This window comes from Oreochromis aureus, linkage group 7 (genome assembly GCF_013358895.1).
Source record: "Oreochromis aureus strain Israel breed Guangdong linkage group 7, ZZ_aureus, whole genome shotgun sequence".
NCBI lineage: Eukaryota > Metazoa > Chordata > Actinopteri > Cichliformes > Cichlidae > Oreochromis > Oreochromis aureus.
Genome location: NC_052948.1, coordinates 20,355,700 through 20,421,848, shown reverse-complemented (window position 1 = coordinate 20,421,848; position 66,149 = coordinate 20,355,700). Strand labels below are relative to the sequence as shown.

At 40.8% G+C, this 66,149-nt stretch overlaps 5 protein-coding genes across 5 annotated transcripts; all 5 read left to right on the top strand.

Annotated features, from left to right (window-relative positions):
- The first annotated feature begins 9,183 nt into the window (after positions 1-9,183).
- LOC120441008 (dispanin subfamily A member 2b-like) lies at positions 9,184-12,991 on the top strand. Its single transcript, XM_039614596.1, has 3 exons — positions 9,184-9,392; positions 10,221-10,450; positions 10,966-12,991. The coding sequence occupies exons 1-3, from the start codon at positions 9,290-9,292 to the stop codon at positions 11,095-11,097; spliced, it is 465 nt and encodes a 154-aa protein (XP_039470530.1). The 5' UTR covers positions 9,184-9,289; the 3' UTR covers positions 11,098-12,991.
- Positions 12,992-20,963: 7,972 nt separating this feature from the next.
- On the top strand, positions 20,964-26,514 carry LOC120440921 (interferon-induced transmembrane protein 1-like). Its single transcript, XM_039614438.1, has 3 exons — positions 20,964-21,125; positions 25,025-25,251; positions 25,516-26,514. The coding sequence occupies exons 1-3, from the start codon at positions 21,044-21,046 to the stop codon at positions 25,669-25,671; spliced, it is 465 nt and encodes a 154-aa protein (XP_039470372.1). The 5' UTR covers positions 20,964-21,043; the 3' UTR covers positions 25,672-26,514.
- A 2,646-nt stretch (positions 26,515-29,160) lies between these two features.
- LOC120440905 (dispanin subfamily A member 2b-like) lies at positions 29,161-31,609 on the top strand. The gene is made up of 3 exons (XM_039614410.1): positions 29,161-29,329; positions 30,120-30,346; positions 30,613-31,609. The coding sequence occupies exons 1-3, from the start codon at positions 29,257-29,259 to the stop codon at positions 30,766-30,768; spliced, it is 456 nt and encodes a 151-aa protein (XP_039470344.1). The 5' UTR covers positions 29,161-29,256; the 3' UTR covers positions 30,769-31,609.
- A 1,961-nt stretch (positions 31,610-33,570) lies between these two features.
- On the top strand, positions 33,571-37,554 carry LOC116325236 (interferon-induced transmembrane protein 1-like). Its single transcript, XM_031746074.2, has 3 exons — positions 33,571-33,758; positions 34,480-34,703; positions 36,790-37,554. The coding sequence occupies exons 1-3, from the start codon at positions 33,626-33,628 to the stop codon at positions 36,985-36,987; spliced, it is 555 nt and encodes a 184-aa protein (XP_031601934.1). The 5' UTR covers positions 33,571-33,625; the 3' UTR covers positions 36,988-37,554.
- A 14,859-nt stretch (positions 37,555-52,413) lies between these two features.
- LOC116325237 (dispanin subfamily A member 2b-like) lies at positions 52,414-53,979 on the top strand. The gene is made up of 2 exons (XM_031746075.2): positions 52,414-52,686; positions 53,514-53,979. The coding sequence occupies exons 1-2, from the start codon at positions 52,462-52,464 to the stop codon at positions 53,700-53,702; spliced, it is 414 nt and encodes a 137-aa protein (XP_031601935.1). The 5' UTR covers positions 52,414-52,461; the 3' UTR covers positions 53,703-53,979.
- The last annotated feature ends 12,170 nt before the right edge of the window (positions 53,980-66,149 follow it).

Genomic DNA, 66,149 nt, shown 5'->3' with positions numbered 1-66,149 from the left:
GAATTCAAGGCAACACATAACAATAATCATTTAATTGCACTTTGTTTCAAAGTAAGCCCATTAAAGTGCTTAAGTGAATAAAAGTGTTCAAAAACAGCGGTTTTTGAACTGGAGTTCTGCTCGCGGTGGGAACGCCACCGAACAAAGTCATTTGTTAATCGCGAAACGACCGACTGGTTACTGACAACTAAAAGGGTGTTATTAGTAGATGTTAAGAACACTTACCGCTGAGGTGATACAATTTTATAGACGGGTTTACGGGAGAAAACGCTTTGTTTTCCAACGCGGTTCCACACGACATAAGCTTACAGCCACAGCAGGAGTCGAACCGGAAGTATCCTCCACGGCCGTATTCATAGTTGCCGCGACGTGGAAGGAGCCAATCAGGAGAGGGCCTCAAATCAGCTGGCTTGAGTCATTTGACAGGGAGTAGTTGACATGGGTTACAGGTTCCCCCCTCGATCTCATGTATACATCCCTGTACATGGTGGCTGATTCCGGATGACAGGTTGCTCAATGGCAGTAAGAAGATGGTCCTCTTCATCTTCCAACACATGAGTGAAGGCGGTGGTCAAGCCATGGACTAGCGCCTGAATACTCTTCAAGATGGGCTGACCAAGCTTAGAGTATTGTAACCGGTCTGGTGGCTTCCTGGTCCGAGTTGATGTCCTCACAGGTTCTAGTTCAGAGCTGGAGGTGTCAGAGCTAGACGGTAGATCAGCAGCAGAGGAGATACTGGGCTCAGTCGGCAATTCATCATTGGTAGGTTCAGCAGAGGACAGACTGTCCTCTGATTCCACAGGATCAGGAGCTTCCTCCTCGACAGGGGTTTCTGAGTCAGGGGTTTCGCTCTCTGCTGGCTCAAGAGGAGGCAACGGGAGCGTAGCAGGTTCACAGAATGGCATATCAGGTGGTAAAGTTTCAGTGGCTGGAACGGTGAATGAAGGTTCTGGCAGATTGTGGATAGTGGTGAATTGCAAAGGCTCTGAGACAGGATCATACCATAGATGCGATATTATGTCATCCTCATCTTCTGATTGAGGTTGTGCACAGTCCTCATCAGAAAGGTTGAGTGACCGCTTCCTGGTTGGTTTTACAGTTGTTCGGTTGGTTTCAGTGGAATCCGGCAAGAATCCACATGGCAGGAGATCTCTGTGCAGAGTACGAATCGGTTTGGGTTTGTTCTCTGGTCGGAGAGTGTACACTGGAATATTGTCTGCTCTTTTTACCACTACATAGATGTCTGGTTCCCATTTGTCTGCGATTTTGTGTTTGCCTCGGAGTTTCACATTACGTACCAGCACCCTGTCACCAACGTCCAGTTCAGAGGGGGTGATATGTTGGTCGAAACGGCTCTTGTTTCTTCCCATGAGCTTCTCCGCATTTCCAATGGCAATCTTGTAGCTCTTTTCTAGATTTGACTTTAGGTTCTGGACATACTGTGAATGAGTGGGTTGATTGTCGTCCACAGGCAGTCCAAAGACCAAGTCAATCGGGAGGCGAGGTTGTCGACCAAACATGAGCTCATAGGGTGAGTAACCAGTAACATCACTCCGGGTGCAGTTGTATGCGTGGACCAGGGGCTTAACAAAATCTTTCCAGTGAGTTTTCTCTTCAGTGGTGAGTGTTCCGAGCATATTCAGGAGTGTTCTGTTAAAGCACTCGACTGGATTACCTCGTGGATGGTATGGTGTAGTTCTGATTTTGTGAATCCCAGCCATTTTGCACAGTTCTTTTATTGTGCGTGACTCAAAGTCTGGTCCTTGATCACTATGGAGCTTTTCTGGGATACCATAATGAACCAGGAAATTGTCCCAGAGACATTTGGCGACGGTCTTTGCTTTTTGGTTTGGAGTGGGGACAGCGACAGCGTACTTGGTAAAGTGATCTGTTATTACAAGGATGTCTTTGGTTCTGCTCCTGTCAGGTTCCAGTGATAAAAAGTCCATGCAAACCAGTTCCAGAGGTTGACAAGTTCTAATGTTCACCATGGGTGCTGCTCTTTCAGGTAAGGCTTTCCGTTTGGTGCATCTCTCACATGTCTTCACTTTATTCCACACATCATTGGCCATTTTCGGCCAGTAGAATCTTCGACGTACGAGGTCAAGAGTACGTTCGATGCCCAAATGACCCATCTTGTCATGCAGTTCTGACAGTACTTCAGCCCGAAATTTCTGAGGCAACACTAGCTGGTAATAGAGCTGGTCCCCAACTTGCCTCCTTCTCACGAGAATGCCGTTTTGGAGCTCCAGGCGATGTTGGTCTCGGAGTAGAAGGGGCAGTTCTGGGAGTTCATCCCGCAAGATGGGAGGTGGACTTTCCCCAGTCTCTAGCAGCAATATGACATGCCTCAGGGTCTGGTCTTCCCTCTGTCTCTCAGCGATTTCAGCAGTTGTCAGCTGAGAAACAACAGGAGATGCAAACTGGGTGTCGTTGATGAAGCTGTCAGGCAAACTGTCGGTATGGGCAGTTAGTGACTGAATGAGTGCGGTGGTGGACGTCTTCTCAGCCATGCTATAAACAAGCTGACGGTCACAAATGGCTTTGACCGTGTGCTGATCGATGGAAATTGAGGTAGACTGATCCAGATGGTGTTGGGCAAATCGAAGAATTCTCTCCCTCTCCTTTTGGGACATTTGGTCATTGGCGAGGTCTCCATGTGGCCGGCGAGAGAGAGCATCAGCATCTAGATTTTGCTTACCAGATCTGTACATGATTTTGAATGAAAAAGTGGAAAGAGCAGAGAGCCAACGGTAACTGGTGGCATCTAATTTAGCAGAGGTAAGCAGATAGGTGAGTGGGTTGCTGTCAGTAACGACAGTAAAGTTGGTGCCATAGAGATAGTCGTGAAACTTCTCCGTAACAGCCCACTTGGGAGCCAGAAATTCCAGTTTGTGAGCTGGATATTTTGACTCACACCTCGACAGACCGCGACTTGCGTAGGCAATCACCTGGTTTTGTCCTTGTTTCTCCTGGTACAGAATAGCTCCTAGCCCGGCAGAACTGGCATCTGTATGGAGAAGGTAAGGCTTCTGGGGATCGGCGAAAGCAAGTACTGGTGCTGTGGTGAGTTTTTTGATAATGGTGTCAGAGGCTTGTTGACATGCAGGAGTCCAGCGACTGGCAAGTGGTTCCTTAGGATCCAAATATTGGTCTCGCTTGATGGTGGCTCTGAGTTTTCGCTGAGATGGAGGATATCCAGCAGTAAGGTCATGCAAAGGTTTGACGATGTTGGAGTAGCCTTGGATGAACCTGCGGTAATATCCTGCGAAACCCAGGAAAGAGCGGAGTTCTTTAACAGTCTTCGGAACCGGCCAGGACTTAAGGGTCTCGATTTTATCTGGATCTGTCTGCACACCATCCTTTGACACAACATGCCCCAGGTATTTTACGGTTTTCTGGAAGAACATGCACTTTTCAACTGAGAGCTTGAGTCCAAATTCCTTCAGACGGTGAAGGACTTTCAGTAGTCTCCTCTCATGCTCTTCAAGTGTTGGTGCAAAAATGATCAAGTCGTCAATGAAGACCAAGACTTCTTTCAAGTTCATTTCTCCCACGCACTTTTCCATTAGTCGTTGGAAGGTACTGGGTGCGTTTGTGACTCCCTGGGGCATTCTGTTGAACTCCTAGAATCCAAGTGGACATACAAATGCTGTTTTGCTCTTGTCTGCCTCTTCCATTTCAATCTGATAATAACCAGATTTAAGGTCAAGGACTGAAAACCATTCTGATCCAGACAGAGCTGTAAAGGTATCCTCCAACTTTGGCAATGCATATGCATCTTTGATGGTCTGCAGATTTAGTTTCCGGTAATCAATGCAGAGCCGCACACTCCCATTCTTCTTTTGCACCACGACAATGGGTGACGCAAAGGGTGAGTCTGACTCTCTGATGACCCCAGAGTCAACCAGCTCCTTCAGGTGTTGGCGCACAGCATCCAGATCTTGAGGATGGATTGGTCTTGGGCGCTGTTTGAAGGGAGTAGGGTCAGAGAGCTTGATCTGATGTTTCACTTTGTCGGTTTTCCCAAAGTCAAGGTCGTGTTTGGCGAAGACATCATGGAGGGCGTTTAACTTCTCAGTGTCTGACTCTTCCATTCCGGTGTTAAGGGGAGTTACCAAAGTTGAAGTTGAATCCAGAAGTCACAGGGTTAGGAGGCATACTGTCATGACTCCTTTCTTGACACTGAATGGACTGAATGGCACTGATCTCCGCAATGATGGCTTTGGCTGGGAGGGTTACATCATGATCAGACTGGTTGCAGATTACCACAGGTAAGTGGTATGGCTGGTGAGAAGGGAAATCCATGACACAAGACGGGACCATTAAGCCACCTGGCAGAGGCGACGAAGTCGGGTGTTCCACCAACACAGCCTTCTCGGCCTGGAGGCAGCGTCCGAAAATTAACCCCTCCAGGGCAACAGTTTTTCCAGCTGGGATGGTCTGTGGTCCGTCAGTGTGCAGCTTGACGATTCCATGATGATTACTGTTGGCCAGTCTGTATCGTTGCTCAAGAATTTTCAGCACCGTTCTGTATCCATGGGGGGCTGGAAAGGAGGGTTGTTGGTGTGAGAATGCTTTCTCATATGCCAAGTCCAGAGTGTTTGTGCCGATCAGTATTAATGGCTGTTGAGCTGATTGGACATCAGGAACTACCAGAGCAAGTGTATCAACAGCTGTGGTGGAACCCAAGAAGTCGGAAGGGAAGGTGACGTTCATCTCCACATAGCCAAGGTATGGAACCGCTTGGCCATTCGCTCCTTCTATCTCCAAGAGATTCTTCAGAGGTTGTATCTCTTGGTCAGAGAGATAATCATGGTGGAAGGAGTGAGAGATGGTGGTCACCTGGGATCCCGTGTCTAACAGGCAGTTGAATACAGTCCCTCCAATCGTGACCTGTGCTGTACTTCGGGTTCCAATGAGTCCTTTAGGCAGTGTGATGGAATGCCCATTTTGCTTGTGACTGGGACATGGGTTAACTGCAGCCTCCGTCTGTCCCTCCACAGAGACTGCCTCTAGTTTGATGATTTGTTGTTGCTGTCCCAAGCCTGCTGTCTTTTCTCGAGTTGTTTCTTCTTTTTCAGAACCAGTGTCGGGTTTGGAGGGTTGGCGCATCCTGCTGACATGTGCCCATCCTCTCCACATTTAAAGCAGTAGCCTGCTCTAGGCCGGAAACTGGTTGCACTGCTGCTGGGTCTTGGTTGTGCTGATCTGAGTTGAGGTGGTGCTGGCTTGGAGAATTGAGATTTCTGTGAGAGAAGAGCAGCCATTTGACTCTGCAGTTTCTGCATCTGTTGCTTCAGCTCATTAATAGCCTTGGTGTCTGAATGGCTACAAGCACATGTGCTCTGAGAGTGAACAGCGGCACGAGGCTTGGATGCAGTCAGGTGCTTCTTCATGAGATTCTCCTTGGCCAGCTGTCTACCCTCCTCAGTTCGAAGCAGTAGGAGGAGCTCTGCAAAACATGGGGGATCACTCCTCAAGTTCTCCAACTGTAGTTTGTTAATGATCTCGCTATCCCAGCATCCTCGACAAAACTGCTTGAGTAAAGGTTTGTTGAAGTCTGAAGACAAGATACCACCTCTTTTCATCACAGTGTTTAATGTGAGTTGTAAGCGTTGCAAAAAAGCAGAGGGTTTCTCACCTGAATCCTGTAATGTATTCAGGAATTGAGCAAACAACTCCTCTCCATCTTGTACTGTGGCAAAAGCAGAATCCAACACTTTTAAATAGATGGATGGAATTGTGTTTGAGCCCAGCCCTTTCACAACATCTGCTGCCGGCAGTAGCAAACTCTCAAGGATGCGACGAGTGATCTGCAGAGGTGTTAAATTTGGATCAGCTAACAGCAGTTCAATGTGAGATCTCCAGGTCTCATAATCCGTTTCGTTGGCTGGCTTGGGAATCTTGCCAGAGAAAGGACGAAGTCTGAATGCAGGTACGGTGTCTGTTTTTACAACATGCTCCACCACTACTTTTTGTAGTTCTGGGGGGTTCATTTCAGTCTGTGACAGTGAAAATCTTTGTGGATGTGGCAGTGACCCCTGTTGGTCAGGTGAAGGATTGCTGGTAGCTGTCTCAGGGATTGCGGAGTGTCCAGACAACGACCCCTGCTGGCCAGGCAGAGATGGTGCAGGCTCCACAATTTGGACTGAGGCTCCCTCTTCTAAGTCACCATCTTGTTCCATTCCTTCCAGATGCTCACTGATTTGTCCCATCATTTCCCTCAGAATATCCGGAAAATCCCTGCCGCTGCGGCGTGCAAGTTGCTTGAGCTCGCCGAGGTAATCTGCAGGGGTCTGGACTCCGCTGTGGCTGTGCATTCTGCGGCAAGCGATTTTACACAAAAGTCAAAGCAGAGTAATTCTTTGACTGATGAGTATACGGGAAAAATGGATTAAGAGCAGTTAACGCAGAACTATCAACGTATTCAACGATCAGGTTTTTGTAAAACATACTATTTAAGTCGTCCACGAAAATAACCTTTTGTATACGACCGTATTGTTTCAAATAATCAAGAATTTCCTCATCTTTCTCAGTGTTTGTGGCACCAGAAACAATGACGGAATGTGCAACATTGACCCCACTTTCCTGAATAAACTTCATTTTCCCCTTGTTGCGGACCTTATCAAAACCACAGAAAACATCAAATATTCAATTAAATCAAATAACACAAAAGAACAGTCATTCACACATCAGGCTCCTGGCTGGCTCGCCACGTGTAACGCAAAGTTATTTAAGGGCTAGTGTTATTGCAATGGACGAGTTTATTGACTGACGCGCAGAAGAAATGGTTCTTTATGGAGCCTAGATGGTGTGAATGATGAAACCAAAGACTGTAGTATCTTGTACCAAAAATATATTGAATAAATGGGGAAAGGGAAATGGACCAAAATAATCAATACAACACACAACATAAATAAATGCCCACAATCAAATAATTGTGTAATAAATAATAAATCAATTGCTGTGATTTCCTGTGCAACAGTCCTTTTGTTAAGAGTCCTTTTCTTTTTAAAGTTCACTTTTTAAGGTATTCCTCCTTAGGGTCCAGTTTCATACAATGGGGAAAAAAATATGTCCGTAATCCATAGACGGCAAAGCGGGGGAAAAAACAAAGAATGGTCCTACCGGCTCGCCACGTCAATATGAAGAAGATCAATTTAAAGGGAAAAAAACCTGACCTGTAGGCCAGAAAAATATCCATTAGTAAATCAAAATCAATTCAGTTTACCGGTAAACAAATACATTTTTCTGCAAGTCTATATAACAATGCAAATTATCATCATCATCAATCACAAATGTACAACAGTTAAATTAGTAATCATCTTGGCTACGTAGCTTAATCTATATATTCCAGTAGCGTTCGCTACAAACAAATACAAAAATAACAATAAAGAAAAACAACTGTCTAACAGACAGCATAGCCGAATTCAAGGCAACACATAACAATAATCATTTAATTGCACTTTGTTTCAAAGTAAGCCCATTAAAGTGCTTAAGTGAATAAAAGTGTTCAAAAACAGCGGTTTTTGAACTGGAGTTCTGCTCGCGGTGGGAACGCCGCCGAACAAAGTCATTTGTTAATCGCGAAAACGACCGACTGGTTACTGACAACTAAAAGGGTGTTATTAGTAGATGTTAAGAACACTTACCGCTGAGGTGATACAATTTTATAGACGGGTTTACGGGAGAAAAACGCTTTGTTTTCCAACGCGGTTCCACACGACATAAGCTTACAGCCACAGCAGGAGTCGAACCCGGAAGTATCCCTCCACGGCCGTATTCATAGTTGCCGCGACGTGGAAGGAGCCAATCAGGAGAGGGGCCTCAAATCAGCTGGCTTGAGTCATTTGACAGGGAGTAGTTGACATGGGTTACATGTACAAGTTATACATACACCTGCAAGCATACACGCACATACATACATATATGTATATATACATATTTGCATCCGTACATGCATACACACACATATTTCCACATACACGCTTACATCTATATACATACACATACATGCCATCTAACTAGCAGGTGCATTGAGAGGTCCAGTGTGATCAGTGATATTGCACATTGAGTGTGTGTGGGGGGATGATATTGCACATTGAGTGGGGGTGGGGGGGTGCTGTTGGAACTATACTAAATAATGTTATAATAAATACAGTTTAAAGAGGTAAAGGTGTTGGTTGCATTGAAGTATAAACAGAAATACGATTTATAAATAAGGTGTAATGTCCATGAGTGTTGGCAGTGCAGTTATCCTCCAATCAGGGTGGAGGCAGGGCATGTTTGACAGCCTGTGGGTAAAAACTTCTGTTGAGTCTGTTTGTCTTTGACCTGATGGACCTGTAGCATTTACCAGAGGGAAGGGGGGGAAAAAGTGAGTGTCCAGGGTGTGAGGGGTCTTTGATGATGATGCTGGCTTTCTGCTGAAGTCTGCCAGTATAGATGTCTGTGAGGGGGGTTAGTGAAGTGCCGATTGCCCGCTCTGCTGCCCTCACCACCCGCTGCAGTTTCCTCTTGTCCTCCGCGGTGCAGCAGTTGAACCAGAGTGTGCAGCAGTAAGGGTGCAGGTCTCCACGACTCCGGCCATACAGGTGCAGTGGGCGGCTTCAACCTTCCCTGTGATGCTCACAATGACCCATGGCTGCAATGCTGGTTCATTCAGTCTTTGAGAGTGCAGTACCTGAAACATACAAAGACAAATTTAATTTAAAGACAAGGACTTTAATGAGCCAAGGCTGACAAAATCTCAATATTTTGAAGATTAGTACAAAGGAAAAGTATAATACAATTAATGATATTAAAAATGAAGGTATAATTCAATATAGACATGCAGAAATGGGAGAAAATTTATTGATAGTTAAAAATATTCAAGATCATTGCTGAGGGATGTGGTGTGGCTCATCTCCCTCGGGCGTCTCCTGGTAAATTGTGATGAAGATGAGACCCTTGAGCATCTCTTGTGGGACTGCTATAGGACTATCGAGATAAGAAGGAGAATGAGGGAAACTGGTTACGAGGTCTTTTGTCTCTTTCTCCACTGTAAGAGGTAGCAAGGGAGTGTAAAACTTTCTTTGGGTGGGGAAAATCAAAGGTGTGAAACCTTTGTGTACTGCTTTTTGTTCCTGTAAGTGGTATTTAACTGACAGCCATGCTAGGCTCAGGGAGGGACTCTGCTGATCGTCTGCCCCGCGATGATGCATTCCCTCACCAAGCTCGGTTTCTGTTCTTGTTTTGATTAAAGAATGTTAGCTGCCGCTCACCGCTTGTCTGCAGACTTTATTAAATGGAAAACTTCCACAACACATCTCATCTGGTCTCATCTGACCAGATTATATTCTCAGAGTATTTCACAGATTTGTCTGAGGAGAGGGACGATGAACTTCAAAGTAGGAAAACTTTTTAATTTCCATTTCGTTTTGTGTCTGTGTAACTGTGTGTGTGTGTGTGTGTGTGTGTGTGTGTGTGTGTGTGTGTGTGTGTGTGTGTGACAATGCTGTCTGTTTTTATGAGGCTGTTGCATAATGGGGGAATCTTTTTCTTGAAGTTTCTCTGCCATATATTGATGTTGTGACATAAGAATCTTTATGTTTCTCTTTGGTTGTAATTGGTGTAATTGGTTGTGTAGTATTGGTAAGGTTAGTACAGTTTTCAGAAGAAGACATCTGCATTTGTTCTGTGCTCACTTACAGAAAAGCAATCAAGATAGTAAATGTAGGCTTCAGAATTGGGGGAGGGGTGGTAGGTGATGTTTATGTGCTCAAGCCCACTGACACTCAGCATATTCATCCAGCATGTCAGACCTATTAAAAATGGCTTCATGTAAAAAGCAGAAGAGAGATTTTATCATTGTGCTTAAACAAATGTTTGATGTCACTGCATGCTAACTTAGTTTGTGTCACCAACTGTGAGTACAAAATCCTCAGAAAATCATGTGTTCTGTCCCAAAACATGTTTCATATTCATATCATTTACATTATTTATTTATATTTATTCATTTATTCATTCAGTGAATTCATAATTCAAATATTTAAAAAAAATCAGGTGCGAGGACACAGCAACCTTTTGGAAATACCTGGATCCCAAAGACAGAGCTGTAACTGTTCAGTTTCTAGTAGAGCCAACTGCTTTAACTCTCTCACTGTCTAAAGACTTCAAAAATGAAATCATCAGTGTCAGTAACTCTTTTCAACATCTTTCCTCTCTCCAAACTGCAGCTGAGCTCAGACCAGTGACAGCAATGAAACCTCCAGCTTACGTTCCAATGCAGGTGAGGGCCTATGATGGGCCCTCTGGACAGCCTGGAGGATCTGTATTGGTTCAGCACACCACTGTGAACGTCATCACTGAGCCTCCAAAGGACCATTTTATCTGGTCCCTCCTCTGCTTTCTCTACTCACACCCTTGGTGTTGTCTTGGACTTGCAGCTCTCATTTATTCTATCAAGGTGTGTTTGTGTGTGAATATATACCTGCCTGCCTACCATATCTTAATATACATTGATTTACCATATAAATCAAGCTACATGATCATGGCATCAAAAACAACAAACACCAAAACTGAAGTGCAAAAGTGTGTTCTAACACTTTCCAAGGAAAATTCAGTCCTAACTAAGACCACTGCAAGAGTCATAAGGACAGTTTGGGCTGAAGCACAACAATGTACACGGCACAGTAAAGATAAAAATAGAGATAAAATGATTTAATGAAAGAAATATCTTAAATATGTTATACAATTTACATTATTTTCTACACCGATAGTAACAAGGAAACTATATGGGCACAACAAAACAAAAAAAAGGCAACTGGGATTATTATTATAATTGTTTGCGCTTACTAAAAACAGGAAGCTTAAGTTTTCCAGAAAATGAAACTTAGGCTATGCTTAACATTTTCAGTTTCAGTTTACATTGGGATAAAGATGATTACACTATTTACAATCTATATGTTTCTGTCCTTCTAGGCCAGAGACCGGAAGGTGGCCGGAGATCTGGAGGGTGCACGACGTCATGGGCTCACTGCCCGTGGGCTTAACATTGCCGCCACATTCCTGTTTGCCATTGGATTTGTGATTGTAATTATTAGAGTTCTGTGACTGCAAATCTATCTGCTTAGGCTCACAGAGAACCGTTTACACCGGGATTAAGTTAGTTGCTTCTTTGACTTGTTATTAAGCCTCATATTCTGTACAAGGAAAACACAGCTTCAGACCCACTGTTTAATTTCAGAAATAGGGGTGTGTTCTAATAGTTCATTTTGCTTAGTCTCTCAGTTAGGAACTGTGGCGGTCATAATAAAAGCTGCTCCAATTATCCAAATACTAAGGAAAGGTGCTTCAGTGCTTCTTTTATTGCTTCCTTTAGCATAGGGTACACTGGAGCATCCTTTATAAAAAGGGAGGAGAAAAAGTGTCCCATAATTCATTGCAACAGACCATTTGGCTGTTCATGAAACAATGCATATAATAAACAAAGTTGCGCAGATCATGTAAATGTGGTCAGCCACCAGTGGTTCTCCAAATGATCCTGTCTCCAAATCTTAGAGAAAATTGTTTATTGCCAATTGATGGATTTTTTAAAACGAGAACGGTATCTTAGAGGTGTCCCAATCAGGTTTTAAAAACCTCTATAGCACTGAGTCAGCACTCTTATAGGTTTTTAATGATATCTTTCTTACCTGTAATTCTGGTAATCATGTTGTCCTTGTCCTCCTTGACCTAACAGCTGCTTTTGACACTGTAGACCACAACATTTTACTGTCTCGCTTACACCATCTTGCAAGGCATTCATGGTACTGCTTTGAATTGGTTTAGGTCTTATCTTTCTGACAGAACTTTTAGTGTTAACTTTTTAGGATTTGAGTCCTTTTCTGCCGCTTTTCAGTTAGGGGTCCTGCAGGGCTCAATTTTAGGGTCTTTGCTTTTTTCATTATATTTACAACTCTTGGGAACCATCCTCAGAAGGCATGGAATATCCTTCCACTGTTACGCCGGTGACTGCCAGATTTATCTCCCTCTGAAGCAGAAAGATGCGTTCTCTATTAAACCGCTTCTAGCATGTCTAGAAGATATTAAATCTTGGATGTCCCTAAACTTTTTAAGATGTAATTCAAGCAAAACTGAGGTGACTGTGTTTGGTCCTATCGGACCACTATTGATTTGGGACCCCTGGCAGAGTATTTTAAACCTGTTGTTACTAACCTGGGTTTTAAGATGGACAGTAATTTTAAATTGAACACTCAAATTAGGGCTACTGTCAAGTACAGTTTTTATCATTTAAGGCGCTTGGCAAAGGTAAGACCTATTTTATCCAGGCCGCATTTTGAAACAGTAATCCATGCTTTTATTTCATCTTCTTTAGATCACTCTAATGCACTGTATTTTGGAGTTAGTCAGTTTCTTCTCTCTCATCTGCAGGTGGTTCAAAAGGCTGTTGCACTACTTTTAAGAGAACTCTCAAAAGAGAGCACATAACTCCCATCTTCGCTTCACTCCATTGGCTGCCTGTATATCTTAGAGTTCATTGTAAAATTTGAATATTTGTTTTTAAATGTTTAAACAGTCTTGCCCCACCTTACCTCTCTGAGCTTCTTTGTCCTTAATCACCCCTTGGGTTTCCTAATCTCTGGAACAATTTGCCCCAGCACATTAGAGAGGCCCCTTCATTGTCCACTTTTAAAACATGTCTTAAAACCAATATTTACTCGTTGGCATATGACACAGTATGACCCTGATTTTGTTGTTTTAGTGTAATCTAATGTGCTGATTTTATTGTCTTTAATCCAGTTCTAATTATCATTTTATACTATTTTATTTTTGCTATTTGTGCTGATTTTATTATTTTAAAATTAATTCTAATCATCATTTTACATGTGACTTCTTGCTTATCTTTATTCATTGTATCGTTTTTGGCATGTCAAATGTACATCACTTTGTTTTCAGCTGGGAGCTGTTCCGAAAGTGATATATTAATAAATTTCTTGCTTGCTTACGTTCTTCCCTCCACTTAAATTTAATAGTAACTGATGGCCAGGGGATGTCAGCATTTGGGTTGTATAAATATTATGACACAATTTTTCCTTTGGGAAGGTACCATCTGTGCAGTCTGCAATTCTGTTGAAGAAAGATGTTGAATCTATTTAAATATTGTAGAAAAATAATTGATTTCTGTGCATTTCTTTTTTACAGGTACATTAAATTAAAGTTGATTACGTCATCACGAGGCGGAGGGTGGGGGGTGGTTCCCTATTTTTTTTTTGCAGGGAGTTGGCAACCCTATTAGTTAGGTTGTTTAATATTTCTGCTAAGTACTCTTTCAAATACCAGAATAGGGAGGATGGAGTAGGTTTAAGTTTATTAGATTGATCAGTATTGCTGAACTATGAAATATTTTGGGTGCAGTGTATTTTTTGCATACAGGTATAACAGAATAGCTTCAGTGTTTTGTTTTTTAAAACTTGAGTATGAACTTATACAAAATGCAGCAAGATATTAAAAACAGTTTTATTGATTAAAAAATACACTATATCGGATTCATATCGGTATCGGCAGATATCCAAATTTATGATATCGGTATCGGACATAAAAAAGCGGTATCGTACCATCTCTACCTTAAACCACAGTATTTAGAATAGAATAGAATAGAATAGAATAGAATAGCTTTTTATTGTCACTGTTACAAGAACAGTGAAAGGCAGTTTGGCATCTCTCCATGTGTGTGAAGTACACAATAGCGTAAGTATTTACACAATAACAGACAAATTTACATTTACACAAGAAAGATATGTACAAGTTATACATACACCTGCAAACATACACGCACATACATACATATATGTATATATACATATATGCATCCGTACATGCATACACACACATATTTCCACATACACGCTTACATCTATATACATACACATACATGCCATCTAACTAGCAGGTGCATTGAGAGGTCCAGTGTGATCAGTGATATTGCACATTGAGTGTGTGGGGGGATGATATTGCACATTGAGTGGGGTGGGGGTTGCTGTTGGAACTATACTAAATAATGTTATAATAAATACAGTTTAAAGAGGTAAAGGTGTTGGTTGCATTGAAGTATAAACAGAAATACGATTTATAAATAAGGTGTAATGTCCATGAGTGTTGGCAGTGCAGTTATCCTCCAATCAGGGTGGAGGCAGGGCATGTTTGACAGCCTGTGGGTAAAAACTTCTGTTGAGTCTGTTTGTCTTTGACCTGATGGACCTGTAGCATTTACCAGAGGGAAGGGGGGAAAAAAGTGAGTGTCCAGGGTGTGAGGGGTCTTTGATGATGATGCTGGCTTTCTGCTGAAGTCTGCCAGTATAGATGTCTGTGAGGGGGGTTAGTGAAGTGCCGATTGCCCGCTCTGCTGCCCTCACCACCCGCTGCAGTTTCCTCTTGTCCTCCGCGGTGCCGCAGTTGAACCAGAGTGTGCAGCAGTAAGTCAGAAGGCTCTCAATGGTGGAGCGGTAGAAGTTTACTAGCAGTCTTTGGGGTAATTGGGCCTGACTAGTGATGCGCAAATCATGAACGAATCGTTCAATACTCGAGAATCACTTTACTGACTTGTGAATCATGATTCACAAGCGCAACTGACTCACTGACTCATCCCTGTTGCTGTTAGCAAACTAATTTCATTAGTAGAAATATATCTAGCTTATAATTCAAATTGTGAAGAAAAACACAACATCCAGTATCTTAACAAAAACATTTCTGCTCTGAACTGGAAGAAAAAACCCTGAGTAGAAGCTCACATCAAGACAATAGCTCCTCGGTTCACAGTAGCATCGCTCTGTTAACATGCTAACAGCACATTTGAGCTACTCACTCCCTTCCTTCCTGCGCTGAATCATAGGGGAAGCAAATAACTCATGACTCACTAACCCCCTCCCTCCTGTGCTGAATCATAGAGCGAGCGAATCACTCATGACTCGCTAACCCCTCCCTCCTGTGCTGAATCATAGAGCGAGCGAATCACTCATGACTAGCTAACCCCTCCCTCCTGTGCTGAATCATAGAGCGAGCGAATCACTCATGACTCACTAACCCCTCCCTCCTGTGCTGAATCATAGAGCGAGTGAATCACTCATGACTAGCTAACCCCCTCCCTCCTGTGCTGAATCATAGAGCGAGCGAATCACTCATGACTCACTAACCCCCTCCCTCCTGTGCTGAATCATAGAGCGAACGAATCACTCACTCACTCACCCCCTCCATCCTGGCGCGCAGCTACTTCTTCTTCTTCTTGGTTGGCAACCAATGTTAAGGCGCACTACCGCCCCCTGGCTCACAGCTCAGTGGACATTTAGATGAGAAAATATATATTTGACATATGTAAGGAAAATACTAATAAAATAAAAATAAACAAAAGAAATGTTCCATTTAGAAATTCTTTTGCTCTTTTTTGCTATATAAAATAGTTGTTTTCTTTAAGAATCACTCATCTTAGTAGTAGGATTTACATTAAAAGAGAAACAAATTAAGTTTGAGTGAAAATGTACATTTTTTGCACTCTCTGGTCAACTGACTCAGTGACTCAAATGACTCAAAAAACCCGATTCACTTTGGTGAGTGACTCATTAAAACTCGATTCAGTAAAAAGAATCAAATTTACCATCACTAGGCCTGACGTAGTTTCCTGAGGAAGTACAGCCTTTGTTGTGCTTTCAAAATAGAATGGCCCTAGACATGTTATTGGCCGAAAAAGGAGGTGTGTGTGCCATGTTTGGTGACATGTGTTGTACTTTTATTCCCAACAACACTGCTCCGGACGGCTCTGTAACCAGGGCTCTGGAGGGTCTGAAAACTTTATCCAAAACTATGCATGAACATTCGGGGGTTAATAACGCACTGGAGAACTGGATGACCTCTGTCTTTGGGCAATGGAAAGGTGTGTTTATGTCTGCCATGTTTTCTCTTGTTACTTTCATAGGAATATTGGTTATAGGTTGTTGTCTCATCCCTTTGGCCAGACGAGTGCTGGTGAAACTGGTAGAGAGGGCTATGGATTTGGGGCCAGCTGGTTTAACTGGCACGGGGTCTATGATGCCGTTGCGGGAGGTGGCTGAGTGGCCTGAGGAGTGAGACAATAAGAGGGGTGTTGGCCTTCTTCAAAAGCCAAAGAGGAGGAGTGTGGAGATTAGAAAATTATTTTGCTGTTACTATTCATGTTGCATTAGTTATCATTTCATCAAAGCATCTATTGAAGCTGTTGATGCTACATTAAAGTCTGTATTTCAGGTGTTATCATAATCACACAGTTATATACATTTGCATTGTTGTGCTTATTAAAGAGTTGAAGCTCGGTCAATTAATTGATGGTCGGAAGCTTCAGCGGCGCGAGGTCCGACTGATCTATTGAGTAAAGTGACCTTGAGTTAAGAAAGTACTGCATACATGCTTACAATACACCACATAGTATATAGGAATTCAGTAACCTGCGGCGTTGGAGTCTGCCTGGCAACAGATGACTCAGAGTCTCTGCTTGTCGAGTGAGGCCATGCACTGAGGTCAAGGCACACATAGTTTGCCTGCACACATACACAGTATCTAGACTTGTTTTGCTCGAAACTGCAAAGTTGTTTTACCTGCATACGTGACAGTTAGTTCCAAAGTAAAGGACATTAAGTGAAATAACAGGACGCATCAGGTGGAGGAACAGAGGAAGGAAAGGTTATTTTTGAATGTGTCCAAGGTTGGGATTACTGGAACTGATGCATGTTATCTATCTGCTTTGACGCATGATGCCCGTCATCAATGTTATATTATAAATACAACTGCTGATGTATTGTTCGGGGGAGATCGATGCTGATTGTGTGACGGTGCTCATCTTCCCCACACGTGTGTAAATTAAAATCATTGTTTTGACACACTGGGACTTTGCAGTCGTCTGTCTCTTCCTCAAATCCGAATCAGGACACTACCTGGTGGGAGATGTTTGTGGACCAGGTAAGGTCAGCCGAGATGTGGACTTTGAGGAACTTAAAGCTTTCTACCCTTTCTACCTCCTCCCCATCAATGTAGAGCGTAGAGTGCTCAGAACGCTTTGTTCTTCTGAAGTCGATTACCATCTCCTTGGTCTTGGCTGTGTTCAGATGCAGGTTGTTGTCGTCACACCATTGCTTCAGATGCTGAACCTCCTCTCTGTAGGCTGAATCATCGTTGTTGTCGATCAGTCCTATGACAGTGGTGTCATCAGCAAATTTTATAATGGTGTTACTGGTGTGGATTGGTGAACAGTCATGGCTGAAAAGTGAGTATAAGAGGGGACTGAGGACACACCCCTGTGGGACACCCACATTCAGAATGAGGGTGGAGGAGGTGTTCTCTCCCATTCTTACGTTCTGGGGTCTGTTGCTCAAGAAGTCCAGTATCCAGCTGCACAGTGAGCTGCTGAGTCCTAAGTTGCTTAGTTTATTAACCAGTTTGTGGGGTTGAACTGTATTGAAGGCAGAGCTGAAGTCCACAAACAGCATTCTCACATAGGTGTTACTACAGTCCAGGTGTGTGAGGGCTGTGTGAAGAGCTGTTATTATGGCGTCCTCTGTCGACCTGTTTGCCCTGTATGCAAACTGGTATGGATCGAGGTTTGCAGGGATGGCAGCTTTAATGTGGGACATGATGAGCTGTTCGAAACATTTGGCAATTATGGGTGTTAAAGCAACTGGACGATAATCATTCAAGCAGCTCACTGTGTTCTTCTTGGGCACTGGAACGATGGTGGCTGACTTAAGGCAGGATGGTACTACAGACTGTAGCAGTGAGAGGTTGAAGATGGTGGTGAAAACCTCTGCTAGTTGGTCTGCACATGCTTTAAGCACTCTACCGGCTACACCGTCAGGACCAGCTGCTTTCCTCGCGTTGACTCTGCGCAGTCTGGCTCTGACCTGGTGCTGCTCCAGCTGGATGGGAGCGTCGTCCCTCTCTGTAATGGCAGGATGGGTGATGGTGTCCCTGTTTTCTTGGTCAAAGCGGGCGAAGAAATGGTTTAAGGTGTCAGGTAAGGTGATGTCTGGGGAGTTGGTTTGTGTGCAACTGTCTTTGTAGCCAGTGAGTGTCTTGATCCCCTGCCACATGTTTCTGGAGTTCTTTGTGTTAAAGTGTTCCTCGATGCGCTGTTTGTATTTGCACTTGGCTTCTTTTATGCCTTTAACCAGAGATTGGTGTGCCTCTTTGTAGACTTGTTGGTCTCCTGATTTGAAGGCGCTGTCACGTGCTCTTAGTAGGGCTTTCACTTCACTGTTGAGCCATGGCTTCTGGTTCGGGAACACTTTAACAGTCTTTGTTGTTGTTACACTCTCAGTACAGAAGCTGATGTATGAGAGCACGGCAGATGTGTGGCCCTCAAGTCTGATCCTTCTGCAAATACTCTCCAATTCGTGTTATCAAAACAGTCTTGTAGGGCCGTGGTGGCTTCCATGGTCCACACTCTTACTGATTTTTCAGATGGTTTTTGTCTTTGAATTAGAGGTTTATAAGCAGGGATCAGGGACAGAGAGAGATGATCAGAGAGTCTGAGATGAGGCAGGGGGGTGGCCTTGTAAGCATCTGGGATGTTGGTGTAGACCTGGTCTAGTGTGTTGTTTTCCCTCATCGGAAAGCTCACGTTTTTAAAGAATCCAGGCAGGACAGATTTCAGGTTTGCGTGGTTAAAATCTCCTGCCACGATCACAGCACAGTCCGGGTGCGTTGTTAGCTGTTTATTAATGGAGCGCTGGAGTAGCTCCATGGCTGACTTAGCATTAGCTTGCGGCGGCACATAAACTGCTATTATTGTGATCGCTGTGAGCTCTCTCGACAGGTAGAAGGGTCTGCACTGAACCATCATGTATTCTATGTCTGGGCAGCAGTGGACGACTTTAACTGTGTTGTTGGTGCACCAGTTAGTGATATTTAACATTGTCCCCTGAAAACTACAAACAAATCATTAACTTGAAAACTTAACATAACAACATATTGTGTTAAGTGGCAGTTGTGTTTGTTAGGTAATTAATTATGTCATTGTATTTATTGATCAGACCTACCCTACTATGAGTGTTTTGTCTTGCAAAAGTCAAGCCTCAACAACTGTGTTTTCCTTCTTCTCCATCTCATCTGTATTTTTTCTGTTTCACCACCAAGTGGCCAAACTCTCACTCTCTAAGATTGCGTTAAACAGTCTGGTCTAAAGATCCACTACTAAAATGTCCATTTGATATTATTACATTAATAATAATATCAAAGTTATTTGATATTATGAAAAACACTGAATGATTAATAATATAGACTGCTGGTGATCTAAATATTTTGACAGATGAAGCCAATACCCTGTATGTTTATTGTCTGGCAGATTTCTAAGAGAGTTTAAACAAAACTCCCCACCTGTGTAATAAGTGGGGAGTTACAAACTACAAAATTAGTTAGAAAATATAACGATAAAGAAAAATGGTGTTTGGTGATATTTGGTGAGTTGGCAGATCATTTCAACAGCTCAAAAATATCAACAAACGAACCTTTTCAGTGCTTTAAATGAAAATGTACAGTTACTGTATTTCCCAGCGAAAAATCATGTCTGACACATGAACTTGTAAAGGGCGAAAGGCCTGGTATATCCTGGAAAGATAATAAATCACAGGGCTAACACTGAGTTAGATCTTATTGAGTTGAGCTGGCTAAGTTCACAAAGGGCAGAGAAACACAGAGCAGCATCAGCACAGTTTAGCTGATCACAGCCTGTACAACAGGTTAAATCTGCTGGAGCTGACAGTACAAATTATTATGAGACTTATTTCTATGTAATTATATTCCCTATATGTCCAATCTTAGGGTGCTCCCACCAGGCAAACCCCACTTTAACTCTAAGGCAGAGGTTCCCAAAGTGTGGGGCAGAGCCATTGCGGGGGCGGGGGTGGTATTAAAAAAAAAGAAAAAAAGAAAAAAAAGAACGCTTGGTCACTGCTAGCATAATGGACAGGTTTTTGACGGGGCTCCCACACAAACGCAAAGCAGAAGATGAAGCACCGGCAAATATGTTTCCAAACCAACTTCCGTCCAAGCCAAAGACTAGAAAATATGGTGAAGCATATCTTCCCTCTGGCTTCACCTGCACAAGTGCCAAGGTAGGTCTCCCCTGCAGAATTAGTTTTCCCTGCGTCGGGAGCACGCGCTGGGCTCTCCAAATCACGGACAAACAGTATCCCACATTCTTGATTTTTAGTTCACAAACACTTCTTGTAATGACTAGCTACTCCTGACATTTTGGACATGTTAGTCATTACAAGGCAGATTCCACTTGGTCTGGTGTTTTTGGAGTAACATATATGCAGTGCCTTTTGACCTCCAAACATGGTGTGTATTGTAGCATCTCATCTGGTCTGATCTGACCATACTATATTCTCAGAATATTTCACAGGCTTGTCTAAATGTTGTTCAGCAAAGTTTAAACGTTCTTCAATATGCTTTTTCTTCAGCAATGGAATCTTGCATGGTCCATAAAGGTCACAGTGGTTGACTTCATTACTTATTTTCTTTGAAACAATTTTCCATGCTGATTCCAGATCTTTCTGTAGTGCTCCACAGGTGCACTACTTTCTTGGCGACTGGATAACTCTTCTGGTAATTCCTTTCACTCCTCTGTGTCCTGACCTCCAGTGTCTTGTCTTTGCTTGCGTTTTTGCATCTCCATTTCCTCATGTGTTCAAAATTCTTTCCCTATACTGTTTCTCATTAGAGCACATAATTTATGGACATCTACTGGATAGATTGTTTCTTACATCTGGTGAGAATTTCATGTCAATACCACCTTCCAAAATATATTTACTTAGAAAAGTGTCCAATATTTGTTTTACCTACTGTATGTCTGACTGTCACTGTAGCAACAAAGGCTGTGTTGAACTTCCTTCCCTTACCTGTTTCATCATGCCAATGACGCAAATACCTGAACACAGCACAGCACAAATGTGAAACTAAACCACCAACGTCTGCTTTCAACTCCTGTATGCTGAGCACGCTGTAAACTTCACATAATTGCAGACGGCTGAGTCCAATGACTGACATGTTTCGTGATACTGGAACTGAAGATAGGGTTGTTTTAGTAGAGTCTGAGGAGAGGGACGATGAACTTCAAAGTAGGAAAACTTTAATTTCCATTTCCTTTTGTGTCTGTGTAGCTGTGTGTGTGTGGCAATGCTGTCTGTTTTTATGATGAGGCTGCTGCACAATGGAGGAATCTTGTGCAAGACTTTTTCTTGAAGTTTCTCTGCCATATATTGAAGTTGTGACATAAGAATCTTTATGTTTCTCTTTGGTTGTAATTGAAATTGAATTTTGTGGTTGTGGTGGTTAGTACAGTTTTCAGAAGAAGACATCTGCATTTGTTCTGTGCTCACTTACAGAAAAGCAATCAAGATGTCAGGGTTGGGGGAGGGGTGGTAGATGATGTTTATGTGCTCAAGCCCACTGACACTCAGCATATTCATCCAGCATGTCAGACCTGTTAAATAGCTTAATGTGAAAAGCAGAAGAAAGATTTTATCACTGTGCTTAAGCAATTTTTTTATATCACTGCATGCTAACTTTATATCACTGCATGCTAACGTTAATTAATTAACGAAAGACCAAGACAGACTTTTAATTCATTTGAAAGCCTGATGCTTAGCCTCGTCCACCCCAGCTGTAAAACTCAGAAACCAGTCTTACTTGTTATCATCTATCGTCCACCTGGGCCTTACACAGAGTTTCTCTCTGATTTCTCAGACTTTTTATCTGATTTAGTGCTCAGCTCAGATAAAATAATTATTGTGGGTGATTTTAACATCCATGTAGATTCTAAAAATGACAGCCTCAACATCGCATTTAATCTGTTATTAGACTCAATTGGCTTCTCTCAAAATGTAAAAGAACCCACCCACCACTTTAATCACACTCTAGATCTTGTTTTAACGTATGGCATAGAAACTGAACATTTAACAGTGTTTCCTGAAAACCCTCTGCTGTCTGATCATTTCCTGATAACATTTACATTTACAATAATTGATTACACAGCAGTGGAGAGTAGACTTTATCAAAGTAGATGTCTTTCTGAAAGTGCTGTAACTAAGTTTAAGAATATAATCCACCCACTGTTATCATCTTCAATGCCCTGTACCAACATAGAGCAGAGCAGCTATCTGAAAGCTACTCCAACAGAGGTCGATTATCTTGTTAATAATTTTACCTCCTCACTATGTACGACTCTGGATACTGTAGCTCCTGTGAAAACTAAGGCCTCAAATCCAAAGTGCCTGACTCCGTGGTATAATTTTCAAACACGTAGCCTAAAGCAGATAACTTGTAAGCTGGAGAGGAAATGGCGTGTCACAAATTTAGAGGATCATCATTTAGCCTGGAGAAATAGTTTGCTGCTTTATAAGAAAGCCCTCCATAAAGCCAGAACATCTTACTATTCGTCACTGATTGAAGAAAATAAGAACAACCCCAGGTTTCTCTTCAGCACTGTAGCCAGGCTGACAAAAGTCAGAGCTCTACTGAGCCAACAATCCCTTTAACGTTAACTAGTAATGACTTCATGAACTTCTTCACAAATAAAATTTTTATCATTAGAGAAAAATTACCAATAATCATCCCACAGATGTAACATTATCTACAGCTACTTTTAGTACCATCAGTGTTAAGTTAGACTCTTTTCTCCAATTGATCTTTCTGAGTTAACTTCAATAATTAATTCCTCCAAACCATCAACGTGTCTTTTAGACCCCATTCCTACAAAACTGCTCAAAGAAGTCCTGCCATTAATTAATGCTTCAATCTTAAATATGATCAACCTATCTCTAATAATCGGCTATGTACCACAGGCCTTCAAGGTGGCTGTAGTTAAACCTTTACTTAAAAAGCCATCTCTAGACCCAGCTGCCTTAGCTAATTATAGGCCAATCTCCAACCTTCCTTTCATATCAAAAATCCTTGAAAGAGTAGTTGTCAAACAGCTAACTGATCATCTGCAGAGGAATGGCTTATTTGAAGCGTTTCAGTCAGGTTTCAGAGCTCATCACAGCACAGAAACAGCTTTAGTGAAGGTTACAAATGATCTTCTTATGGCGTCTGACAGTGGACTCATCTCTGTGCTTGTCCTGCTAGACCTCAGTGCTGCGTTCGATACTGTTGACCATAATATCCTATTAGAGCGATTAGAACATGCTGTAGGTATTACAGGTACTGCACTGCAGTGGTTTGTATCACTATCTATCTAATAGACTCCAATTTGTACATGTAAATGGAGAGTCCTCTTCAGACACTAAGGTCAATTATGGTGTTCCACAGGGTTCAGTGCTAGGACCAATTCTATTTACATTATACATGCTTCCTTAGGCAGCATCATTAGAAGACATAGCATAAATTTTCACTGCTATGCAGATGACACGCAGCTCTATCTATCCATGAAGCCAGGTATCACAGACCAATTAGTTAAACTGCAGGAATGTCTTAAAGACATAAAGACCTGGATGGCCGCTAACTTTCTGCTTCTTAATTCAGATAAAACTGAGGTTATTGTACTCGGCCCTGAAAATCTTAGAAATATGGTATCTAAGCAGATTCTTACTCTGGATGGCATTACCTTGGCCTCCAGTAACACTGTGAGAAACCTTGAGTCATTTTTGACCAGGACATGTCCTTCAACGCACATATTAAACAAATATGTAAGACTGCTTTCTTCCATTTGCGCAACATCTCTAAAATTAGAAATATCCTGTCTCAGAGTGATGCTGAAAAACTAGTTCATGCATTTATTACTTCCAGGCTGGACTACTGTAATTCTTTATTATCAGGATGTCCTAAAAAACTCGCTGAAAATCCTTCAGCTAATCCAAAATGCTGCAGCAAGAGTACTGACAGGGACTAGAAAGAGAGAGCATATTTCTCCTGTTTTGGCTTCCTTCATTGGCTTCCTGTTAAATCCAGAATTGAATTCAAAATCCTGCTCCTCACATACAAGGTCTTAAATAATCAGGCCCCATCTTATCTTAATGACCTTGTAGTACCATATCACCCTATTAGAGCACTTCGCTCTCGCACTGCAGGCTTACTTGCTGTCCCTAGAGTATTTAAAAGTAGAATGGGAGGCAGAGCCTTCAGTTTTCAGGCCCCTCTTCTGTGGAACCAGCTTCCAGTTTGGATTCGGAGACAGACACTATCTCTACTTTCAAGATTAGGCTTAAAACTTTCCTTTTTGCTAAAGCATATAGTTAGGGCTGGACCAGGTGACCCTGAATCCTCCCTTAGTTATGCTGCAATAGACGTGAGGCTGCCGGGATTCCCATGATGCATTGAGTTTTTCCTTCCAGTCACCTTTCTCACTCACTATGTGTTAATAGACGTCTCTGCATCGAATCATATCTGTTATTAATCTCTGTCTCTCTTCCACAGCATGTCTTTATCCTGTTTTCCTTCTTTCACCCCAACCGGTCGCAGCAGATGGCCGCCTCCTGAGCCTGGTTCTGCCGGAGGTTTCTTCCTGTTAAAGGGAGTTTTTCCTTCCCACTGTCGCCAAAGTGCTTGCTCATAGGGGGTCATATGATTGTTGGGTATTTCTCTGTATTTATTATTGTGCGATCTACTGTGCAATATAAAGCGCCTTGAGGCGACTTTTGTTGTGATTTGGCGCTATATAAATAAAACTGAATTGAATTGAATTGAATAACTTAGTTTGTGTCACCAACTGTGAGTACAAAATCCTCAAAAAAATGTGTCCTCTGTCCCAAATCATTTATTCACAGTCATATTATTTACATTATTTATATTTATTAATTCATTCAGTGAATTCAGATTTCAGAATTCAAAGATTTAGAAAAATTCAGTTGCGAGGACACAGCAACCTTTTGGAAATACCTGGACCCCAAAGACAGAGCTGTTACTGTTCAGTTTCTAGTAAAACCAACTGCTTTAACTCCCTCACTGCCCACAGACTTCAAAAATGAAATCATCAGTGTCAGTAACTCTTTTCAACATCTTTCCTCTCTCCAAACTGCAGCTGAGCTCAGACCAGTGACAGCAATGAATCCTCCAGCTTATGTTCCAGTGCAGGTGAGGACCTATGATGGGCCCTCTGGACAGCCTGGAGGATCTGTATTGGTTCAGCACACCACTGTGAACGTCATCACTGAGCCTCCGAAGGACCATTTTATCTGGTCCCTCCTCTGCTTTGCCTACTTAAACCCTTGTTGTCTTGGACTTGCAGCTCTCATTTATTCTATCAAGGTGAAATTAATTAAATCAGCTTTTTTCAGCACCTGTTATTCTTCTGAGTGTGTGTGTGTGTGTGTGTGTGTGTGTGTGTGTGTGTGTGTGTGTGTGTGTGTGCGCGTGTGTGTGCGTGCGCGTGTGTGTGCATGAATAAATATATTAATTTTTAACTGTCTGCTTACTATGACCTACATTATATTGATTTTACCACATAGATCAAGTTACATGTCCATGAACTCCAACTACACTTTTACAATCTATATGTTTTTGTGCTTTTAGGCCAGAGACCAGAAGGTGGCTGGAGATTTGGAGGGTGCACGGCATTATGGGGCCACTGCTCGCCAGCTTAACATCACCTCCACAGTCCTGGTTGCCCTTGGACTCCTGATATTCATTATTATGATCATTGTTGTTTTTGCACGGATATCTCGTTAAGCTCTCAAAGTAACAAACCCTGACAAAACGCTTCCTTTTAACAGACTGCAGTGCATTGCTTGCTGCTGTGACTTAACATTAAAGACTTTGGATGAGAAATATTAACATCAGTTTTATGATCAGTCTTCATTATTAGATTTTGACTATGATTTGTCTCTGTTGGCATGTCTTTTGTTAGAAAAAGATAACATTTCATATATATTGTTTTTTCATATTTCAGTGAAGGTAAATGTATATAAAGTTGATTTTTGGCTAATTAAATTAATGTTTGTTCCTATCTATCTTCACCCAGGTGAAAAATAAGCACACTGCATTTGGCATTTGCTAAATTGCATACAGAACAATGAATAACAGTATTCAGAATTCTTCTTTGTTCACAAAAACCTTTTTTCTGTAGCTGTGGATCATGCTGCATATTCACTGAAAGGGATCTCAGCTCATTTAAGGCAGGAAAATATGTTTATTGAGATGTTTCATTTTCCACTCACTAATATTCCACAGAAACAGTGTGGACATTTCACCCCCTTAGAATTTGTTTGATTTAGAGAATTAAGAGTTGATTTGTATGCTATGTTGTAATAAATATTATCTTTGAGATTTAAATGGTGTTGGACTGTAACTCATTAAAAAAAATGTATTTACTAGGGGTGGGAGCTCTGTAGCTACTGTAGCAATTCTTTCTTCCGTTTTAGAAATGAATATTGTAGTTTAATATCTTAGTATGGAAATAGTCTACTTCTGAGGAATTGTTGTTTTCAGGTTTATTTCCAGTTGAGTAGATTTTTTTTTTGTTGTTACACTAAACTGACCATATTAACTCAATAAAGGTATCACACTTGGGAATCTTCTTCTTTCACTGCCCAATTTAGGAGTCGCAACAGCAGATGATCTTTCTCCATCTCACCCCATCCCTTGCATCCCCCTCTGTTACACCAACCCTCCTTCACTATACCCTTGAATCTTTTCTGTGGTCTTCCCATTTTCCTATGAAGCCTCTGATAGTCACCTCTCTCTCCCTAAACTATCTTCACCAACTCTTTCTTGCAGTTTCATTATGGCACAGTTCTGCACATCTCTCTTGTTTTAAAAAACTGGAACCAGTCCACTTCTTCTTCATGCCTCAGCCATCCTCTCACTCTTCCCAGGAGGGTGGCATGGATGCCCCTCCGGTGGTCCTCCTTGGGGTCTTGCACTCTGGGGCCTGGATGTCCTCCATGCCTGCTTCATGCCCTGGGGGACGGGGCTATGGCTCCCCATACCCTCTAGCAGATCGTTACATGGAGAAACCTTTTGAATACAAGCGCGCTCATCCACACAGGTGTGCACACGGGTGTTCACTGTTCATAGATACTGAACTTCCTGAGGGTCCTCAGGAAGTACAAACCAGACTCCAGCCTGCTGCTGACCTTCTACCACTCGTCCATTGAGAGCCTGCTAACATACTGCATCACAGTATGGTACAACAGCTGCATTAAGGCGGATAGAGTGAGGCTTCAGTGAGTAGTCAAGGTAGCACAGAAGATCATCAGCTGCCCTCTCTCCTCCCTGATGGACATGTATTCCTCCTGCTGCATCAGTAGAGAAATGCACATAATCAATGACATTTCCCACCCTGGCTTTGACCTTTTCAACCTGCTTCCCTCAGGGAAGCACTACAGGTGCATCAGCACAAATACCCAAAGACTCAAGAACAGTTTCTTCCCAGAAGCCATAACCACCCTGAACTCACACATCCACCGATAACACAGTTCCACCGCCCATTCCAAGAACTTCCCTCTATAAACCACCACTGTGCAATAACCCAAACTGTATATACACAAGACTACTTATTTACATATTTATTTCCTTTTTCCCGGATTTTTATATTTGTGCATTTTATATATGTATATTTTTTCTTTTTTCGAAATACTGTTCACATGTAGATAGTGCTGCAGAAACTGTGCACCTCGCCCCCATTTCTTCTCCCACATGTTAGCACTGAGTTTGAGATGCTCAGTATCTCATTGTACATCTGTATAGTGACAATAAAGGCATTCTATTCTATTCTATTCTATTCTATTCTATTCTATTCTATTCTATTCTATTCTATTCTAAAATACAGTCAGCGTTGATCAGAGGATGATGCCATTTGGAGCCTACAAATAAAGTGACACTATTAACCTTTTCTTTGTAGTTTCAATTGTACGAAGCATGTCGGTCCCATTTGTTGAAGAACATCCCCACACCATCATGTTCGTACCTCCAGACTTCACTGTTGGTCCGGTGTTTTTGGGGTGATATGCAGTGCCTTTTGACCTCCAAAACACGGTGTGTATTGTAGCATTGTCATGGTCCTGGCTCATTTTGACCCAGCGTTCTTAGTTTTCTTGTGTTTTTGTATTTTGTTCTTTATTTATTCCATAGTTCCTAGGTTGTTCTGTTAAGATGTTGCTTATTAGATTTACCCCTCGTGACTTTACCCCCTGTGTGCCCCCTCTGTGTATCTGTGAGTCATCGTTTCTCCTCCTTGTGTTTTATTTCATGTTTTCCTCAGCCCCCTATGTCTGTGTTCTCTCTCCTCCTCTGGTCTGCGTCTCTGTGTACTTCCTGTTTTACTTTGATAGTCTCCCGACAGTGTGCGTCAGTGTTGTGTTTGCTCCTGCCGTGTCTCGCTATGATTATCAGTGTCACCTGTGTTCCCCGTGTGCTTCCACTTCTCTCGTTAACCCTCTGTGTATTTGTGTCCACGTCTTCTTCCGTTCTGTGTCGCGTTGACAATGTCTCATCCCTGAGCCTGTGTGATTTTCCCTGTGTTTCCTCGGTCCTCAGTTCGGCATTCCCAGTCTAGTTTTGTATCATTGTTAAGCCTGCAATAAAGCCGTGATTTTTAAGTTCAGTTCTGTTTCCATGAGTTTTGCGTTTGGGTCCTCACCTGGCTGCGCACAGCCAGTTCATGACAAGCATCTCATCTGGTCTCATCTGACAAGACAATATCCTCAGAGTATTTCACAGGCTTGTCTAAATGTTGTTCAGCAAAGTTTAAATGTTCTTCAAGATGCTTTACCTCATTACTTATTTTCTTTGAAACAATTTTCCATGCTGATTCCAGATCTTTCTGTAGTGCTCCACAGGTGCACTACTTTCTTGGCGACTGGATAACTCTTCTGGTAATTCCTTTCACTCCTCTGTGTCCTGACCTCCAGTGTCTTGACTTTGCTTGCGTTTTTGCATCTCCATTTCCTCATGTGTTCAAAATTCTTTCCCTATACTGTTTCTCATTAGAGCACATAATTTATGGACATCTACTGGATAGATTGTTTCTTACATCTGGTGAGAATTTCATGTCAATACCACCTTCCAAAATATATTTACTTAGAAAAGTGTCCAATATTTGTTTTACCTACTGTATGTCTGACTGTCACTGTAGCAACAAAGGCTGTGTTGAACTTCCTTCCCTTACCTGTTTCATCATGCCAATGACGCAAATACCTGAACACAGCACAGCACAAATGTGAAACTAAACCACCAACGTCTGCTTTCAACACCCGCATGCTGAGCACGCTGTAAACTTCACATAATTGCAGACGCCTGAGTCCAGTGACTGACATGTTTCGTGATACTGGAACTGAAGATAGGGTTGTTTTAGTAGAGTCTGAGGAGAGGGACGATGAACTTCAAAGTAGGAAAACTTTTTAATTTCCATTTCCTTTTGTGTCTGTGTAGCTGTGTGTGTGTGGCAATGCTGTCTGTTTTTATGATGAGGCTGTTGCACAATGGAGGAATCTTGTGCGAGACTTTTTCTTGAAGTTTCTCTGCCATATATTGAAGTTGTTACAAGAATCTTTATGTTTCTCTTTGGTTGTAATTGAAATTGAATTTTGTGGTGGTGGTGCAGCATTGGTAAGGTTAGTACAGTTTTCAGAAGAAGACATCTGCATTTGTTCTGTGCTCACTTACAGAAAAGCAATCAAGATGTCAGGGTTGGGGGAGGGGTGGTAGATGATGTTTATGTGCTCAAGCCCACTGACACTCAGCATATTCATCCAGCATGTCAGACCTGTTAAATAGCTTAATGTGAAAAGCAGAAGAAAGATTTTATCACTGTGCTTAAGCAATTTTTTTATATCACTGCATGCTAACTTAGTTTGTGTCACCAACTGTGAGTACAAAATCCTCAAAAAAATGTGTCCTCTGTCCCAAACCATTTATTCACAGTCATATTATTTACATTATTTATATTTATTAATTCATTCAGTGAATTCAGATTTCAGAATTCAAAGATTTAGAAAAATTCAGTTGCGAGGACACAGCAACCTTTTGGAAATACCTGGACCCCAAAGACAGAGCTGTTACTGTTCAGTGTCTAGTAAAACCAACTGCTTTAACTCCCTCACTGCCCACAGACTTCAAAAATGAAATCATCAGTGTCAGTAACTCTTTTCAACATCTTTCCTCTCTCCAAACTGCAGCTGAGCTCAGACCAGTGACAGCAATGAAACCTCCAGCTTACGTTCCAATGCAGGTGAGGACCTATGATGGGCCCTCTGGACAGCCTGGAGGATCTGTATTGGTTCAGCACACCACTGTGAACGTCATCACTGAGCCTCCAAAGGACCATTTTATCTGGTCCCTCCTCTGCTTTGCCTACTTAAACCCTTGTTGTCTTGGACTTGCAGCTCTCATTTATTCTATCAAGGTGAAGTTAATTAAATCAGCTTTTTTCAGCACCTGTTATTCTTCTGAGTGAGTGTGTGTGTGTGTGTGTGTGTGTGTGTGTGTGTGTGTGTGTGTGTGTGTGTGTGTGTGTGTGTGTGTGTGTGTGTGTGTGTGTGAATAAATATATTAATTTTTAACTGTCTGCTTACTATGACCTACATTATATTGATTTTACCACATAGATCAAGTTACATGTCCATGAACTCCAACTACACTTTTACAATCTATATGTTTCTGTGCGTTTAGGCCAGAGACCGGAAGGTGGCTGGAGATTTGGAGGGTGCACGGCATTATGGGGCCACTGCCCGCCAGCTTAACATCACCTCCACAGTCCTGGTTGCCCTTGGACTCCTGATATTCATTATTATGATCGCAGTTGTTTTTGCACGGATATCTCGTTAAGCTCTCAAAGTAACAAACCCTGACAAAACGCTTCCTTTTAACAGACTGCAGTGCATTGCTTGCGGCTGTGACTTAACATTAAAGTCTTTGGATGAGAAATATTAACATCAGTTTTATGATCAGTCTTCATTATTAGATTTTGACTATGATTTGTCTCTGTTGGCATGTCTTTTGTTAGAAAAAGATAACATTTCATATATATTGTTTTTTCATATTTGAGTGAAGGTAAATGTATATAAAGATGATTTTTGGCTAATTAAATTAATGTTTGTTCCTATCTATCTACACCCAGGTGAAAAATAAGCACACTGCATTTGGCATTTGCTAAATTGCATACGGAACAATGAATAACAGTATTCAGAATTCTTCTTTGTTCACAAAAACCTTTTTTCTGTAGCTGTGGATCATGCTGCATGTTCACTGAAAGGGATCTCAGCTCATTTAAGGCAGGAAAATATGTTTATTGAGATGTTTCATTTTCCACTCACTAATATTCCACAGAAACAGTGTGGACATTTCACCCCCTTAGAATTTGTTTGATTTAGAGAATTAAGAGTTGATTTGTATGCTATGTTGTAATAAATATTATCTTTGAGATTTAAATGGTGTTGGACTGTAACTCATTAAAAAAAATGTATTTACTAGGGGTGGGAGCTCTGTAGCTACTGTAGCAATTCTTTCTTCCTTTTTAGAAATGAATATTGTAGTTTAATATCTTAGTATGGAAATAGTCTACTTCTGAGGAATTGTTGTTTTCAGGTTTATTTCCAGTTGAGTAGATTTTTTTTGTTGTTACACTAAACTGACCATATTAACTCAATAAAGGTATCACACTTGGGAATCTTCTTCTTTCACTGCCCAATTTAGGAGTCGCAACAGCAGATGATCTTTCTCCATCTCACCCCATCCCTTGCATCCTCCTCTGTTACACCAACCCTCCTTCACTATACCCTTGAATCTTTTCTGTGGTCTTCCCATTTTCCTATGAAGCCTCTGATAGTCACCTCTCTCTCCCTAAACTATCTTCACCAACTCTTTCCTGCAGGTTCATTATGGCACAGTTCTGCACATCTCTCTTGTTTTAAAAAACTGGAACCAGTCCACTTCTTCTTCATGCCTTAGCCATCCTCTCACTCTTCCCAGGAGGGTGGCATGGATGCCCCTCCGGTGGTCCTCCTTGGGGTCTTGCACTCTGGGGCCTGGATGTTCTCCATGCCTGCTTCATGCCCTGGGGGACGGGGCTATGGCTCCCCATACCCTCTAGCAGATCGTTACATGGAGAAACCTTTTGAATACAAGCGCGCTCATCCACACAGGTGTGCACACGGGTGTTCACTGTTCATAGATACTGAATTTCCTGAGGGTCCTCAGGAAGTACAAACCAGACTCCAGCCTGCTGCTGACCTTCTACCACTCGTCCATTGAGAGTCTGCTAACATACTGCATCACAGTATGGTACGGCAGCTGCACTAAGGCGGATAGAGTGAGGCTTCAGTTGATTAGTCAAGGTAGCACAGAAGATCATTGGCTGCCCTCTCTCCTCCCTGATGGACATGTATTCCTCCTGCTGCATCAACAGAGCAACGAACATAATCAATGACATTTCCCACCCTGGCTTTGACCTTTTCAACCTGCTTCCCTCAGGGAAGCACTACAGGTGCATCAGCACAAATACCCAAAGACTCAAGAACAGTTTCTTCCCAGAAGCCATAACCACCCTGAACTCACACATCCACCGATAACACAGTTCCACCGCCCATTCCAAGAACTTCCCTCTATAAACCACCACTGTGCAATAACCCAAACTGTATATACACAAGACTACTTATTTACATATTTATTTCCTTTTTCCTGGATTTTTATATTTGTGCATTTTATATATGTATATTTTTTCTTTTTTCGAAATACTGTTCACATGTAGCTAGTGCTGCAGAAACTGTGCACCTCGCCCCCATTTCTTCTCCCACATGTTAGCACTGAGTTTGAGATGCTCAGTATCTCATTGTACATCTGTATAGTGACAATAAAGGCATTCTATTCTATTCTATTCTATTCTAAAATACAGTCAGCGTTGATCAGAGGATGATGCCATTTGGAGCCTACAAATAAAGTGACACTATTAACCTTTTCTTTGTAGTTTCAAATATACGAAGCATGTCGGTCCCATTTGTTGAAGAACATCCCCACACCATCATGTTCGTACCTCCAGACTTCACTGTTGGTCCGGTGTTTTTGGGGTGATATGCAGTGCCTTTTGACCTCCAAAACACGGTGTGTATTGTAACATCTCATCTGACCAGATTATACTCTCAGAGTATTTCACAGGCTTGTCTAAATTTTGTTCAGCAAAGTTTAAACGTTCTTCAAGATGCTTTACCTCATTACTTATTTTCTTTGAAAAAATTGTCCCTGCTGATTTCAGATCTTTCCGTTGTGCTCCACAGGTGGTCGTTAGCGACTGGATAACTCTTCTGGTAATTCGTTTCACTCCTCTGTGTCCTGACCTCCAGAGTCTTGACTTTCCATGCCTTTTTTGCATCTCCATTTCCTCGTGTGTTCAAAATTTTTTGCTTATACTTTTTCTCATTAGAACACATAATTTATGGGCATCTACTGGATGGATTGGTACTGACATCTGATGAGAATTTCATGTCAATACCACCTTCCAAAATATATTTACTTAGAAAAGTGTCCAATATTTGTTTTACCTACTGTATCTCTGACTGTCATTGTAGCAACAAAGGCTGTGTTGAACTTCCTTCCTTTATCCCTTTGATCATGTGAATGACGCAGATACCTGAACCCAGCACAGCACAAATGTGAAACTTAACCACCAACGTCTGCTTTCAACTCCTGTATGCTGAGCACTTGGCTGTTAACTTCACATAATTACAGACGGCTGAGTCCAATGACTGACATGTTTCATGATACTGGAACTGAAGATAGGGTTGTTTTAGTAGAGTCTGAGGAGAGGGACGATGAACTTCAAAGTAGGAAAACTTTTTAATTTCCATTTCCTTTTGTGTCTGTGTAGCTGTGTGTGTGTGGCAATGCTGTCTGTTTTTATGATGAGGCTGTTGCACAATGGAGGAATCTTGTGCGAGACTTTTTCTTGAAGTTTCTCTGCCATATATTGAAGTTGTGACATAAGAATCTGTATGTTTCTCTTTGGTTGTGAGTGAATCTGAATTTTGTGGTGGTGCTGCAGTATTGGTAAGATAAGTTTTCAGAAGAAGACATCTGCATTTGTTCTGTGTTAAGTGTAGGCTTCAGAATTGGGGGAGGGGCGGTAGATGATGTTTATGTGCTCAAGCCCAATGACACTCAGCATATTCATCCAGCATGTCAGACCTGTTAAATGGCTTCATGTAAAAACTGTGCTTAACCAAATTTTTGATGTCACTTCATGCTAACTTAGTTTGTATCAGTGACTGTGAGCGCAGAATCCTCAAAAAAACGTATTTACATTATTTATTTATATTTATTAATTTATTCAGTGAATTCAGATTTCAGAATTCAAAGATTTAGAAAAATTCAGTTGCGAGGACACAGCAACCTTTTGGAAATACCTGGACCCCAAAGACAGAGCTGTTACTGTTCAGTTTCTAGTAGAGCCAACTGCTTTAACTCTCTCACTGCCCACAGACTTCAAAAATGAAATCATCAATGTCAGTAACTCTTTTCAACATCTTTCCTCTCTCCAACCTGCAGCTGAGCTCAGACCAGTGAGAATGAAACCTCCAGCTTATGTTCCAATGCAGGTGAGGACCTATGATGGGCCCTCTGGACAGCCTGGAGGATCTGTATTGGTTCAGCACACCACTGTGAACGTCATCACTGAGCCTCCAAAGGACCATTTTATCTGGTCCCTCCTCTGCTTTGCCTACTTAAACCCTTGTTGTTTTGGACTTGCAGCTCTCATTTATTCTATCAAGGTGTGTGTATGTGAATATATACATTTTACCTACCTGCCTACCATATCTTACCATATGAATCAAGCTACATGATCATGGAATCGAACACAACCAAAACTGAAGTGCAAAAAATGACTAAATCAGTGGAAAAATGTGTTTTAACACTTTCCAGGGAAAACTCATAACCAGTGATGGGAATAACGGCGTTACAAGTAATGGTGTTACTACCGGCGTTACTTTTTTCAGTAACGAGTAATCTAACTAATTACTATTCCTATCGTTACTAACAAGAAAATGCGGAGCAGTCGTGTTACTATTTTTCATCAAACAGACGGTTGAAGCTGTGTTCAGCTTACCACACCTTATATCAGTTGCACCGAAGTAGTTGACTATGTAATTAATCCGGGTGCTACAGCGTTTAGCAGCTGTGCGCGACCCTGCGGGCAGCAATCACTTTCTGGTAGACGATCACTTTTTGGCACAACACCTGGAGCTAAGGGGGCACAACAATCGCATGAGTGCTGCTGTTTGGCTGAGGAAGAATAAAATAGTTGTGGTAAGCCAGTCACATGACCACTTTAAGATGACAAAGCAACAAGGTGATATATACCAGTTTTTAAATTGTGTTGATAGGCCACGTAAAACCAGAGTCATGATAAACAATATATATGCGGCGTTTTTTCCTTAATAGTTTCGTCACGACAGCACTAGCAAGCACTCTCTGCTTATGACCAAAAAATAAAGAAACAAAACAAAAAACAGCCCGTTCGTGTTGGTGGAAAAATGCACCATGTCGACCAATCAAAAATGATATGACAACATGACATTTGGTTGTTTAGGAAGAGGGGGAAGTTTTAGGAGTGACAGAGAAAGAGAGAGAGAGAGAGAGAGACAGCAGAAAAAGAGAGTGAGCGAGTTTTGAGATGTGAGAGATTTGTGACGTTTAGCGTATTTGGAGTGTGTAGTTCATGTGTTGTCTTGTGTACTTAGTGTGTAGTGTTGTGGATAGTTTTGTGTTGTGTGTCAGAACAATGAGGCGACTGCTGTCTCCAGGTAGAGAACAGGAGTGATACACCTGCTGCTGTCAGACCTGCAGGTATCAGGCTTGTGATGTTCTCCTTTATAGTCAACAGAAATGATTTTTTTGGAGTGGCACAAATAATTTTTGTGGCATCTTATTGAATGCAGAACAGCTGATTGTTCTGTAAATAGTTTGAAGTGGTTATTTAAAAAGGGGTAAAAGGTAAATGGCTGCAAATAACTTTGTTTGCAAAACTTGTGCATAGGATTTTAAAATTGACAATTTAAATTTGCATGTAAGTTATGAAATATGATTCAATAAACATGTTAGTGGTTGTTGCAGTAAAAAATATAACTTTCTACCCGGATTTTATGTTTTTTGTCTGATTTTAGATCAATTGTGTTAATGCAGTATGTCAAAATGAAAACATAACTGTAAATTCAGACACGTGAGGTTGTGCTGAAAAGGATGATACCAAACAAGGCAAAGTAAATAGTTTTTAAAGGTGAAATGTGGAGGGAAAATCAAAAGTAGTTAAAAATGGCCAATTACAATCTGGACACCAGAGGGTTAAACATTTTTTAAGTAATGCAATAGTTACTTTTCAAGTAATTAATTACTTTTAGAATCTTGTAACTCAGTTACGTTTTTGAAGAAGTAACTAATAACTATAATTAATTATTTTTTCCAAGTAACTTGCCCAACACTGGTCACAACTAAGACCATTGCAAGAGTGATAAGGACAGTTTGGGCTGAAGCACAACAATGTACACAGCACAATAAAGAATAAATGATTTAAAAACTACAACAATGAAAGAAATATCTTACATTTGTTATACAGTTTACACCATTTCCTACACTGATAGTAACAAGGAAACTATATGGGCACAAAAAAAAAACAACAACCCACAAGTGAAAGAACAACTGGGATTATTATTATAATTGTTTGCATTTACTAAAAACATGAAGCTTAACTTTTTCAGATAATGAAACTTGGGCTATGCTTAACATTTGCAGTTTCAGTTTACACTGGGATAATTACATTATAATTACACCATTACAAACTATATGTTTCTGTCCTTCTAGGCCAGAGACCGGAAGGTGGCCGGAGATCTGGAGGGTGCACGACGTCATGGGTTCATTGCCCGTGGGCTTAACATTGCTGCCACAGTCCTTTTTGTCATTGTACTTGTGATTTTCATTATTATAATCAGTGCTTTGTTTGCAAATGCATCTGCTTATGCTCACAGAGAACCATACTATTATCATTTTAACAGAGATTAAGTTGCTTGCTGCTGTGACTTGTTATTAAGCCTCATATTCGGTGCAAGAAAAACATAGCTTCAGACCCACTGTTTAATTTAAAAACTAAAGGTGTGCTCCAATAGTTCATTTTGCTTAGTCTCTCAGTTAGGAACCGTGGCGGTAGTAATAAAAGCTGTTCCAATTATCCAATTACTTAGCAAAGGTGCTTCGGTGCTTCCTTTATTGCTTCCTTTAGCATAGGATACACAGAGCATCCTTTATGAAAAGGATGAAGAAAAAGGTGTCCCATAATTCATTGCAACAGACCATCCGGCTGTTCATGAAAACAATGGACATAATAAACAAAGTTGCGCAGATCATGTGAATGTTCGTTGTAACATTTTTCTTTTCATTTCATGACCTCCTGGTATATTTCTGCGTTTTTAATAACTGTTTGTTAAAAAACTACTTGCTGTTGAGTTGCTTTACATGAAGACTGCAGTATGCTATGTAAGCTCAAGATTTTGATCTACACTGACTGATCAAAGTGTGCTTAAACTTCTCTGTAATCGCTGTTCTTTAGTAAAATCTTTTTTTTGTACTGCAGTCTTCAGGATTCATTTTTTTACCTCAGTACAGTTCCGCTGGAGAAAGTGATGGATGGAGGGAATTTTACTGCAGTGAGTTACACTGGATCACATCAGTAAAACATAAGATACATTTTATATGCTATGGGGCAGATTTACTAAGTGAGTCCAATTATTGTGATATTGCAATTGCAGGATGATCTATGATCTATTTAGAAAGATGCAGGCAGTTCATATCAGTAAAAAAGCAGCATTCTGTCCAGAGTGACAAAAAGTTACCTGAAATAAAAAAGATTAGCTTTTAACAGCTTTTGTTTTCATTGCCCAGCTTGAAAATCATTACTAGATGAGCAGGTTATAGAGGTGTAGTAGCACCCCTTTTTAGAGTTATCGTGAAAGAGTGATTTTTTTTTTTTAAAACCAGGAAAGTTATACTTGCACATATATTGGCAAAAGTATTCAGGCAACCATTCAAATCACTGGATTCAGGTGTTCCAAACACCTCCATGGTCAGAGGTGTATAAAATCAAACAGCTAGGCATGCAGACCGCTTCAAAAAACATTTTTGAAAAAATGGAGTGAATTGAATTCCAGCATGGTACTGTGATAGGATCACACCTGTGCAACAAGTCCAGTCGTGAAATTTCCTTGCTACTAAATATTCCACAGTCAGCTGTTAGTGGAATAATAACAAAGTGGAAGTGACTGGGAATGACAGTAACTCAGCCACAAAGTGGTAAACCAAATAAAATCACAGGGCGGGGTTAGCAGATGCCGAGGTGCATAGAGCGCAGAGGTTGGCAGCTTTCTGCAGTCTCAGTTTCAGCTGGGCAGCTGCATCTGCACCTTACATCACTAAATACAGTGCAAAGCGTCAAATGAAGTGGTGTAAAGCATGTCGCCACTGGACTCTAGAACACTGGAGATGTTTTCTCTGGAGTGACGAATCACGTTTCTCCACCTGGTAAGCAGATGGAGGAGTCTGGGTTTGGTGGTTGCCAGGGGAACGGTATTTGTCTGACTGCACTGTGCATGGTCCAGCTTTGTTCACAATAAGAATACCCAGTGATGCCAGCTGATAAAATTGTGTACATCAGAATCTGCTTTAACTACTTTGTAGAGGTGGAGCAGCTGGCCCTCAGCTCCACCAGCTTGTCACTAGGCATCGAGCCCAGTCTTGACAAGATGCTGGACGGCAGATTTTCTCTTGAAGTTTTTTAGGTGACTTTAAAGCTGGCGTTCCAAGAGAGAACCCACGCAAACACGAGGAGAGCATGCAAAATCAAAGCAGAAATGCCCCGGCCAGGTGGTGGAATCGAACTTAGCTGTGAGGCAGTGTTAACCACTGCGACACCATGCTGCCCGGTCTAGTAACTGTAGCTCAGAAAACAATCCTTTAATCTTAATCCATGCAGTATTGCATTTCAGGCAGTACTGATTTAATACTCAGTTCTTATTTCTGACTTCTTATTAAGTTCTTACGCATACGGAGAATTATTTTTAACGGTTATTGTACAGGTCACATACACAAGTACAGGCCACTTTTGAAGTAGACTATCAGTAATGGTGTTTCAACAAATTTTACAAATCGTGACTCCAACATCAAAAATACCCTTATTTCCAATATGATGATAAATGCTGTAGTGTGATGAAGCAGAACTGGCACACTGCATTGTATATAAAATGTTCAGTTTGCCTGTTATTAGCTTTACTAAACAAAATGTCAGCAGTGAAACTTCTCATCATCAAAATTTTGTGTTAAGTTCTTCCCTCCACTGAAATTTAATAGTAACTGATGGCCAGGGGATGTCAGCATTTGGTCTGTATAAATATTATGACACAATGAACCTTTATTAAATTAATTTCTTAAGTTAAAAAAAATTATTATGAGATTAGATTTGGCCATTTATGATAAGAGGTACATTACATCCCCTAATCCAGTGCTCCCCAACACCCCAGCCACGGTACCAGTCTGTGAGCCGTTTGGTACCGGCTCACAGATCGACTTTGGTTGAGGCTCGGGTGTGAAATTTATGGTTTTCAGGGTTTGTATCGGTTTTTATCATTATTTTTTTTTTTTATCATTTTTATCATTAATTCAGTTTTCCTGGGTCTTTTCTCGTGTGTTATGAATAAATTTTCTTTTTTTGGTACCGGTACTGGTTTTATTTTGTTGTATTTATCCGCCACACCTTAAAGGCCGATCTGTGAAAATATTGTTGGACGTAAACCGGTCTGTGGTGCAAAAAAGGTTGGGGACCACTGCCCTAAACCACAGTATTTTACAATGTCCACTGAAAACTACGAACAAATCATTAATTTGAAAACTTAACATACTGTACAGTGTGTTAAGTGGCAGCTGTGTTTGTTAGGTAATTAATTGTGTCATTACTGTATTTATTGATCAGACCTGGCCTAAGTATTTTGTCTTGCAAAAGTCAAGCCTCAACAACGCTGTTTTTCCTTCTTCTCCATCTCACTGGTATTTTATCTGCTTGACCACCAAGTGGCGCTCCAAACAAATGATCCCAACAGTGTCAGTGCCCCACAGACCCAGCTTCAGTTTAAGTTCAAAGTGTTTCCAGATGTTGCTCCTTACAACAGCTCAGATGAAGACAGTCTCACACAGGTAACAGTGATTTAACAGGATTTGTCAGCATGTGGTCGAGAGCTACAAACTGTGACTGGGTGAGAGTGTCCTTCCCCTTTAGCATGTATTTTAATGTCATGAGAAACCATGTTTTAAGTCAAATTAATTGACATTTAATTATTTTTATACTTATGTATTTAATTAATGCCAATTTGATTAATTGATGAAACATTTAATTAATTATTTAATTACATAATTTATTTATTTATTTTGGCACTCCTGACCCTCTATAAAGGGGAATTGCAAAATTAAACATTTTCTTTCGATGATTTAGATCCAAAACAACATCATGCAACTCTACCAGTCCTTCTCTGTATTTCTCAATCAACATTCGTAAAGCAAACATTGCATATGCTGTCCTCTTTCTGAGCATTAAACTATACTATTGTTTGCTGATTGTCCCCTCTCTTCTTAATCTATCTTCAGCGTCAACTTTATCCTTCTGTAGTTTCTGCAGCTCTGCACATCACTTCTTCTCCATTCCTCTCACTCTCTGAGATTGTTTTAAAAAAATGTGACTTTATACCACATTGCCAGGTGTTCGCTCGCTCTGCGGTAGAGTATCACTTCCTGTTCCTGCTAAAACACAGTGGTGTTTCTGAGTAGCTTATCTGCTTAGCAAATTAATTAAAAACTTTTAAATACATTCTTTTTTCATAGTATAATCTTCACGTGCTTCATCCGAGGCACACTTTCTGTGTGCTCACTACCTAATTTATAGCCAAAGTATTCACTCACTGTCTCTGTACTGTTTCGCTAGCTTAGCTTAGCTCGTAGCCGACTCGTTAGTACCATGGCTACTTCACCTGTCCCTCCTGCACTTTCCTGCTCATTGTGTCAGATGTTTAGTTACTCCTCGGCCTCCTTTAGCAGTAATGATACCTGTAACAAATGTAGCATATTTGCAGCTCTGGAGGCCAGGATTACTGAATTGGAGACTCGGCTTCACACCCTTCATTCACCCGTAGCTAGCCAGGCCCCTGTAGCTGGTGCAGCCGAAGACCCGCTAGCTGTTCCCCCGCAGACCCCAAGCAGCTGGGGAAAGAGGGCGGCTGGGTGACGGTGAGGAGGAAGCATAGTCCTAAACAGAAGCCCCAGGTACACCACCAACCTGTTCATGTGTCTAACCGTTTTTCCCCACTCGGCGACACACCCGCCGGGGGTCAAACTCTGGTAATTGGTGATTCTGTTCTCAGACATGTGAAGCTAGAGACACCGGCAACCATAGTCAATTGTCTTCCAGGGGCCAGAGCAGGCGACATTGAAGGAAATTTAAAACTGCTGGCTAAGGGTAAACGTAAATTCAGTAAAATCATAATTCACGTCGGCAGTAATGACACCCGGTTACGCCAATCGGAGGTCACTAAAATCAATATTGAATCGGTGTGTAACTTTGCCAAAACAATGTAGGACTCTGTAGTTTTCTCTGGTCCCCTCCCCAATCAGACCAGGAGTGATAGGTTTGTAGCTTAACCCTATTCGCTGGAACGTTGAAGACAATGTAATTACACAGCAAAGCAAGACATGAGTAGGCAAAGTTCTTTATGTTTCTCGTGCACGGGAGAGAACCGGACAAACGCCGTTCCTTCGCTTGACCCCAGTTGCTCTCGTCCGCTCTCCCGTAACACTGCTCTTTTATTGTGGTTACATGAATATGCATAGGTTCATTAACATATGACATCTTACATAGGTATACATGAGGACAAAGAATACCTTGTGTGTGTGTGTGTGTGTGTGTGTGTGTGTGTGTGTGTGTGTGTGTGTGTGTGTGGGGTCAGAGTGTGACCCCATAACCGACTTCCCTAAACCTGCTGGTCTGGAAGTCCAGCAGTTCATCTAAAGAAAAGGCACTTAGACTAAAACAGACATAGACACGTTTATCCTACCATAAAACAATAAGACAAGGTACGACCTCTCCCATGCACCCAGAGCGCTCTGGAATGCACACAAAGTTTGCAGACTATTAAGGATCAAACCTCTACCAATCTACACCTAATTATAAAACTCTAAACATATATGGGTAGATATTTCTAAGCATAAATGACAATCAACAATACAAATCTAACAAGGAGTGACATGTTTAGCCGCATGTTCTCCTTAAATTGCTGGCTGTCTGAGTGGTGTCCCAGAAACGATGTGGGCTTCATAGATAATTGGCAAACCTTCTGGAGGAAACCTGGTTTTGTTAGGAGAGACGGCATCCATCCCACTTTGGATGGAGCAGCTCTCATGTCTAGAAATATGGACAAATTTATTAAACCCCCCAAAATATGACTATCCAGAGTTGGGACCAACAAGCAGAGTTGCAGTCTTACACGCCTCTCTGCAGCTTCTCTCCTCCTGCTACCCCCCCAAAAACCCATCTCCATTGAGACTGTGTCAGCCTCACAGAAAAACTAGTTCATACATTTATTACTTCCAGGCTGGACTACTGTAATTCTTTATTATCAGGATGTCCTAAAAACTCGCTGAAAAGTCTTCAGCTAATCCAAAATGCTGCAGCAAGAGTACTGACAGGGACTAGAAAGAGAGAGCATATTTCTCCTGTTTTGGCTTCCCTTCATTGGCTTCCTGTTAAATCCAGAATTGAATTCAAAATCCTGCTCCTCACATACAAGGTCTTAAATAATCAGGCCCCATCTTATCTTAATGACCTTGTAGTACCATATCACCCTATTAGAGCACTTCGCTCTCACACTGCAGGCTTACTTGCTGTCCCTAGAGTATTTAAGAGTAGAATGGGAGGGAGAGCCTTCAGCTTTCAGGCCCCTCTTCTGTGGAACCAGCTTCCAGTTTGGATTCGGGAGACAGACACTATCTCTACTTTCAAGATTAGGCTAAAAACTTTCCTTTTTGCTAAAGCATATAGTTAGGGCTGGACCAGGTGACCCTGAATCCTCCCTTAGTTATGCTGCAATAGACGTAGGCTGCCGGGGATTCCCATGATGCATTGAGTTTTTCCTTTCCAGTCACCTTTCTCACTCACTATGTGTTAATAGACCTCTCTGCATCGAATCATATCTGTTATTAATCTCTGTCTCTCTTCCACAGCATGTCTTTATCCTGTTTTCCTTCTCTCACCCCAACCGGTCGCAGCAGATGGCTGCCCCTCCCTGAGCCTGGTTCTGCCGGAGGTTTCTTCCTGTTAAAAGGGAGTTTTTCCTTCCCACTGTCGCCAAAGTGCTTGCTCATAAGGGGTCATATGATTGTTGGGTTTTTCTCTGTATTTATTATTGTGCGATCTACTGTACAATATAAAGCGTCTTGAGGCGACTTTTGTTGTGATTTGGCGCTATATAAATAAAATTGAATTGAATTGAATTGAATACCATGCTGGAATTCACTGACCTCCCTAGAGTGACCCATTCTTGCACAAATGTTGCTAGTAGCAGTCTGCATGCCTAGCTGCTTGACCCCATTCAGCTGTGGCCATACAAGTGATTGAAACACCTGAATTCAACGATTTGGATGGGTGAGTGAATACTTTTGACATTATAGAAAGTTAAAGGGTCGCAACAACTGTTTTTGATTTCTTGTAGTCATCAACGCATCATTACAGTGTCCATATTGCTGATCCTGGACTTGTCCTGGATGTACAGTATAAAACAAAATTCTTCTGCATTTCAAGTGAGTTGCTTCTTTAGAGTTATTCACCAACTTAACACAAATACACAAATAAACCTGCAAATTCCAACCTCAAAAATTGGAGAGCTTATAAATGGAGAGCTAAAAAATCCAAAGAGATATTATAAATCTGCTTCATTTGCCAGAGCCACATTTTAAAATAAAGTAAATAGTTTTCAACTGTTTAGGGTGCACACGAGCTAGCACAAGAGAACTCCAAACCTCCAAACTTTGCTGAAGTGTTTGTGGATTTGACGGCTGTCCACTACCCCCTGATGTTTTTCCATCACAGATGCATTGTTGCCTTCAAATATAGGCTGCTCTTAAAGGGATCTGTTTGAAACTGTGTAGCAGAGGTCATATGGTCAGTGACCTCATGATAGCCTCCAGTTTTTTAGTCTTCCACCATTTTAATCGGTCATCCATTCATGCTTGCACCTGCTGAGTGCTGTTAGGACCGAAATTCTGCCTCAAGGCCAGTGTTGTTCCAAATTTCCCTCTTCCCCACTCATCTTATATTCGCCTCACTTTGTAGCACATTAAAAATGTTCTTTTAAGGATTTCTGTTTATCTTCTCACAGCTTTGTTTTGGTTCTCTACATGCCATTTTCAGCAACAAAGAAACACTTCAGCCAAAACAGTTTCTCACAACAATGATGTAATGTAATAAAATGTTTTGTCATTGAAGATCAGCAGCAGAGACTTTGACAGAAACTTGTGCAGTGGGTGGATATTTGATTTGAGTGTGAAATATGTTTGTTAATCTTTCACACTGGAACTTACAATGAATTTAAAAATTAAAAAAGTGACAAATAGGAGGTGTGGAGGCGAACCTGAATACGGTATTTGGAAAGGCTCAAATAACGTGTTTTTTTTGTTTTTGTTTTTTTTGTTTGTTTTACGAATACTTAATTCGAACAAATATTTGAAAAATATTCATATTCACGAACAAGAAAAATTTTATATCAAAAGCTGCGTTTCCTCATGAGACCGCAGTGCATGCCCGGATGAGTGAGCGAGTGAATGACGTGGGGTGACTGACACGGGCTGCTGCACACAGCAACAGACAGGGCTCGGCTGAGCGAAAAAAGAATGAACTGCATCACTGTTTTTGTTGAATTGATTTTTGTACCATAACTGTGTTCCGGAGGGAGTTTATAACTTTCGGGAAGTAGAGTTTTATCGGGAGATTATTCCATTGTGCTGCATTATTGACGTCTGCAGTCGGGTGCTCTCATGTTTGCTCTGTTTACGTAGCTGTGTTAGCTTTAGACAACAGGCTGCTGGCAGAGTAACGTTAAAAAGGTTAAAAAAGGTTAAAACAATGCTTGTGTAGCTGTGTTGAATTGTATGCACTTGTGGGCGATATTTGGTACGTTTAAGTTACTCTGTCTTTTGCAGACAGCAAGATGTAGGTTATAGGCTATTTAACCTATTCAACCAAATAGAAATGAGTGTGGCTTCTGCTGAGCCATCTCTTGGTCCTCCACCGGCCCTAAAAAACTTGCTCAAGTTCTGTGTGGAAGCATTTTACGGTCAGTCCTGCAGATAAAACCAAAGTGATATGTAATTTGTGCAAAATTCAAATCAGCAGAGGCAGATATCAAACATCTGTCAACATCTGCTATGCATAATCACATGCACTTAAAGCATCCTCTCCTGGTACTGTCTGCCAACCCCCCCACAAGCACCAATTCAACATCACAGCCATGTTCTGCCCCTGCAAGTCAGTTTCCATCACCTATATTAGCTGCATTTGATGCAAAAAGGCTTATCCACCCATCCACTTCACTGCAAAGCAAATAACAAACACAGTGGGAGAAATGATTTGCCTTGATGTGATGCCCTACTCAGTAGTGGAGAATAAAGGTTTTTGCAAACCTCTCAATGTGGTTGCACCTCGATATCAACTACCATCTTGTTGACATTTCTCTCACACAGTTATACCACAACTTTACCAAGAAGCGAAAACAAAAGTAAAAGAAGTTCTCTCAAAAATTGAAGAGAAATTTGTGCACTGCACGTCTGAGATCTGGATGAGCAACTTTTCCACAAATGCATATCTTTCTCTCAATGGCCACTGGATAGAATGCAAACAGAGTCCCCAAGGAATAGATGAAGATAAACATGTGACATCACTTCTCAAGATGGAGGTCCTTAATGAAGATCACACAGCAGCCAACATTCTACCTCACCTCCAGGCCGCTGTGAAACAATGACAAAGATAGTGTTGGAGCGAAATTTTCTGTTGAGTATTTTGTCACAGATAATACCATTAACACGGTTACACCAATGGCTGTGGTGCACATTAGTTGTATGTCTCACACCTTACAAATAGCGGTAACAGCTGGTCTAAAAGAGTGCCGGGGAGTGACCAATGTGATATTGATTGCTCGCAAGATCCCTGGGTTTGTACACAAATCAAACAAAGCTGTGAACAAACTTCACAAAATCCAGGAAGAGCTTGGCCTTTCCAAGAACACTTTGGTGCATGATGTGTCAACCAGGTGGAATTCCTCCTTCCACATGCTCCAGCAGCATGATGACCAGCAGACGACCACTGACTACCATGAGTGCAGAGATGGATCTGGGAGGTGTAATGTCACACCATCAATGGGAACTAGTGCAGGCCACTGTGAAAATACTACAACCATTTGAGGAGGCAACACGCACCCTGTGTGAGGATGTGGCTTCTCTGTCTTCTGTTATCCCTTGTGTGCAGGCTCTCAAGACTGCATTAACAAACTTAAAGGTGGATGTGGATGTACAGGCTCTTCCAGAGGCACTTGGTGACCACATTGCAGTCTCAGTTGGCTCAGCGCTTCAAGGCTGTCTTTGTTGACTCCTTGGGTCATTACTTTAAAGCCACCCTACTGGATCCCCGATTCAAGAGCTTGCCCATGTCACTACTTTGTACATCAGAATTTGAAAGGCTCAAGGCAGATGTATCTGCATAGGTGGATGCAGAACTCTAAGTGGATGATGTTTCTGGGGTACCTGAAGTTGCCAGCTCATCCTCAGTTGAGAGTGAGACCTGTGTGCAAAAAAGCAACCATGTTTGTGCTTTGTGAATCCACTCAAACATCACTACTTAGCCATCAAACCACAGCCAAAAAAAAAGTATGTAAGTTTCTGGTGTGATTTAATTTCCATTGTGGTTGGAAACTGTGAAGAAAAAACAGGTTGCACCAAATACAACAAGCGCATGACTTTTGAAGTTCATGTGTGTTGGTAAAACCTGCGGAAGTACGAGAGTACACAAACTGGTACCTTTTCCGCTGTGGTCACTGTGCTAACTGCTGAGTAACTGGCTGCATGCTCTACACACTGAAAATGCACGATATACAGATTATACACATTCAAGATGTACTTAGCACATCATTAAAAGACTCTTTGTTTACTGGTGTTACATTATCTTACTTCTTTCTATGACATTGTTCTATAGCACTGGTGGAAACTGATTGTCAATCAGTCATTCTGTCACTTATTTCTTTTGCAAATAATTATTTATTTATTTTTTATTACTTATAGAGAAGATTAAAAAAAATTCTACACATATACATACTTCCCTTCCACTCCTGTTCTTTCATGCAGTACCACAGTTCCTCTCTTGGGACCCTATCATCTGCTTTCTCTAGATCCAAAACAACACAATGCAACCCTACCTATCATTCTCTATATTTCTCAATCAACACTCTTAAAGCAAACGTTGCTTGTCTTCTCTCCCAGCTCTTGACGGAGGCGGTCACATCTTCTCCCTCTTCCTCTCCCTTATCTTTCCTGCTATCTATCTCCATCCCTCAGAGAGAGATCTCCCTCTCCCTGTCCAGGATGTGTACATCCACATCATTGATTTGATCAATGGTCTTTGATCACTGGACTTTGACCAGTAGTTGTTGATCAATGGTCATGAGAATTTGGATATTAATGATCAAAGAACTGACCTCCCAGCCCATTTCATTCAGTAGTGCTAATTTCAGTCATTGTGCATGAACAGAATCAACCTTTTGGGACTTCTATTGTACTTGTGCGTGTGTGTGCATTTTTTCTTGCCTAACATATCCTAATACAGTGATTCCCAACCTTTTGGAGCCACAGCCAGGGTTGGTCAAGTTACTTGAAAAAAGAAATTAGTTACTAATTACTGATTACTTCTCCAAGAAAGTAATCCTGTTACTTTACAGATTACTCATTTTCAAAAGTAATTAGTTACTTTATTACTTATTTACTTTTTAAAAACTTATTTACTTTTTAAAACCTGAATACGTAATAAAGCAATAGATCTTTCAGCCCAATTCTATTTTTTCTGCATAATCCATCATATAAAATAGAATCAAATGAAAAAGTCTGTTTTTAAAACTTGTTTTATTAGTTTTAATCTTTTAACTTTATGCACATTGCATCAAGCAAAAATTTAATTATATGCAACAATCTTTGACTGGAAGAAATTTGTTCATCATTTTCTGCATATTCCAGCATCTTTTCATGAAATCAAACTCAAAGTAATGTCAGTACTTCCAAGCTTTAAACGCTGCATGGCCGCACTCTCTCCCACACTCTCTCCCACACTCCATATTATCCATTGTTGATCTACACACGTCTGTTGCTGCCACGGACATTGTGGGCTATGTCATTGTCATGAGACACTCTCACAAACAAAATCATGGTTTAGTAACGCAGTAACACAGCGTGCTTATGGAAAAGTAACAATAATCAAATTACTTTTTTGCAATGGTAATCCCTTGGTTTACTCGTTACTTGAAAAAAAGTAATTGGTTTATAGTAACGCGTTAATGCGTTACTGCCCATCTCTGGTCACAGCACATATTTCACATTAGAAAAAGTCCCAGGCCACCACCACCACCAAACAAACATGTTACGAAAAGCATTTTTATTGAAATATAATGTAAATCTACTCTCAGTCTACTCAATTTACCTAACCTAGGATTGTTTACTTAAACACAATGTTCTTGCAGGAATTGAAGAAAGACACCTCAACAACTCTGAGTCTCTCTCTTTGATCATCTTCATAGCAGTCATGCTAGTTTTAAGTCCTTTCTCACTAATCTTGGTGGTTTTCCTCATTATTGCTGCCTGTTTCTCAGTCTGGATTGTGTGTTATGTTATGTCTCCACTGCCCGTGGGTTTACCGTTGCACCATTCTGGTTGCCAATATATTCCTGATTTTCATTATTACAATCACTGTTGTGTATACATGGACAAATGCATACATAAAAATATGTCATTCAGTAACAATAATTATCCTTATACAAAGGGAAAAAAGGAAAAACCTGAGTATCAGATTAAATATCATATTACAGGTTGCGTGAGGCCGAATCACCCACAAAGACATTCAGATTTAAAGTTAACCAGCAGTGCATCCTGTAGGTCAGCTATGGGCAGTGTTGGGACTAACGCGTTATTAAGTAACGCGTTACAGTAACTACGTTATTATTGTGGTAACGAGCACGGTAACTAGTTATTATGCCAAAACCAGGAACGCGTTACTCGTTACTGGGATTTAGATAGGCTCGTTACTCGTTACTTCGTGTGGTGGATATCGCGGAGCTTCCACAGATTCAATAACATTAGCAAGTGGTGGACGCTTCCGTAGAGGCCAGCAGGTGGATGAAGGAAAAGGGAGGCAAGAGGAGAGACCCGAAGCGGCCGCCGGTCCGCGTGTCAGGTGAACTGAACTTCAGGTAAGAAGTTATGACCTGCAGTCTATCGGAGTCAGATATAAACCAAGTTTAGGTGGAGTTTATTTTCGGTATGCTGACATTTTCGTACTGCGTGCTAGCTAGCATGACGGAGTTTCTATACAGCTGGGTGGGTGCTATGTTACTGATGTTGAACTTTATTTTGTTCATACAGTTAATTATTAGAGTTACCAACCGTCCCGTAAAAAACAGAATCGTCTGGTATTCAGAGAAAATATTACGCGTTTCGTACTGAGGTGAAAAGGAACACAGCTTCAGCTACAATGAAAAAGACACAAAGCTGGAGCTGCACAGCTGCCTCTTCTTCTCTCATTCTCTCCTCTCCCGTTTCTACTTCAATCACGAAACTGATCAATGATCAGTTGATCGGCTTTTCTCTCTTGTTTATTTATCGCCCACTTTGCGCCAGAAAGAGGAAACCAGCGGATGTCGCGTTAAACAACAGCAGCACGTTTAAGCTTGATCAGCTGTTGTTAGAATTTATTTAATATTAATTTCTAGTATCAGCTGATGTTTGCTGGAGCCACAGCTGTAAAGCTGCTGGTCATGATATCGGTTTGGTTATCTGGTGAGAGGGAAACATGCAGATGAAACCAGGAGATGTCCTTACTGAATCATCAGAGCTGAACAGGTGATGGAGAAACAGGTTTACCTTTTAGGTGACATGAATGAGTTGAAGAGAAGTTATGAACTGTTTCTGAGAGACAAATAACACCAGGATCCTTTTCTAAGTAGCTGACAGCTGGTAACTGTGCAGGGGCGGGTCTAGCAAAGTGTTGCCAGGGGCCAGGTAGGGCATTAACAGGGAAAGGGGGACAAGGAAATACTTTTCTTTATTATTCTCATTTAAAATGTCTCGCTTTTAAAAAAAATAATTATCTGAGTCTTGCAACAAACAATTAATAGATTGATACATATATACCATCAGAACAGTGTACATCACTGTCACAACAGTGTTTATTTTCATTCAAAGGCTTTATGATTTTTCCTATAATGGTGGGCTGGTCTCTAGTCAAAATGCCCGGGACGATTTTTTTGTCCCAGTCCAGCTCTGCATGCAGCTCATCTGCAGTCTGGTATTACCTACATCTTCCTATTCAGAAGGCAGAATTTCTGAGTTCTGAGTACAATCAAAAGCACCACGACTGCAGTTTTTGTGTTGGATGTAAAAAGTAGGCTAGAATCATGGCGGCGGTCAACGACGGTCCAGGCGTGGGATTTCTCTCGTGGAAATGTGCACATTATTTTTTCCTTTCTGTTGCTAGGTGGCACAGTGCACTTGTGGCAAGTAAGCAAGCTAGAAGACTGGCAGTCTTGCTGGGTATCCAGTTACGGAAGCAACACATTAACAAGAGAATTCTGAGTAAAACCAAAGTTACTTTCCCTAGTAACTAGTTACTTTGAAAGTAACGAGTAACTTGAAGTAACTGAGTTACTTTTTTAGAGAAGTAACTAGTAATGTAACTAAGTTACTAATTTAAAGTAACTTACCCAACACTGGCTATGGGTGAACAGATTCCAGAAATGACTGCTATAAAATCATGTGGTTCACCATCTGCTACTGTGGAGAGAAGTGATGCTGGGTTTAACACAGTACATCTTTTTCCTGTGCTGTTTGTGTCATGAACTGAGGTTCTCACGAATACTGTTGCCAAAAGCAGACTCAACACAAATTCAGCAGCAAACTATAGCAGAATTAACATGAGCCAAAAGACTAAAGCAGATACAGACCATAGGTGAGCCTAGTTACCACTAAGAGTGACTGAATGGACTAGCGTGTAGCAGCAGACCGCGCTGGCTGAAGTAGTACTCCTGTGATTGTCTGTGATGGCTGAGGGCGTAGCTGAAGAGCCATCCAGAAACACTCTCCTGCACGACTGCTCCTACGGACATGACAGTTTTGCATTTTTCAATAATACATAACACACCCTCCAGATCTCCAGCCACCTTCCAGTCTCTTCAATAGTAACGTGGTGCTGAAAACACTGTTATGATTTTTAGAGAGATCTCCATTTCCATGCTGTTATCTACGGTCAAGTCTTTTGCTACCCAGACACATATTGTCACCAGCTGGAAGAACTGATGCTGCTGTCTCCCTCAAGCTCTTTTACCTGCATGTGTGAGTGTCAGGCTGGTTGTTCCTTACAATGTCCTCCTGGAGGCCTGACCTCCAGTTTGCTGAAAATGTGAGTGTCACGTCATACATCAGCAATTATTTAATTATAATCTTTAAGAAGTCCAGCACTACTCAGAACATAACCAATGCAAACAGAAACCTTGAATTCACTCCCACCATTTGAATGCAGCAAAGCTCTGCATTTACATGAGCTTTGCACTTGGTTTTTTCTTAATCGTTTGTTTTGCTTTGGAATATGAAATGGCATTATTTCTTTCCTTGCTAATGTCCAGTGTTAAAGAACCAATTTAGAGAATTCCATCAACTCTTATTTTGGCGTCCATGCAAATATTTCCTCATGTCTTCCATCTGTTGTGCAAAGCTGATGATTTAAGCAAATTTTGTAACAGCAGGAAAGAAAGTCCAAGTACAGTGCTGTGAAAACTTATTTACCCCTTCAAATTGCAATACTAAGGAAAGATAGTTTCATCATATCAGGAACACAATGTCAAAATAAAATTTTAATCCAGGCAATAAAGGTTATTTCTCCAACTATAACTGGCAGTGCTATTAATGTAAAATGTTTCGTGACTGGCAGCGCTTTCTTTGCAGGTTCATATTTAGATGTGACAGTTTGATACATTCTTTGTATCGTACTTTATTTTGTAGTGATGAATCTTGTAGGTCAGGTTTTCATGGGCTTCCTGCTCCAACCCCCCCAAAAGCTTTAAAAGCCACAACTTGTGGTGACTCTCTTGTTCTTGTTCACACCTTTCTGCTCTCTAAATTGCAGCTGAGCTGAGAACAGTTTGAGCGATGCATCCTCAAGGTTACCCGACTGAAGCCGTGCCATTACAGGGTGCGAATTATGGTGGACTCCCTGGTCAGCCTGGAGTGGTCCAGCACACTGCTGTGAACATCACCGCAGGGCAACAAGTCATCACTGAGCGCCCCAAAGACTATATCATCTGGTCGCTTTTTTCCCTTGTCTACGCAAATCCTTGTTGCTTTGGACTTGCAGCTCTCATTTATTCCATCAAGGTGAGTTTATTGTGACACATTTTACTTTGTTAAAAACCACATCTTTTATGTGCTTGCTCTATGTGAGAGAAGATAAAGTTATCCAAAATTTTGGGAAATTGATGTGTTACAGAAGCCAAAACCTTAAAGACAACCTGGAATAAAAAAATATTTAAACAAAAACAAATATATATGTTTTCAATAAAATAACATGCAATATGATAAAAGGTTAAAATTACACAAAAGAAAGGAGTTCAGTTAAATGAAATAAGAGTATAAAAAAATATGCATACAAAGTACAAAAAAAATCTAAATAAAATTTAATAGACCATTACATGAAAAAAATGAATATGATACAGGAAAGAGCTCAGTATGATAAAATCTTAAAATAAAGTGAAAAAACAAAAAACATGCAATAAAAAACAACAAAAGGAAATTAATATTCTGTCTTCATGAAATTAACCACCTGAATTTATTTAAGCAATAAATCAAACAATTGTCTTACCAAAAGTAGTAAAAACAACACAGAAGACATCAGATGACATTAAAATGTCTGAGTGTAAGAGAGTGTAGTGGACAGTGCAATGAAGTGGCTTTGCTGAGACAGTACAGGACGAAATAAACTATAAACACAGAACAGCTGATTCACTGTAACTGTAAAACTATATAAGCTACCGTCTTTTGCATTTTGTAAATTTAAAAAAATCTGTGCTTGCAAACAAGAATCTTAATATTTTCTGGGACTATGAAAGGATTATGTTTGACATCTGACATTCTGAGTCTCTCTGGAATTGAACATGTGTTGGACTCCAGTTTTTAAAGTGTATAAAATACTTTCATCCTTCCAGGCCAGAGACAGGAAGATGGTTGGAGATATGGATGGTGCACGACATTATGGCTCCACTGCTCGCAATCTCAACATTGTTGCCACAGTCATAGTTACCACTGCAATCCTGATTACCATTATTGTATTCATTGCTAAAGCAGCTTCCTATCACAGTTACAGTAACAGTTACAATTACAACTATCGATATTAATTACTTTATAATCATTTTAGAGTCTCCTCCTGCTGTGATGAGGTCACATTTGTGTTTTTCTGCTTAAAATAAATTTTGCAATCTTCTAGAACTTTTTAATCGCATCATCTGGAAAAGAAGACATTTGACATAAATCTTCGATGGAAGTCTTCTCTATTTCTTTACTGATAAGTTTTATTTTCAGACTTTGTTATTTGATACTTATATCCTGTCAGCAAATCATTGAGAACTGAAAAGCTTCATATTTCAATAAAGGTCCCTCAATATTACTGTTTTACATGTTTGTTTGTTTTTTGTCTTTTTTTTCCAACAAATTTTATATACCAAGAGTGGGCAAAGAGACAAAGTTGTGTGTATTTCGTGTCAGAGAATGAACTGACAGTGTTTCATTCATGTGCAGCTACGAAGTGTCCTTGGGCCAGACATTAGAAGCAGCCGGTAAGCAACAGGTAATGATAAACTTAAAACCAAAATAAGAAAAGTAATATTTACTCATTGTTTCGGTTTTAAAGTTGATCACATCTGAATAATGCACAAGAATAAGTGCATAAACAAGAAATGAGTTCTAAGCAAACAGAATATGAAGTAGTAGTAAAAAAAAATAGTAGAAAAGAAATTGTTTTGCTCACATCCGATGACAAAGTCCACAATATTAATGATTCAGTCATATCAAAGTCATCAGTGCATAAATTTGTTTTGCATGGTTTGTTACACATCCAGTAATTGAACTAGGACACACTTACCCTGTTGACATTAGTGGGAGAAGTTATTTATACATTTTTTGTGCTGTGCTGTGAGTATGTGTGAAAAGCCTTAGTCACATGTGTATGTTGATCCAAACACACTGAGCACGACTGCCACTTTGATCAGGGGAATGATGTACATTAACATCAGTCCCAAACTTTGCAGCTCCTGGTCCGTGGCTACAAATGACAGCATGTCAGCAAGTTTGAGTAGCTTGTGAACTTGGTGTCCTTCACCTTCATGGGCTGAGCAAATCCACCTCATTGACCAAAAACATTCTCTTTTCAGATATTTGAATATATCGTTTAGAAAATAGACATTGACTGTGGAGCTGTTGTTCAGTATTTCTTCTTTTTTTTACCTGCTGTTGAGCAGGAACATTGTGATCTCCTCTCTGAGATCACAAAAACACTCAAACGCTCCACCTTTGTCCTGTAACATGGAGTAAAGAGAGATTGAAGTCCTGGTGGCTGCGCCTTGCATCACAGCTGAGGGAATAAAAGGACTTGACACCCAGCCTTATGTGTAAAAATGTGTTGAAAATGGTCAGAGTGCTAAAACAGAGATTTACCCTATCTGCTAGTAAGGATTAGATATACATCTGATAAATATGTTAGCAGAGAGATCTGAGTAGTGAAAATGTTGTTAAATGTTGTAAGAGATAAACACAGAATTATGAGTCATATGGGATTTTTTTTTTTCCTGTCCTGTTCCACACTGTAGGAATCAGAATTATTGCCTGAAGGCCAAGAAAAAAATGCCCAACGGATTTAATTTTCCAAGTTGCCATAATGATCCATAATGAATCCTCTTGATTGATCTTTGTTATTTTATTTTATTTTATTTTAAACTTCTAAGTTATTACAAACGAAACAGACATGACTGGGGGATAGGTTACATTACAGATTACAGAATACATGCCCCAAAATGTAGTTTGCCACGTATTCCGTTAAGTTACTCAATGTGAGTAACGTGTTCTGAATGCTTTGGAAATCTCACTATATTGTCATGATGTTGAAAATTACATGAATGTAGCAATCACATCCTGCAAATTCTTGTTTGTTTTTCTTCACCAATTGGCTGTTAAGCCCAAATCTCCCTGAATAGACAATATATTTACTGTAGAGGAGCAAGGACTTATGCTAACATAAGTTAACATATGATGTTAACATAAGATAAGATGTTAGCTTGGTGGTGAGTAGCCTTCAGTAATAGTAATAAATCACACAGCAATAGTACATAGAAGATACTGAAGTGGGAGGTAGCTACCACAACTAAAACAAACGGTAAATGAACTGACTCTTATCTAGCGCTTTTCTACTCTCAATATGCAACATGCCACTTTCCCCCAATCACTTTCTCTAAACTGAGTGCTACATTCATACACATACACAATCCGATGGATGCATCGGAGAGCAACTTGGGGTTGGTATCTTGCCCAAGGATACTTGACATGCTAACCTTCAGTTGGTGGATTAGTAGGTTACCTGCTCTACCTCCTGAGCTACAGCCACCCCACAAGCCACAAGGGAGTTAGAGTAGACTAATGTTAGTTTTTGTAAAAGAACTTATTTCCAGATGTTTCTTTAGGTTGGAGGTGGAGTCTTTTGACGCTGAGAGCAGCTTGGTTGCTGGTAAACAGAGTTTGCATTGAACGGTCAGATTTCACCCATCCCTTTCTTCTTTAAATGTGAAGTGGTGTTGGAATTTCCAAGTAAGAAATGCATTCCTGCTCGTGGACTGCTGGCTCTGTTGTGCTGGCTCCGGGTCCATTGTGTAACTGAAGCTACCAACATTAACAGGACGCTTACATTAGAGCCTCTTATTATGTGTTTTGTTTGGGTTGTAATGCGTTTAATTACCAAAATTAGAGAGGGGATAGCCGAAACATATGAAACAGGAAATGACTGTTGTGTAATCCATTTATTTCAACAAAGTAACTGTATTCTAATAATCACCTATTTAAACGGTAATTATAATGAAATACAGTTACTCATATTTGTATATTTTAAATACGTAATGCTGGTACATATAATCCGTTACTCCAAAAACTGATTACTTCTAGAGATGGCACGATACCACTTTTTTATGTCCGATACCGATATCATAAATTTGGATATCTGCCGATACCGATATGAATCCGATATAGTGTGTTTTTCAATCAATAAAACTGTTTTTTTTAATATCTTGCTGCAAGTTCATACTCAAGTTTAATTAAACAACAACACTAAAGCTATTCTGTTATACTTCTATGTAAAAAATACACTGCACCCAAAATATTTCATAGTTCACCAATACTGATCAATCTAATAAACTTAAACCTGCACCATCCTCCCTATTCTGGTATTTTAAAGAGTACTTAGCAGAAATATTAAGCAACCTAACTAATAGGGTTGCAAACTCCCAGCAAAAAAAAATAGGGAACCACCCCCCACCCTCCACCTCATGATGCTTAATCGACGTAATCAACTTTAATTTGATGCAGTGTGAAAAAAAAATGCACAGAAATAAATTATTTTTCAAGAATAATTAAATAGATTCAACATCTTTCTTCAACAGAATTCCAGACTGCACAGATGGTATCTTCCCAAAGGAAAAAGTACTATAGCTTACTAGGGTATATTAGAGTTAACAGTTACTATATACAGTAATGGACTTCTATACATTTTACATCAGATTAAAACTTTGGGTGTAAGATTCAGATAATTATTTATTAAAAGCTAGACATTTTAAATGAGAATAAGAAAGAAAAGTACATTTTTGTGCCCCCTTTTCCCTGTTAATGCCCTATCGGCCCCCCTGGCATAACTTTGCTAGATCCGCCCCTGCACAGTTACCAGCCGTCAGCTACGTAGAAAAGGATCCTGGTGTAGAAAGTAATATTAAATAAATTCTAACAACAGCTTATCAAGCTTAAACGTGCTGCTGTTGTTCAGCCGCTGGTTTCCTCTTTCTGGTGCAAAGTGGGCCAAAAACAAAGAAGAGAGATGGACTCGCGACAGAAAAGCAGATCAGCTGATCATTGATCAGTTTCATGATTGAAGTAGCAGCAAGAAGAGGCAGTCGCTCCATATATCGGTTGTTAAGCTTAACGTGGGAATGCTTTACAAACATTCAGAGATGAACTTACACACTTGCTTTACTTCTCTCTGGGATAACTTCCTCGGAGATGAAATGCTGGTTTGGTAGCGAGGCTCCAAATACACACAGCCGCTCTATCACGTGATGCATACTGCTCCGACGTGCTACGGTTATGAGCCGAGTTACGCCTTGTCGCAAGTTTTGTGAGGTGCTTTTTTGATATTTAATGGATCGGATTACATTTTTTATTTCTCGCCGATATCCGATCCAGTAATTTACGTCAGTATCGGACCGGTCCATCTCTACTTACTTCCACATAAAACTGGGGACGCAGCACAACACTGTTGAGATAATTTAAAACTTTTTAATCCAGTACAATTGTCAAGTTTTAAACACACATTCCATTGACTCCCTGATGAGATAACAGATAATGTGCTGCTTGTAGTAAAAGAGGCGTCATATATTGACAAAGAACCAGAAGGAACCTGAATGGAGGTGTGGTCCTGCAACTGAAATCCAAAGAAATAATCTGCAGTTGTGATGTTTGCAAAATACCTAGAAACGTGTTTTTATTTACCCTCCGGGTACTCCGGCTTCCTCCCACCGTCCAAAGACATGCAGCTTGTGGGGATAGGTTAATTGGATAATCAAAATTGCCACTAGGTGTGAATGTGCGAGTGAATGTGAGTGCGAATGGTTGTCTGTCCCTGTGTGTTGGCCCTGCGACAGACTGGCGACCTGTCCAGGGTGTACCCCGCCTCTCGCCCTATGACAGCTGGGATAGGCTCCAGCGCCCCCCGCGACCCTGAAAAGGATAAGCGGAAGCGAATGGATGGATGGATGGATGGATGGTGTTTTTATTGTCAGTGTCCAACAGTGCTCACATGGAAAACTATTTCGACATTATTACATTCAATGTTCTCAAATATACCAAAATAATGATTGGGAGAAAAAAAAATACTTTCATTTTTTTTTAATTGCTAAATGACAATCATGTGGGGCTTAGCTATAATAGTTAGACCTTTCTGGCTACCTGAGACAGTTAACTAATTTAAAAAATATTTTTTCTGTCAAAGGTGACACCTTTAGGTCGCTATGCTGCATTTAATACGAATGTCCATTGTGCATCTTTTGAAAACAAAACAACTAATTTCTTAACGTAGTTTTTCACTGACACCTAGTGGACACCGACACATGTGGCACATGTTTGGGTAAAACAGACAAACAAAAGAAGTAATTAAGGTTTGCAGTGTTTAAAAAATTGTTTTTATTATTTATATTGGGCCAAATGAATACAGCAGTTTTCTCAAGGCACTTTATATTGTAAGGTCTAGACTATACAATAATAGACAGAAAACCCCAACAATCATACGGCCCACTTTGAGAAAGTACTTTGGTGAAAGTGGGGAGGAAAAAATATATTTTAACAGGAAGAAACCTCTGGCAGAACCAGGCTCAGGGAGGTGGTGGCCATCTGCCTTGACCCGTTGGGGAGATTAACAATAGCCAGAGATTTACAATAAATAATGATTAAATGCAGAGTGGTGTATAAACACATGAAATGAGTGAGTGAAGAGGAAACAATCAGTGCACAGCAAGCAAGACCTATTGCAGTCTAAATAAAGGAGAATTCAGTAGAATGATGTCTATCTCCTGAATCCAAAATGGGATCAGTTTTGGACAAGAAATTCTGTCTCCCTTTCTACTTTTAAATACTTTAGAAATTAAGTCTGTCGTCTGAGAACAAAGTGCTGTAATACGGTGATGCGGTACTATGAGGTCTATGAGGGCCCTGATTCTTCAAGCCCTTGTATGCGATGAGTTTTATATCCTGAGTTTGTGATGTGTACTGTTAAAAAAGGTCAGTTAAAGTTTTTAAATGTGAATTTGAATAGAATCAGTGCAAACATGCTGGGAGGGGGGGGGCACAGTTCTGCAGCACTATATACATATGAACAGTATTAGCAGAGGGAAAAAAATATATATATATGTATAAAATGTACAAATATACAAGCCGGTTTTAAAAAAGTAATATGTAATAAATAGTGTTGTGTATATACAGTTGGGTTATTGCACATAGAATCACAGTGGTGGTTCATAGAGGAAGTGGGGGGGGGGGGCTGTGTTACCGGTACATGTGTGAGTTCAGGGTGGTTATGGCTTTAGGGAAGAAACTGTTTTTGAGTCTGTGGGTTTTTGTGCTGATGCACCTGTAGCGCAGCAGGCTGAACATGTTGAAGCCAGGGTGGGAGCTGTCCTTGATGATGTTTGCTGCTCTGCTGAGGCAGCGGGAGGAGTAAATGTCCATCAGGGAGGGGAGAGGGCAGCTGATGATCTTTTGTGCTGTCTTGACCACACTCTGAAGCCTCACTCTGTCCGCCTTAGTGCAGCTGCCGTACCATACTGTGATGCAGTAGGTTAGCAGGCTCTCAATGGACGAGCGGTAGATGCTCAGCAGCAGGTTGGAGTTCAGCTTGTACTTCCTGAGGACTCTCAGGAAGTGCAGCCGCTGTTGGGCATTCTTGACGACCGCTGAGATGTTGTCTGTCCAGGAGATGTCAGCAGAGATGAGGACACCAAGGAACCGTTGATGTAAAGGGGGGCTAAGTCAGTGCTGTGTCTCCTGAAGTCAACAATGAGCTCTTTGGTTTTCTTAGTGTTCAGTGCCAGGTGTGCCAGGTGTAACACTGCATTTATTATATTTAAAAGTAAGGATTATTGCACTTACATAAATCTAGTGAAATCAACTAAATAAACACAGTTAATAGTTTTGTATATATATAGATTTTTGAGAAAAGCCCCTAGCTCATCAGTCAAGAGCTAGATTCTGTATTTTTGCACTCATTAAAAAGTATTACAATGTGCCTTGTGATACCCCCCCCCCCCAGCACCGTCTTCCACCTCTCCACTCACAGCTCCTCCACCGCCACTGCTGCTAGCACTGAATAATCATGAATAATCCTCTTTCATTTTGTTTTTTTAGTAGCTTTCATGAGCCTGGAATTCTCAATTGACTCAGATGGTATATGCTCCAGTATCCTGTAGTTCTTCCTATCTTATTCCTATTCCTTTATTCATGAACTTTGAACTATGCAAAATATTAAGACTCTAACTCACGAAGATAATATGCAAATATGCAAAAAAAATGTTTTATCTATTAACAAATATCAATTGATTTACACTAAAACAAAGTCCTGGAGATCAGATTTGAACTTTTTACAATAATATGAATCTTTAGATGTTACTTGATGCTAGCATATTTTTTTCTGCCTGCAAGAAAATCCTGTAAAAGAATTTACAAGACTCCATAGATGTTCAGCATTTCTGACTTCCTGCCACCATCTTGGTTTTGAGTGAAATAAACTGCACTTCCCATGACTGACCAAAAGGAAGCAGTGTATGGGAAGATGCACAAGCAACACTGTGTTAGCTGATATGCAACTATAACAACAAAACGCATGCATATACAAGAGAACCGTTTTTTAATAGCTGCCCTCTGTAGTGACTATTATGCACGAAAGCGCGACATGTATCATATATTATATAAACACACATATTACTTTATGAGTGCATTTTTAAAGGTGACCACAAAGTAACAGGTAACCTGCTATTTATAAATAAGAACATATTGAAGGTGTTGCATGCCATTTATAACTCATAACTCATAACTCTTTGATCTGCTGCTCACCACAAACAAACACAAGCATACTGTAACGGACTAGGTTACAAGTTAGCTGACTGTTGTGTTATCAGTGCTTTGTGTTCAGAATTTCTACTCACTTATGGCATAGTTGGACCACACCGGCAGCATGGTGATTTACTGAGTGTCCTTGATTGTGTAGTAGACTAGAGGCCAAATGGCCTGTCATCAGATCAGCTACCAATGGCAGAGTCTGGAGGAGAGCATGTGTGTGGTTGGCTGAGAGTGTTTGGGGGGGGCGGGTGTTAGAGAATGTTGTTGTGGGTGTTTGCGGAAAAAAGGAGCGCGAGTTGGGGGTTTGTTTTGATTCTGGAGAGCGCGTTTTTTCCGTTGTTTTGGCGTTGGCTACGGCCCACAGTAGCCTGTGTTACTATTCTTAATAAACACCGGTAACCGGAATACCAATCGTCTCTGTCTTCTGACGGAGAGACGCTACAATACATTTTGGACTTAACTGTACTTTTAAACTCTAAACCTTATGGATAATCAAAGAGAAGGGCGAGAAGAGAAGAGCCGCCTCCACGGGACAAGACTCAGCAGTCCACCTGCATCTTAAGGATAAAGGACACTCTTTCGAGGATGCCAATGTTCACATTTTGGACAGAGAGGACAGATGGTTTGAAAGAGGAGTGAAAGAGGCCATCTATGTCCACTGTGAGCGACCATCTTTGAACAGAGGCGGTGGTTTACGACACCAACTGTCTGCCATCTATAATCCAGTTTTGAGTTCCCTCCCCAGACGCCTTAACGCCCACTCACATCCTGGGCCATCTGACCTCAGGAATTCACATGACAAGGTGGGGCCAGTTTTCACAATGAGCCCACCCGAAACCCTGGCTGATTAGGTCCCACCCGCTTTCACACCTTGGCGCATGTGATTAGAGGATCACCAGGGGGTCCTTTGTCCCTCCTTGGGGGGATACTCCCACTGGGTTTAAATCTGGGACTCTCGGCCTTTTGACCTTAGAACTGAAGAAGCTTCTCGGATGAGAGGTGAAACGTCTTCAAGCAACTTAAAGAAGTCCAGACGCTTTTCTTTGCAAACTCCTTTGACTACGATGACCTGGATGACTGAGAACCTTCACAGACTTATGGATAATCATATATACAAATTAATTAATCAATAAACAATTAAATGAAAGAAAAGTTTCAGTTTTTCATTTTCTGAAAGGGGAGTTTCACTGGTTTGACCCACTTAAGAGCAAAGTGGGCTGTATGTGGCCTACCATGTAAAATGAGTTTGACACCCCTGATCTAAACTGTAAATACTGAGGCACATGCTGCATACTCTGCATACTGTAGCTGCTTTCATCCACATCCCAGTTGTACTTTGACAGTGTTTACTCTGATTATTCTGACTGGATTCCTTCAATGCTGAGGAACAATGACAATGTTTTAAACCTTTGGTGGAAATGTATTTTCGATCAATTTAAATCCCCCCAGTTTTACAAATACACTATTTATACTTTTTGTTTTTTTACAAGTAAGTTTAAAAGCAGAATTGTGATTTAAATTTTTTGTTGTTGTGAGTGTGTGGCTGCGAGCTTGAAAGCCGCAGCCACTGTGTGAATGACAACCAGAATAAAGTGTGTGAAAAGTGTCGAAATGTGGTCAGTTCCATCATTCTCCTGTTGCAAGCATATTGTGGTAAACTACAAGAAGCTAACTAGTACTAATTTATTTAAAGACTATTGAGAAAAAAATGGCTTCAGTGTGACTAAACATCGACACATTGCACTTTTGCACATTTTTTACAAGCAATATAATTTTGTTGGAGTATTGAGCTCTGGCTGCATTCTTTCCTCTTCGTATCACTGCTGCACTGGGGCATATAGTGGGTAAATATGCTACCATTCCTAAAGCCACAATCTTTTATAAATCTTAATTCTTGCTTTTAACACAGCTAAACAGCTTGAATTTGATTTCATTTGTTTTAATATTTCCAGAAAAGCCATGCATTGTTAACATGCTATTCTTGCTTCCTGGAACAGTAGGTCCCATGCTTTTGGGACCTACTGTTCCAGGAAGCATTTGCTGTGGTTGTGTGGTTTTGGGTGAGAATTAACTGTCTTTCCCCAGCATCGCATGTTTTTTTGTTGTGTGTGTGTGTATTTGTATGACTCATATATATATTAAAATTAAAATTTACTGCCAAAAAGCTTAGTGTCTCCAATTTGTGTCTGTCACAATTTGCTACACAATGGGACTGACTGATTCAACTGATTGCAAGAGTCGGCAATTCATTTGCATTTATAAATGATGTGGCAATTAATTGCAGACCCTGACCTGTTTAAGAGTAGTTGTTTTCATTCTGAGTCTGACAGAGACAGGTTGCCTCCCACCAGACTCAGCCTGCGGGTGACCAGTTGGTGGTCGTCCTATTTTTACTCTCGTGTGACTGAGGCCTAAATCACCTATTGTGTTCTACACTAACTCTTCATTTATTTATTATTTGCTTTGCCATACTGTGATAGTACTATTAGGCTACTGACATCTTTGCATTGTTGGAGCTGTTTTCTTTTAAATTTGTGCCCTTTACCACTCTGGTTTCAGTTACCTATTTAACACACATATATGAAAACACACACACACAAATTGATACTCTGCTGTCAAACTTCACCCGTCTGTTGTGTTTCATTATCTTTAAGTTTTTACTTGTTATGATATCTCTGCATGTCAACTATTTGAGTCACAATAACATTTGAGAAATAAACAATAAACCTTCACACTGAGGTTGGTCTCTCATCTTGTCCATTATTCTTTTTGAGTTGTTATCTTGATGATTCAGAATAACTGCTTGTATCTCTCATCCTTTTTTCTTTCTCTCATTCCCCTCGCTCTCTCCTTCTTTCTGTCTCCCTCAAACCCTTGTACCTGCATGTGTGAGTCTCAGGCTGGCTGTTCCTTATGATGCAGTTTTTAAAGGATGGTTTCATTTATCAAGGGAAAAGCTACCTGCCCCCTGTGAATAACTTGTTAGCAGCAAGAACCTTGATTTTGTTTGTTTTTCCTTTCTTTTTTTTTGAGCCATTCAGAAGTGAACTTTCTTGTGTGTTTTGGATCATTAAGTGAGGCTAAGCTTCAGGGCACGGACGGACTGAGCCTTTTTCTTCAGAATTTTCAAGCAGAGAGAAGAATTCATGGTTGCATCAATAACAGCAAGTCATCCAGGTCCTGAAGCAGCAAAACAGCCATAGACCATCACAATATCACCACCATGTTTGACTGCTGGTATGACGCTAAAGGGGAAATGTATTCCATCAACTTTTATTCTAGCTTGTGTGCAGATATTTCCTCATGTCTTCTGTTACGCAGAGGTGACGATTTAAGCAAAATTTGTAACAGCAGGAAAGAAAGTGCAAGCACAGTCCTGTAAAAACGTATTTACCCTCTTCAAATTTGAATATTAAGCAAAGACGGATTCATCATCTCATGAACACAATGTCACAAATTCAAATCCAGTCAATAAAGGTTATTTCTCAAACTATAACTGGCAGTGCTATTAATATAAAAGGTTTCGTGACTGGTAGTGCTTTCTTTGCAGGTTCATATTTAGATGTGACAGTTTGATACACTGTTATTGTCTCACTTTTTTGTAGTGATGAATCACACTCTTGCAGGTCAGGTTTGTGGTGACTCTCTTGTTCTTGTTCACACCTTTCTTCTCTCTAAATTGCAGCTGAGCTGAGAACAGTTTGAGTGATGCATCCTCAAGGTTACCCGACTGAAGCCATTCCATTGCAGGGCATGAGTTACGATGGACTCCCTGGTCAGCCTGGAGTGGTCCAGCACACTGCTGTGAACATCACCGCAGGGCAACAAGTCATCACTGAGCCCCCCAAAGACCATATCATCTGGTCGCTCTGCTGCTTTGTCTACTTAAATCCTTGTTGCCTTGGACTTGCAGCTCTCATTTATTCCATCAAGGTGAGTTTATTGTGACACATTTTACTTTGTTAGAAATCACATCTTTTACGTACTCTCTGTATGTAATAAGATAAAATGATGAGATACGATAGGATGCTTATCCAAAATTTTGGGAAATGGATGCGTTACGGAAGCCAAAACCTTAAATACAGCCTGGAAAAAAATAATCTAAATAAAATTTAACAGAACATTATGTAAAAAAAACTGAATATGATACTGGGCAGAGCTCAGTGTGATAAAATCTTAAAAGTGAGAATCAGATAAGAAAAGAAAAACATAAAAGATGGAAGAGGAATATAATATTCTGGCTTCATCAAATTAACCATCTCAATTTAATCAACCAATAAATAGAACAAATGTCATACTAAAAGTAGCAAAAACAACACAGAAGATATCAGATGACATTAAAGTGGCTGAGTGTACTATATAAGCTACCCTGTTTTGCATTTTGTAAAATTACAAAAATCAGTGCTTGCAAACAAGAATCTTGATATTTTCTGGGGCCTATTAGAGGATTATATTTGATGTTCTGAGACTCTCTGGAATTGAACATGTGTTGGACTCCAGTTTTTAAAGTGTATAAAATACTTTCATCCTTCCAGGCCAGAGACAGGAAGATGGTTGGAGATGTGGATGGTGCACGACGTTATGGCTCCACTGCTCAAAGTTTCAACATTGTTGCCACAATCATAGTTACCACTGGGTTCCTGATTTTCTTTATTACATTCCGTGTTATTGCAGCTAATGTCACGGTTTGCGGGTGCAAGCCGTGGGGAAGTTAATTAGGACCAGGCAGCAGCAGCTCAAGTGCAGGTAAGAATTTATTAACAATAAGGCAAATAAACAGAAATGGCGAGTGACACTAACAGGTAACCTAAACTGGGAAAACTAACAAAGCAACCCAGAAACGAAGACGCAGGGGAGGTCCGAGGAAACACATATGGGGAGACGAGGGACATCTAGGGAAACAACACAGACGAAACAGCAACTAACAG

What these genes read in the sequence shown, in the direction of transcription:
- LOC116325236 (XM_031746074.2), top strand. Translation starts at nt 33,626, where the DNA reads ATGCTGAGCACTTGGCTGTTAACTTCACATAATTACAGACGGCTGAGT. An exon ending in GAGGGACGATGAACTTCAAA is followed by an intron (nt 33,759 to 34,479) that starts GTAGGAAAACTT and finishes TCCAACCTGCAG; the next exon opens with CTGAGCTCAGACCAGTGAGA. An exon ending in CTCTCATTTATTCTATCAAG is followed by an intron (nt 34,704 to 36,789) that starts GTGTGTGTATGT and finishes CTGTCCTTCTAG; the next exon opens with GCCAGAGACCGGAAGGTGGC.
- LOC120440905 (XM_039614410.1), top strand. Translation starts at nt 29,257, where the DNA reads ATGTTTCGTGATACTGGAACTGAAGATAGGGTTGTTTTAGTAGAGTCT. An exon ending in GAGGGACGATGAACTTCAAA is followed by an intron (nt 29,330 to 30,119) that starts GTAGGAAAACTT and finishes TCCAAACTGCAG; the next exon opens with CTGAGCTCAGACCAGTGACA. An exon ending in CTCTCATTTATTCTATCAAG is followed by an intron (nt 30,347 to 30,612) that starts GTGAAGTTAATT and finishes CTGTGCGTTTAG; the next exon opens with GCCAGAGACCGGAAGGTGGC.
- LOC120440921 (XM_039614438.1), top strand. Translation starts at nt 21,044, where the DNA reads ATGACTGACATGTTTCGTGATACTGGAACTGAAGATAGGGTTGTTTTA. An exon ending in GAGGGACGATGAACTTCAAA is followed by an intron (nt 21,126 to 25,024) that starts GTAGGAAAACTT and finishes TCCAAACTGCAG; the next exon opens with CTGAGCTCAGACCAGTGACA. An exon ending in CTCTCATTTATTCTATCAAG is followed by an intron (nt 25,252 to 25,515) that starts GTGAAATTAATT and finishes TTGTGCTTTTAG; the next exon opens with GCCAGAGACCAGAAGGTGGC.
- LOC116325237 (XM_031746075.2), top strand. Translation starts at nt 52,462, where the DNA reads ATGCATCCTCAAGGTTACCCGACTGAAGCCGTGCCATTACAGGGTGCG. An exon ending in CTCTCATTTATTCCATCAAG is followed by an intron (nt 52,687 to 53,513) that starts GTGAGTTTATTG and finishes TCATCCTTCCAG; the next exon opens with GCCAGAGACAGGAAGATGGT.
- LOC120441008 (XM_039614596.1), top strand. Translation starts at nt 9,290, where the DNA reads ATGGAAAACTTCCACAACACATCTCATCTGGTCTCATCTGACCAGATT. An exon ending in GAGGGACGATGAACTTCAAA is followed by an intron (nt 9,393 to 10,220) that starts GTAGGAAAACTT and finishes TCCAAACTGCAG; the next exon opens with CTGAGCTCAGACCAGTGACA. An exon ending in CTCTCATTTATTCTATCAAG is followed by an intron (nt 10,451 to 10,965) that starts GTGTGTTTGTGT and finishes CTGTCCTTCTAG; the next exon opens with GCCAGAGACCGGAAGGTGGC.